We start from the raw sequence: 71673 nt of genomic DNA, 5'->3' as shown, positions 1-71673 counted from the left end.
GTGCGGGGAGAGAGAAGAGGAGGGGGATGAGCGAAGAAGAGTGAGCGCGAGAGGCAAGGAGGTGCGTGGCACCACCAGAGAAATCCAGGGCGTCGAGGGGGAGCGGCAAGCAGGAGGTGGCCGGGGCACGTGTGCGCGCACGGCGGCCACACGCCCTCCTGCCCACTGGCAGGAGGTGGAAGACGACAGGGAGGAGCCCCTGGTGGGTTGGGCTGGTTTTCCCGGCTGGGCTGCTACAGTGCCAGGTCAGGTGGGCTTTGCTAGGCAAGTGCCAGGTAAGTTCTCTCTCTTTCTCTTTTAATTATTATTTTCTGTTTTCTATTTTCTGTCTTTGTTTCTGGATTTAGTAAAAATACTAAACCTTATCTAAAAATCCTGAAGTAAATTGTGGGCACTGTTGAAATGTTTTTCAACAGCCCTCAACCATTATCAGAATTATTTGGGCAAATAAAATATTTATAGCATTTAAATGCCCAAATTCAAATACTTTATGATTTAATTCAAAAATCCAAAGTGGCCTAGAAAAATGTGCACCATTTTTGGGAGAGGTTCTAGACCAATCCAAAAATAATGAACTTTTCTGAAGAGCATTTTGGGTTCATTGACAATATTTTTATTTGAACCTAGTTGATTTGATCTGGTGCTAGGGTTTGAGCAATCCCCATTTCAGGTTTAAGAGCAATTTAAACATGATGCAACACAAGACTAGCTAACCCAGAGCAGACTAGAACTAGGGATGTGACAGCATGCCAAAGTTACAGTGATGTTTTTTCAAACAACCGATGTAGCTATCATGTACATGCACCATTGTTACTCTTGCATTCAAATTCATTAGTCTTGGATGATTTAATGTTCTATTATGAAGTAATATATGTAATATTCATATATGATTTCAACGGATACGCGATTTATGAAATGAAGGCTATGTAATCATATGAGGTTACACTTTTAAGTAGCGGACTACAATATCCATTTCTTTTGTGGGACTACAATATCCATTTCTTTTTGTGCGCCTCTACACTAACATGTCAATGCATTATGTTTAAAGTAAATAAAAATGGCACTAAATTATCTATTTACACGAGAAATACATAGGTTGAGCATTTGATCTGTTTTTTTGTGAACGCGCCTCTACACCCGTACGATTGGTCGCGCCCATGTGAACGTCCAAGTTATCGGCACATCATCCCGAGTTATTGTATTTTTTTTCTCGGGTGGATGTCACACCAGTTATTAACTGCTGACGCATGGTGTACATAGTCTCGCATGACCTTCCCGCTAGCACGGTCCAAAATTAGTTGAAACGGGATACGAATGATCCCGCGGGCGGCAAAATCTCCTGCCTCCTTCTAAAATTTCCGCCACCTAGTCTTTAGCATGCGAAATTCCCCTTTTGTCCTTGGTGCACGGAGACCAACAGTTACAATACCGCCCTCATCTACATAATAGGTCGGGGCTGCTTTGGTAACTTTCGGTCCCCCCCCCCACCACACGGCACCCCCATTTCCTCTCCTCCTCCCGCAAAAACGACTAACTCCATAGCACTAGAGCATCTTACATCACGCCATCCGTACTTCATCGGCCTTTCTACCCCTCCCCTCTCTAAACCCTAGACTGCTCATCCACCGGTGTACCAGAGCCCATTCACTGCCAGCGGCATCCACCTCGCCGGATCTGCTTCTGCGGTCACAGATACCCCTCCCACCTCCCCTAGAAATAAGTAGACTGCTCATCCACCATTGTACCACAGCCCATTCAATGTCGGCCTTGTTCACAACGCCGGATCTGCTTTGCCGGTACTCTCGTCAACCGCGGCGCATCTGCAGCAGCTCATTTGTACTCCCCACCGAAGACGCTTCGTCCACACACCCCGGAGCCACCCCACCGACGCCTCCGTCGACGACCTCTGATCCTCTTTGCCGACACCTTCCTCAACCCTACCGGAGCCGCTTCATCGACACCATCGTCAACCCTACCGGAGTAGCTTAGACTATACCATTCTCAACCCTACCGGGGCCGCTTTGCCAACTCACAAGTCCACGTCCTTAGATCCGCTTCCTCGCACCCTCATCCAACCTACCGAACCAGCTTCTGACGCCCCGTCCACGGTCGTAGATCCGCATCATCGACACCATCCTTAACCCAACCACCTGAGCAGCTTCACCGACGCCCTCGTCCACGGCCACAGATCCACTTCGCCCACACCATAGTCCACCCTACCGGATCTGCTCCACAAACACCCTACTCGACGGTTCTAGATCTCCTTACCGGACCCCGACAGCCAGCACAGCGTCATCACCCTTGATGTTTCTAACCTGATTCTCATCGTCTGGCAAGATGCCAAGCACCCGCCATGGCCTAGGTACTTGTCACCTTTAAACCCGTCCAGCATCACTTGCCCGATGTTCTTCAAATATACTAACATGTCATTGTTACCTGTTATGCAGCTGGCAAAAACTACAAGGACGATGTTTCTTCTGGATCTAACAGCTTGGCCAACCAAGATCCTGGACTGAGGCATTGCTATGATCTTGTAAGTGTGTCTCTCTCTCTCTTGTATTGTTGTGTGCCTGCCAGCGTGCTTTACTAGGATTTTTTACCAGTAACCCCTTTGTGAATGATTTCTACTACTGGCTGCTAAATTAGATATGTAGATGTCATACATGATACTACCTCGTACCTCCGTTCCTAAATATAAGTCTTTCTAGAGATTCCACTATAGGCTACATACGGAGCAAAATGAGTGAATCTACACTCGAAAATGCATCTATATACATCTGTATGTGGTCCATACTGGAATCTCTACAAAGACATATATTCAGGAACAGAGGCAGTACATTACACAAAATTGTAGGTGGCATGTAGGAATTCCAGTGCACTACATTAGGTTCCCTTAGAGTGCCTGCTAGTCCAGCACACAGAGTCATGGCTAGTTTATGCTACGCACACAATCATTAATTTGTGGTTTAAATATGCGCAAGGGATATGCAATGTATTATTATGTAGAGATGTCTAAAATTAGCCATGTCAACTTGCAGATAGGGTTACACAATGAAAAAGTACAAGATGTATGTGGCAATTTCATGGAACATCGCAAAAAAGGAGAGGCAGCGGTGAGCCTATACAGTGTGCTATGGTAGGTCACTCCTCCATTGCAATCATCATGACATGTTATTTGGGTGTCAGTTCTATTGGCCAAGTTTCTTAGGGACAGTTATTACGAGTTATCCTAAGAAAATAAGCACCTGTGAATATAAGCTCCATGTAATAAGCCAATCAGTTCTTTTCATTGCCTTCCTTTTCAGCTTATCTTTGGTATGATTAGTGAAAAGTCTAGATTGCATTGCATTTTTTCATTTTGCTGCCCATATGAAAATTAATTTGACTTGCAAACATCACAAATTGAACCCAGTGCAGTAATTAATATGATAGGAAAACAGACCATCACTATTTGTTCAAAATGCGAATACAAAGATACCATCTACTTGGCACAATCTACTTTGGTGAGTGTCTTCCATAGAGATCCCATTGCCTAATTTAAACGAAGAACGCGTGACCCACATTTAAATGAAGAACAATTATTTATTGAAATTCGATGGTCCAAGTGGCTGGTTATTATCATATAGCAGCACCACCTGAAAGCATCATATAGCAGCAACAGCTCATAGCAACTCAGCATATAGCAATAGTAGTGTGCAATTCATCATATACCAGCAGTAGCTCATAGCAATTCATCATATAGCAGCAGCAGGAGCAACTCATAGCAATTCATCATATAGCAGCAGCAGGAGCAGCTCATAGCAATTCATCATACAGCAGCAACAGGAGCAGCTTATAGCAACTCATCATATAGCAGCAGCAGCAGCTCATAGCAATTCATCATATAGAAGCAGCAACAACTCATAGCAATTCATCATATAGCAGGAGCAGGAGCATCTCATAGCAATGCATCATATAGCAGCAGTAGAAGCAGCTCATAGCAATTCATCGTATAGTGGATCAGAATGAAAATTTGGCAAAAAATCAGAGGAGATCCTCACCTTGTTGGATGAGATCATCCTTTAACAGCACCTCAAGGCCACGGCCTGGGAGGAGGGGAGGGGGAATAAGGTGCCTTCTGCCGCAGTGTGGCATCAGCTGTAGTTGTGTGGCACCCGTCGGAGTAGTGCGTTGGACGGACCACAGTGGAGCAGTTGTTGGAGACCATGAGAATGAGGGGAGGCGCTAGAGGGAGGAGCATCCGGGGATATTTGCCCCTACCCATCGGCCATGTAGCCTAGCTGGACAGAGCATCATCGAGGACCAGGCCAGATGGGACCAGTGGCGACGGCTCGCTAGAGGAACCCTAGTGCTGCAGGTAGGGGATTGAGGTAGAGGGAAAGGGGAGAGAAGATGCAAGGGGCAGGGCAATGAATGCTTGCGTGTTTGTTTTTATTTGAGGGTCAAGTGTGACACGAGCGTGAGCAGTTGCATTTTGAGTGTAACATAGGCAGACAACAGAGTCATTTCACTATTCCCCTTGAAAGGACATGTGGTGCCCCCATGTGTGATTTTGGTAATTGATGACACTCTCTATGGACTAATGGTTGCATTGATTTATATTTGAAGGATTTGTCCATAGGCTCTTCTTGAAGTCCATGTGTTGGTTTCAAGGAGTTTATGTGTTGACCAAGGTGCTATTAAGGAATTATCCAAAGATTGGTTATGTGAGTGTTGTGCTTATTGCAAGCATGTCTTGAAGAAGAAGATTGTGTAATCATTCATGTTTACCTTCAAGACATCATCCAAATGAAGAGAGTTGGAAAGATTCAAGGTTGACCAAGACTAAGTCAAGAGTGAATCAAGTTGATCAACTCACAAAGCGTAGAAGTTGTACCGAGAGGGATCAAGTGATCCCATGGTATGGTAAGCATTGTCCATTGTACTTTGTGTACTAACCCATGGTCTATGTGAGAGTTCTATGTGGGGTTAGGTACGTGTTCATGGGCTTGCGTCAAGAGGAAGATATCACTCAACTCATGGAGAAGAAACATCAAGTGGTAATTGTCATCAAGATTGTTGTGTGCAAGTTTAAGTGGAGCATCACGAAGAGACCAAATGATTGAAGCTTGTCATCCATTTTGGTGTCTATGTACTTGTGAAGATGTGCCGAAGAGTGGCTCACCCATAGTGGAGTATGGGGGAGCATTCATCTAGTCTTCATCGATCCAACGCAATCAACAAAGGAGGTCCATCTTGAGGAGGACAAGTTCGTCATCATCTAGCTCAAGTGGACCATGTGCAAGGCAAAGGTTTTCCCTTGATAGGTTTTCTATTTTACCGGTCTCATGGTGGTAGTTGGGAGACCGGGCTTTAGGATCGATTGTCGTACTAGCAAGGAGGGCTCTCGATGAGTAGCTTTATCGTAACATTAGTAGAGAGCTCAAACCATTTCCTCCTTGCATCATCTTTCTTGGTTCTTGTTTGGTTCTCCTTGTGAGATTTGGAGCTTATGGTCATCTTGATGACAAGCTTGAGTTCATTGAAAACGGAGTTCACATGCATCTTCTATGATGTTTTCGATGTCGAAGGTTCTGTCGGTTCTTCTCTGTTGGAGGTTTCTCTCCTCTTTTTGTTAGGCATACCTCCCCTACCTCGTCTTACTATAACAAGCTTGAGTTTGCTCAACTTGGAGCTCATTTGCAGAAGTTGTGGCAGTTCTGATTTTCCTTGGAGTTTATTTGTTTTCGTGGAAGGGGCACTTGGGAGGAGTCAGCGGCAGTACCGCCAGGCTTGAGCGGCAGTACCGCTGACAGCCTCAAGCGGTAGTACCGCTGTTCATCGGTAGTACCGTTCATGGCCATCAGCGGTAGTACTGCTCCTGTTCTACGCTGGTACCGCCTCGATTCGAGGGCGTCGCCTCTCGTGTCGGGTTGGGCGGTAGTAGGAGCGACAGTAGGCGCGGTACTACCGCTCTACCTCCGCTACTAGTACCGCTCGGGGGCCTCCTCCTCCTTGCCCCTTCTTTCCAGCCTTTGTGCAAAGATCCAATGGTACTACCGCTGGGCCTAGCGGTATTACCGCTACGTAGTGCGGTAGTACCGCTCGTGCGCGGACTGGGCACATGACGGTTGGATTCGGGAGCTCTTATAAAAGGGGGTCTTCTTCCCCATTCAACCTTATCCTTTCGAGCTCGTGTTCTTCCCCCATTGTTGACCTTCTCCGAGCTTGCTATCTCTCAATCCCTCCATGGATTCTTGCTAGTTTTTGGGGGGGAAGATAGAGGAGATCTAGATCCACATTTCCACCAATCACTTTCTCCTCTATGTGAGGGGAACCCCTTGGATCTAGATCTTGGAGTTCTTGATGTTCTCCTTCTTGTTCTTCCTCTCATTTTCCTCCCTAGCATTAGTTGCTTCGGTGGGATTTGGGAGAGAAGGACTTGGGCACTCCGTGTGCCCTTGCCATTGCATTTGGTGCATCCGTTTGAGTTCTCCATGGTGATACGTGGAAGTTACAAGTTGAGAAGCTTATTACTCTTGGGTGCTTGGTACCCTTGAGCTTGTTCCTCTTGGGTGCTTGGGCGCCCTAGACGGTTGGTGGTGTTCGGAGCTTAATTATTGTGGTGTAAAGCTCCGGGCAAGCATCGGGGTCTCCAATTAGGTTGTGAAGATTGCCCCGAGCAATTTGACAGGTACCGGTGACCGCCCCCAAGGGTTGCCAAAGTGTACGGGTTCGGTGACTGCCCCCAAGGGTTGCCATTTGTACGGGTTTGGTGACCGCCCTCAAAGGTCCCTTAGTGGAATCATGGCATTTTGCATTGTGCGAGGGCGTGAGGAGATTACAGTGGCCCTAGTGGCTTCTTGGGGAGCATTGTGCCTCCACACCGCTCCAAACGGAGATTAGCATCTGCAAGGGTGTGAACTTTGGGATACATCGTCGTCTCTGCGTGCCTCGGTTATCTCTTACCCGAGCCCTTTACTTATGCACTTTACCTTTGTGATAGCCATATTGTTTCTTGTCATATATCTTGCTATCACTTAGTTGTTTATCTTGCTTAGCATAAGTTGTTGGTGCACATAGGTGAGCCTAGTTGTTGTAGGTTTTGTGCTTGACAAATTAACCGCTAGGTTTATTCCGCATTTGCTCAAGCCTAAATCGTAATTATTTTAAAGCGCCTATTCAACCCCCTCCCCCCCTCTAGGCGACATCCACGATCTTTCACCCCTTCCCTTCAATTTTTAGTGAGGTTCTACCCGAAACACCCCCCTCCAAAGCAAAATAAGTTAAGCCCAAGCCCATAACTCAAAAATGACTTTTTTACATCTTTTATGGCTTATTTTGACAATAAGCCCTGAAGGCGGAATCGAACTGGCCCTTAACCTGCAATTCAATTGTGCGTGCAATGATGAATCACTCCTGCCTGCTATAATGTACATTTAGGCATCATCATACATGGCATAACCTAATACATGTGCATTCCATTGTAGAATCTGGAATATGCAATGTTTATGTTAGTTCATACATTGCACATGATGTTTAAATGCCCCTTAAATCTGGTTAGTCAAGTGATGGTCTTTAAGCCTCCTTTCTTTGCTTCTTTTCTTGATATGTAAGATTTGCTCACACATCTGTTCAATTGCTTGTTTGCATCAGCCAGCCATACTAGGACTGTTTGCTTTGATTACTTGTTATTCTTGACCTAACACTCTAACAAAGCCTGTCAATAATTTAAACACTAAGGGCTGTTGTAGTGGGGCCTTGTCTAACTCATAGGTGACATAAAGGTTTGGCTGTACACTAAAGTAGGCTCTCCAAGAGTACCTGGAGATCCAGTTAGAAGCTATGCCTAGTTTTTACATAGTGCAAACATAGTAAATGCTCATTTCATTGTGTGCAAGTGCAAGAGATGTGGCATGTTTCGTTATGTGGTGTTGTTTTGTTATAATCTCATCCTTTTGTGTTGTTCACGGACTGGAAAGTATGCATATTTATCTTCCAAGGAGACGAGTAAGTAGTTTGTGTCACCTTGCTGAGGGGGTGCAATGAAGATAAGATTGAGGATTTCCAAGTACAAGATGTTAGGAAGGAGCCTTGCAAGAGAAGTAGGAGCTGTGCTGAGCCTCTTCAACCAGTTAAGGTAAGTCATTGTATCCAACTCAATAGTTCAATTCCTTGTTTGTTTCAGGCATAGTTAATTTGCTCTTTTCAATTGTTTTATTTGTCCTTAGTTAATGAGATGCCCAAACAATGATGCCTGATGTTGGGTACTTGTATAACTATTAGTTGAAATAATTAAAGGCCTTACCATTTAATTACTCCATCGAAGTGTGCCTGAAGCTTTGAAGTCTATTAACCAACTATTATTGCATGAGGCTCACAATCTAGTTTATATTAGGCTAATGATTGCATAGTTTTGCTTGTTGTAGTAGGTTTGTATGAATCCCTCTACTGTTCATTATGCTTCCTAAGACTTTAATTGAGATACAGAATGGCCAACTGCTTGCTTACTTATACGCAACGTGCTGTCTAAATTTGTAACTTGTCTGTGTTTTGGATTGGGCCCCAACATCATGCTCCTCTGGTGAGCTAAGAGAGATTTCTGTATGCAGGCTGCACAGACTATCTTTTTTATAATTTTTAAAATATCATCTGCTTATGCTTCATGACGTATAACATTATTGTTAGTCTTGTTTTTCCATGTACAAAATAGTCTTGCTCGCTTCACTGTTGTAACTATATTTTTGCCCTAGTCATGTGTACTTACAGAAACAATTCAGGATGAAGTGACATTAACACAAAGATCTGCGAGCAGTGCGACATGGCCGTTACCGAATGATTATGAATTGGAACTAGAATGTGCTAATGTTCTCGAGCATTAACTAGAGGTGGCAAGACAACGTGTACATGATTGTCAACGTATAATCAACAAGTTGAGACTGGACATGCAGGTATTAGATGCATGAGTCAAAAAAATGAAACAAGACACTGAGGTAACCATGAAGGAATTGGAGATTTTGCAGACTGAAATTTGTGTTATCTGAATCCGGCCAATCCTATTTTCTGAAGAGATTATAGTTCAGATGGTAAGTTATATTGATGTGTGTCCATGATGTATGAGCTTTATTTGTCCAGTGTATGTAATTTGCTGTTTGTGTACGCTTTATTATCACTGGTGCCTAACTATAATGCTCGGTGGGTATATTCGGTTGTAATTTCTTTATTGTATAGTGTAGGATTATTCTAGTTGCTATGCCTTAGTCTTTTTTATTGTATAGTGTATGTTTTTTAGAGGCAATAGTATAGAGTAGGATATTTCTTGAATATGCTATACCATTGAAACGGGGGCCAAGATGACCAAACATTGCCTGGACGCCATACAAACAAACAAACATGTGTAGTCAAAGTGGGCCTTAATTGGGTTGGTCAAAATAATATTAAGTGGATCCCAAATGATGTGGCCCACCGTAACAACGACTCTTAGCAGGCCGTCAACAGGCCTAAAGCTTGATAGGGCCGTATAAATGGAAATGGCTCACGGGCCTTTAGCAGGCCGAAATAAATGTCAGTTTTGTCTCGGCCCTTTTACTTTACTGGCTAGTAAGAAGCCGAAAGTATTATGGGCCAAAGGAGGCCCAATTTGCAAACTAGGCTTAACAGGTTTAAAGTCGTGTTTGAAATGATGCCTTGCGGAACATGGGCCCCTAATGAACCTAAAGTCAAAGGCCCAACTGTTGTGCGGGCCGTTAACATGCCGAGGGATAAAATGGGCTAAGAGTTGGCCCATTTACTGAATGGGCCAAGGACAGGCCTAAAGTCACAGCGGGCTAGAATTGGCCCAACTACAGAATGGGCCGAGAAAAGGCCGAAAGACGTTTCAAACCGTTAACGGGCTAGAACTGACGATGGGCTGCTAACAGGCCGAAAGCAGCTCGGGCCGCAATTGGGCCCAAAACCGTAGTGGGCCGTTAACGGGCTTAAACTGACGATGGGCTGGAAATTGTACAATCTAGAATGGGCCTTTGATAGGCCGATTCTGTGTAACTTGTATGGGCCGTACCTGTAAATGGGCCTGACTCAAGTAGGTCGCTAATGGGCCGACCAGCTTATTTTGACAGGCCCGACCTTTTCACCGGAATGGGCCTCTGTTGGGTCATGCCACGTGTTGATGTATTATAGGCGGCTCATGTCCAATGAGTGGATGACATCTGTCCCAACGATGAGGCAACACGTGTTTCCTCCGCCAATGAGAATTTTACATGTGGAAAATCCCCATTGGTCTGGGTTGTTAACGGGTTATCGGATCCAAAACTGGACCTGATAGCTTAACGGCGAGCCGTTATGGTCGATGTCATGTGTCGGTCACCCTTGACGAAAGCACATCTATGACGCGCGATTTATCATCATGGAAGTGGACACTTCCGTGATGATAATTTTGGTAATGTCATGGAACACTTCTACGACAGCACAGGTATGACTATCTTGATTCTGTCATAAAATCATCATGGATGTACATGCAGACAGAAAACGTGACCTATTGTGACAAACACGTACCATCACGGAAGTGTATTTTTTGTAGTGTTTGTTGCATAATTTTATAGCTTTTTATTTCTATTCGATCTATCTATCTACTTTGGCCAAGTTTGATTGATTTATCTTTCGCAGAGAGGTACTTAGTGGAAGGTTCAATCTTGCGGTGATCCTGCCTAGTGACAGTAAAGGAAGGGGCACGTATTGCATTGTTTCTAGTAAAGATAAAGTGATGAGGTTTGGTCATATTGATTGATCTTACTTTGTCTACATTATGCCATCTTGCTTAAAGTGTTACTCTATTTGTATGAACTTAATACTTTGAGATGCATGCTAGATAACAGCCTTGGGGTGGAGTAATAGTAGTGGATGCAGTTGGATTGACGATCTATTTGCCACGGACGTAATGCTTATGTAGACACCACTAGTGAAACTATGCCCCCCCCGGTCTATTCTTCATTAACACTAAGTCTCCAAAATTGCTCTATTTGCTTTCTTTTATTTACTTTTTACTTTTTATTACTTTGCATATCACTATCAATTTTAATCTTGTGGCTGGAAAGAACAAGGGGAGTGACGACCCCTTGCCTTTGTTGGGTGCATTTTGTTTGTGTGCAGGTGCTGCTAAAGGTTCGTTTTTTGCCTCCTACAGGTTCGACAAACCTTGGTTCTTAACCGAGGGAAATACTATCTTCGGGGAAATCCGACAACTCCATCGCGAGTAGTAGTAATCTAGACCTCCGGAGTCATGGAGCTTTCCGAGCTTAAAAGGGTTCTTGCATGGCGCCTGAAAGTATGAATCCTCTGGATGTGATAAGCCGAGAGGATTGAAAATATTCCTTTCCCTCAGGGTGCCATGCGATAGTCTTCAAATGCTTGGTAGTGAAGCACAATTCGTAAGATTCTTCGAGCATCCACTGGATTGAATATTTGTCGGTTTAGCTCTTCATCCCACAACCTGGACGTAGGGTCAATGATATCATTAACTTTGTTAAAAATATGTATGTTATAGTCTTCCTATTCGGGCTTGAAGGGATCTAGGCTCATTCCATATATTAACTTCATCACCATAACTAATTCGCCAGATATGTCCATGCTTAAAAACACCCAACCCTTTTCATTATACTCTACCATGTAAATGATGAGTCACTCTTGAGGCTAGCTTGCAATGAGCCTTCATTTTGGGATAGTATTTTGCTTTCACCACTTGAGCACAAAGAGATTTTGGGTTTGTAATTAACCTCCAACATTGCTTAGATAACAATGCAAGATTAAAAGAGTAAAGATCCATGTATCCTATACCTCCTTCACTTTTAAGATAGCAAAGTTTCCACCGTGAATATTAATGCATCTTTTTATGCTGCTCATCACCTCCCCTCTCACCAAACTAGGCAATTATACCAGTAACCTCTTTAGAAATTCCCTTGGGAAGATAAAACACTGACATAGCAAACACTAGTATAGCTTGGGCCACAATTCCTTATCTCCAGCAGATAACGGTTTTCCATCTATCCTTGAATTCTCTGTTTTATTCTCTCAATAAAGTGCCTGAAACAATCACTCATGTCTACACACACCATGGTAGGCAACCCAAGATACTTGTCAGAGAGAGCTTCACCATCAATATGCAAAATTTGACAAATCTCAGATCATGCGATAGCAAAAGTGTTGGGACTAAAAAAAGTAGATTTTGCCAAGCTAACCAACTGACCCAAATTCTGACTGTATGTATCTACTCCCTCCGTTTCAAAATAGATGACTCAACTTTTATACTAATTTTATATTGAAGTTAGTAAAATGTTGAGTCATCTATTTTGGAACGGAGGAAGTAGAACTTTATGTAAAGAAGTTGCATGTAATACATCTGCGCTCATGCGAATAAAAAAATCATCAGTAATGCATAGTTTGTTTTTCTATCTCTCTTTTTTTTCCTTTTCTTTTTCTTTAGCGAATGCACACTCTCTCATCGTGTTCCTATTTTTTATTTGCAATCTTTCTCATTGTGGTGATAACAACTCGCAACTATTTTTATTTTTTGTTGTTGTTGAGAAAAACAACTCGCAACATATTGAGCCTCGGAAGTCGGAACAGAAATAAGGCCGAGCAAGCCCAGCCGAACATGGCGAGCTGGGCTGTATCAAGTGAGTGGCCGGTCTCCGCCTTGACCCGAACAACGGCGTCGAGATGTGAGATCCGGGGAGCTTCCCTCTCGTTAGGGTTTTGGGTCCTCCCGGAGGCGATCTGCGCCGCCGTCGAGATTTCTTCCCCTACCTCCGTTGTATCCTCTCCTTCTTCGCTCTGACGTTGCGGGGAAGTGCGGAGGGTCTAGGGTTCCATAAACAAGGTCCGATCGGTGATAGTCGGGCTAGGGATCGAGATGTCGTCAGTCGGGGAACCGGGAAAGGCGGCTGCGAATCAGAGGGTCGATGAGGAGATGGAGAGGATGATGAAGGAGCTTGGATTGCGGGAGGAAGATCTGGACGATGTCGTTTTTGACGAGAAAGAGGCGCCGCCAGACGCTGTTCGTTGGATCGCTGTGGCCAGGGTTCACTCAAGCAAGACATATAGTCAATATTGGTTCTTCAAGAATATGAGGGCTGCGTGGGATCTAGCGCAAGAGGTGAAGTTCAAACCTTCAGATGATAATCTATACACGATCCAATTCTCTTGTTTAGGAGATTGGGAGCGAGTCACTCTGGAGGGTCCTTGGCACTTTCGTGGGGATGTTGTAATTATCAAACCGTATGATGGACTTGCAAAACCATCAACTATTCCGCTGGATACCATCGAGATCTGGGTGCAGATACATGATGTGCCAGACTTGTATGCGCACCTAGTGCCGTCCCTGGCATCAAAAATTGGAGAGGTGCTATATGCAGAACCAAATTCACAGGATTTTGTTGGTAATTTCCACCGGGTTTGGGTGAGGATTGATGTCATGAAGCCCCTCAAAAACGCTGTCTCAATGATCCGTGATGGTAAACGTCAGATCTATCGTGTGAAGTATGAAAAGTTACCCGATTGGTGCGCCGTGTGAGGAATGCTTGGGCATCTGTTCAAAGAACATGGAAACGGAATCCACCCTCCTTCGGCACTGGTTTTTAAGGAGCTTAGAGCAACTTGGACCATGAGATCTGGTCGTGGCCCTGGGAATGGCAGTGGGCGTAGAGGAGGCCGCAGAGGAGGCCGCAACGGGGGCAGTGGCAGGGGTGAGAGAGGCAGACCTGAAGAGACAGAGGCGTATGGTGCGGACAATGCAACTGATGATCTAGAGATGCAAGAAGCAGATTATACTAGGAAAAGGGCCCCAAACTTGATCCCGCAGGTGGCTCCTCATGCGACTCTTAGCAAGGATCAGGTCCTACAGCTTGCCCTCCCATTGTCGGGGGCACCACCAAGTCCTAGCGGCTCACAGGACATGAAGAGGGCGAAGACACTCAACGAATCGGAAAAGACCAACGTGGCTAGAACAAACGTGCAGGTTAAAGGTGATATGAAGATGGCGGGCCCGAGCGACGGGCGCCGCCGAGGTCAATGAGTACCTTTGTATGGAACTGCCGCGGCGCGGGCAAAGCCGCGACGGTTCGTGAGCTTCGTGATTTCGCGAGGCAATTTGCCCCTACCCTGTTGTGCATAGTTGAAACACAAATAGATGGTAATAGGGTAGAAGCTTTATCTAGTATGTTGGGTTATGATAATGCATATGCTGTCAGTAGTCAGGGCTGAAGTGGTGGTATTGGTCTGTTTTGGAATAATTCAATAAAGGTTGAGATTTTTGGTTACTCTGTTTATCACTTGGATGTTTTGGTTGAGGAACAGAACCAGGACAGGTGGAGGCTGACATGTGTATATGGGGAAGCACAAACAAATTTGAGACACCAAACCTGGACAGTTTTGAAGAATATCAGTACTTTGAGCTCCTTGTCGTGGTTGTGCGTGGGTGATTTCAACGAAGTTTTACGTCCGGAAGAGCATGAAGGGGTTGGGCAGCGGAGTAATGCTCAAATACAAGCATTCCGAGATACTATAGATATTTGCATGTTGCAAGATTTGGGCTACCCGGGGCACTTTTGGACTTTTGAGAAAAAAGTCGCTGGAGGAAGCTACACAAGATGTAGGTTGGACAGAGCTTTAGCTAATGCGGGATGGATGAACAAGTTTTCTATGGCCGCGGTTTCACATCTCACATGCGCCACGTCGGATCACGTACCGATTTTGGTGGAGTTCGGAGAGACAGATCGGTTGCAAGCACAAAAATCATTTAAGTACGAGTTGATGTGGGAATCACATGATGGTTTTAAGGAAGTGGTTTCAGCAGATTGGGAAGCTAGCCCTCCATGTCTGTCGGTGGAGGATTTGAAACAGAAACTGCAAACCATCTCACAGGGCCTAGTTAAATGGAGCAGAGACACTTTCGGCAGCGTCCGAAAGGAAATAAAGAGGCTTAAGAAGGAGTTGGAAGAACTGCGGGCCGACCCAGCAAGGATAGCTCCCTCACATAATGAGTTGAAAATAAACCAAAATATGATCGAGATGTATCATCGTGACGAAGTTATGTGGAGGCAAAGATCCAGGATAGAATGGCTCAATGCCGGCGATCTCAACACGAAGTTTTTTCATCTACGAGCTAGTATCCGAAGGAAGAAAAACATGATAAAAGCCCTCCAAAATTCCCTCGGGGTAGTGGTTGATGATCCGACAGAGCTACGGGCGTTAGCCAATGATTTCTATCACAATTTGTACACTTCGGAGGGAGTACAAAACATGGACGCAGTACTTGATCATGTTCCGAGGAAGGTGTCAGCAGAGATGAATGCCTCACTATGTGCCCCTTATACGAATGAGGAGGTTAAGATTGCCCTCTTTCAGATGTTTACAACAAAAGCACCGGGTCCCGATGGTTTCCCGGCTCATTTTTACCAAAGACACTGGGATGTGTGTGGAGAGGAGGTAACAAAAATTATCTTGAGGATAGTCTGAGGGGAGGAGAATCCGGAATGCATTAATGATACGGTTTTAGTGCTCATACCCAAGGTAACAAGCCCCACTGCTTTATCTCAGTATAGACCTATTAGTCTGTGCAATGTGTTATACAAAATAGCATCCAAGGTAATTGCAAATAGACTGAAACTCATTCTGCCAGACATTATCTCTGAGGAGCAGTCCGCTTTCGTCCCCGGAAGGTTAATTACTGACAACATAATTTCAGCTTATGAGTGTCTGCATTTTATGAAGCGGTCTAGATCAAAATCAAATAATTTTTGTGCACTGAAATTGGACATGATGAAGGCCTATGATCGGGTAGAGTGGACATATTTGAGGGCTATCATGACTAAACTTGGGTTTGCAGGACAGTGGATTGATACTGTGATGAGCATGGTGTCTTCGGTATCTTTCTCGGTTATGTTCAACAGAGAGAAGCTCGAATCGTTCCAACCATCGAGAGGAATCCGACAAGGAGATCCAATCTCCCCCTACTTATTCTTGATTGTAGCAGAGGGCCTTTCGTGCCTCCTTAAATCTAGTTCTTCGTCATCGTTTGCAGGTATTCAAGTGGCCCCAACGGCTCCCACCGTTAACCACTTGTTGTTTGCAAATGATAGCATGTTGCTATTCAAAGCCAATGTAGAGGGTGCAGGTGTGGCATCAAACTTGCTTGAGACCTACTGTGCAGCTTCGGGGCAGAGAATCAACCATGAGAAGTCTTCAATTTTCTTCAGCAAGTCGTGTCAGGCTGCCTTGAAGGAATCAATAAAAAACACCTTGCATGTGCACAAGGAGACTTTGAATGAACGCTATTTAGGCATGCCAACCGATGTGGGACGCTCGAAAAATGGCACGTTCAAATACTTGAGAGACCGGGTTTGGGAGAAGATCAAAGGATGGATGGAGAAGCTTTTGTCCTCAGCAGGTAAAGAAGTGTTAATCAAGGTTGTGGCCCAAGCTATACCAGTCTATTCTATGTCCTGTTTCAGATTGCCAAGAGGCCTTTGTGAAAATATAACTTCAATCATACGACAATTTTGGTGGGGAAGCAAGCAGGGGAGAAGAAAGCCCGCATGGGTGGCTTGGGATATTATGACAAGCCCGAAAAGCTTGGGAGGATTGGGATTTCGGGATATGGAGATCTTCAACTTAGCTCTCCTAGCACGGCAAGCTTGGAGGCTGCTAACGGGGGAGCTCAGCTTAAGTGCCAGGATTTTAAAGGACGTTTATTTTTCGGAGGTTTCTATTCTTGAGGCGGAGCTTGGGTCACGCCCTTCCCAGGTATGGCGCTCGATCATTGACGGTCGGGATGTTTTGATACAAGGTACTGTGAAGAGGATTGGAGATGGCGAGTCCACTTATATCTGGAGACACAACTGGATACCGAGGGAAGGAGTAAGAAGACCTATCACATCGCTAACGCAAAACCCTCCAGTTATGGTCTCCGAGCTTATAGACAGTACCACGGCATCGTGGAAGGAGGGGTTGATTCGAGCAACCTTTGCTCGTTTTGATGCCGACGATATTCTGAAGATACCACTGTGTACTCGCAAGGTTGCGGACTTTTGGGCTTGGCAGGAAGAACCAAAAGGAAATTTCAGTGTTCGATCCTGTTATCGCATGATTCTCAGAACGAAGCTCGAACGGGAGGCCTGGATGAGCGGAGAAGCGGGAACATCTATTGTGCAGCAGGAGGCGGATAAGTGGAGTACCATTTGGCACATGCAGGTTCCATCGAAACTTCGCATGTTCGTTTGGAGATTGGCGAGAAACTCCATGCCCACTATTGATTTACTCAAGCATCGCAATATGGCTACCGAGGACAAGTGCCCTTTGTGCGGGGCGGCTGACTCTTGGAGACATGCACTCTTTATGTGTCCGATGTCAAGCAGTGTTTGGGCCTTAGCTCCGGAGGATTTGGTCAATCATCTTGTGTATAGAGTGGAAGAACATCCCAAGGATTGGCTTTTTGCTATGAGTGGAGTTTTGAACAGAGATATGTTTGCACACATGATTGTTATTATGTGGGCGATTTGGCGAGCCCGAAGGAAAACGATCTATGAGGACATCTTCCAATCACCGCAATCTATTTATGGATTTATCACAAGCTTTCTTGATGACCTGAGATATATTAAGGCAAGTGAACCTCGAAGGACCATTGTCAAAGCTACAAGGCCAACCCAGTGGCAGGCTCCGGCCACGGGATGCGTGAAGATCAATGTGGACGCGGCCGCACCAAGGCAGGCTCGCTTCGGGGTTGTGGGTGCAATCTGCAGAAGTTCAGATGTTCTGTTTTTGGGAGCTTCTGCGCTGATCATGGAGCATATTGGGGATCCGGAAACGCTAGAGGCCATGGCGATAAGGGAGGGACTTGCACTTGCGGAGGACTTGTACCAAAGGCGCATTCATGTTGCATCGGATTGCAAGAAGGTAGTAGACTCCCTGAAGAAGGAGGACGCATCTCCATATGGTGCTATTGTACATGAAATTTTAAGCCATTCTATAACTTTCGATATGTGTAAGGTTAGCCATGAATTTAGGAGCTCAAATTATGAAGCTCACAACTTAGCGAAGCATGCTCTATCTTTCGGGGGTGGACGCCATGTGTGGTTAGGCCATCCCGGAGATCTTTCTTTCGTCCCTGTAAACATTGTGACGAATCAATAAAAAGCTTCGTGAGTTGTCTCAAAAAAAAAAAGATGTGAGATCCGGCAGGTGTGGGAAACCCGTTAGGACGGGCAGGGAGACACGCGGCCCTCATTCGCGGCGCCCGGACCAGCTCGCCAATCTGGAAGAACCCCAGGTGCTTGTCCGAAAGATGCCCACCCGACAATGGAGCATAAAATTCCCCAACCTCGCAATCGCCTCCATTCCGGCAGATGAAACCCTAGGACCCGATGGCCTAGCCACCATTCCCAGACACAGCCCGCCCGCCGCCGCCGCCATGCCGCCGTTCCGGCGCTGGGCGGATCTGCCGGCGGACCTCCTCTGCCGCATCGGCGACAGCCTCGACCTCAAGTGCTACGCCAGCGCGCGGGGCGCCTGCACGGCCTGGCGATGCGCGCTCTCGCCGCCGTCCCCGTCGCTCCTCGTCGTCCTCGACGACGCCAGGTGCTGCCCGTCCGCCGCGTCGCTCCCCACCCACCGCTCCTTCGAGCTCAAGAACATCCTCTCGGGGGGCCGATGCGTCGGCTCCAGCAACGGCTGGCTCGCCCTCTCCGTCTGCCTCTACGGCGGCCAGAGCATGTTCAGCCTCTTCAACCCCATCACCGCCACGGAGATCCTTCTGCCGCCGCTGATCTACGAGAGCCGCTGGGTCTCCAAGCTCGTCTTCGCGCCCAACCCCGCCAGGGACGACTTCGCCGCCGCCGCCATCTGCGACATCGACAGGCTCGCCTACGTCACCGCGGGGGCCAGGAGGTGGGCCATCCTCGATCCCGTTCGCCTCTCCAGCGGAGATCAGCTCGCCGATGTCGTCTACCATGAAAAAGGTAGGGTCTACTGCCTCACCCGCTATGGAGATGTCCACGTGCTCCGCCTGCCGGAGCGCCGCCGCAGGAAGCCTATCGTCGTCGAGGATCCAGCTGGCCCATCAGAGCCAGAGATGCCTTTAGGGCGTCCCTCACTCAGTCTTCAGGGAAGAAGACAGCGCAACTTGCGCATGCTCTGCTATGAACATCGTAGATGGAGAGAGCAGCAGCTTCCAATTGCTACAATGAAGGCTGCCTTCTGCCCAGATGTGTTTATGCCTCTTAGGAGAGTTCCTCCTGGATCTGTCGGACCGGATCTAAATGCACCGGCCACAGTCGAGCCCATGTTGTCTGAGTGCAACCTACCGTTCGACCCTGCTACCTGTTTTGCCGCGCCATACAACACGGTGTCGGTTTTTACTAGTGCCAAGAACCTGGTGTTCTGCGACGGTAATCTGTATCAAATCTGGAGGAATGCAAGCTGCACGGTTACTTTGCAGCTGCCAGGAGGCGGTCACCGCCGTGTAGCCGAGAATGAAATACTTGTTCTCAGGTATTATCCCCGGCGCCAACCATGCTGGGATGCCGTGACGGACTTGGGAGGCTACTCGGTGTTTGTTGGGAGGAACAATGCGGTATCGATGTATGCTGAAGATGTTCCAGGACTGAAGGGTAATTGCGTGTATTGGATCGGCGGGAGGGGCAGGGATCAGGGCATGGTCTTTGACATGGGGACTGGGAGGTCTACACCTTGCCTTCCCGTTGCTGGTGCTGGTGTCGTTCCGGGGCCTCCACAGAGCACAATCTGCTGGTACTTTCTCAGCGACATAGTGAATAACTGCAACATAAGTGCACGAAGAAAAGTTTATCAGACCCGGGCAAGGGTCCGGGCTGAACGTGAGCAAGATTTGGAGGATTGATGCGTCGCCAAGCAGATTGGCGACATAGTGAGCACCACCGGCCACATCGGTGGAAGTTATGTTTATCATGCCTGAGCAAGAGCCTCTCATATGGAGAGGCACTGAAGAGTTTATCATGCCTGAGCAAGAGCCTCTCATATGGAGAAGCACTGAAGAACTGGCAGTGTAATTGCCTATTGTAGCCAATAGTTTGTTTTAATTCATCTGTTTCCTAAAATAATTTGCTTCAGTACTGTTGTTGGTTTGTACTCTAGTCCCTATCATCTTTTGTGTGTTTATGTCCTGTAATGTAATAATCGATGTTTGTAAAACTTATGTTCATCATATTATGATGGAATAAGAGAGGAGGATTTTCAGATATTTGCAACTTGGAATTGTTGTTTAATCGCTGTATGCATGACATGTTCTTCTGAAGCTCGTTTTGTATACTTCAAAACTGCTCACTGACTTGTTCTACTGAAGCTCTTTTTGTGCTTCAAAGCTGCTGGCTGAATAAACAAGCGAATCACACAGGCGTCTTATTTCTATTTATTCTGTCAATGTCATGACAATCACACAAATATACACAACAGGCACGAAATACATGGTAACAGATGGTCTGAACTCAGAATATCACAAACCGAAGTGCTTCTCCAGTCAAAGATCATATAGCAACTTCAGAGTATGGTGGTGTCCGTGGATGAAAGGTACAAACTACAGCGCCTGCAGCGACCTCACAACTTGATACATGTCCGGCCTCTGGTCAGGCTTCACCGACGTGCAGCGCACCGCGAGCTCCAGGGCAGCCTTCATGCCCTGTTGCTCCGTGTGGGGAATGCTGGGGTCGAGTATCTGCGATGCGCCGTCGATCAGGTTGATCCGCCTCCGCACCCAGCTAACAATGTCCGAGCAGTCCTTGGACGCCGGCTGCTCTGCTGGCCTTCCGGTGATCAGCTCCAGGAGAATGACCCCAAAGCTGTAGACGTCCATGAGGTTCGTTGGGCTCTTTGTGAAGTTTTGCTCTGGTTTCACGAAAACAGAAGAGAACTTCAGTAAAAATTTATGCAGCCATAAATCTATTCAATGGTAATAGCACCAACTCTACCTTCTTGATATGTAGCCATAAAACAAATTGGTAACAAGGCGAACACCTTGCAAATGCATAGGATAGGGTGCCAGGCTCTTCAAAACCTGGTGTACTGATTCAACTACACTACAGAAATGCATACCTGGCGCGATGTAGCACTTGTCATTCAAATCCGAATCCAAGGAAGATCGGTACGCCTTTTCCCCAACGACACGATGAATCCCAAACCCAGCAACCCTGGGCTCAAATTCATCGGCAAGTAGCACATTGCTCGACTTCAGATCGCGGTGCAGCATGCGAGGAGTATAATCATGATGAAGATATGCCAATCCTTGAGCTACTCCCAGTGCAACCTTCAACCTGTCGTTCCATCCCACCGCGAATTTCGGCGCACAGATCATATCCTGTAAGCTTCCTCTCTGAAAGTATTCATATATGACGCTGACCTCCCCTTCCGAGTAGCAGAAGCCTGCAATCTTGGCAATATTCTTGTGCCGGATTTTCGCCAGCGCTTTCATCTCGTTCTTCACTTCTCTGAATGTCAGCTTGGCTGAACTGAACAGCCGCTTCACCGCGACTTTTTGCCCGTCTTGTAACACGATCAGATAAACCTTTCCAAATGCTCCTCTTCCGATCACATTCTTGTCGTGGAACGCGGCGAACAAGTCCTCTCCGGTGATCTTGATTGGGTGGAAAAGCACCAGCTTCCATGGGGAGGAGGGCCTGTTGCCACGTATCCTCCTGCAAACTGCAAACACCCCTACTGCCAACAGAGCCAATCCTGTAACGAAGGAGGCCACCGTCGCAGCCAGTGCTAGGCCCTGATGCTTTCTCAATGGCGCATCGCAATCGCTCGGCAACCCTGGACCGCACAGGCCTGGGTTCCCCTCAAGAAACACGGCGGGAAGGCCGGAGACCAGCTCCGGAGGCACGCGGCCGGAGAGCCGGTTGTACGAGACGTTGAGCAACGCAAGCTTCAGGTTCTGGAGCTCTGCCGGAATGGCGCCGGTGAGGCCATTGCTGGACAGGTCGATGTAGGTCAGCACCGGCAAGTCCCCAAGAGAGGCTGGTATCGTCCCGGTGAGACCGTTGCTGGACAAGGACAAGGATACCAGCCTCTTGCAGTTCTTGAAGTCGGGGATCGAGCCGGAGATGGCATTGTGGGAGATGTTGATGATGCTCATCGCCGGGGAGTCGCACAGGTTGTCCGGCAGGCTGCCGTTGAGCTCGTTCAGTGAGGCGGAGAAGCGGTACATGGTGCGGATCAGGCCGATGCTCTGAGGTATCGCGCCGGAGAAGCTGTTGTTGTCAACCTGAACCTGCTCCAGCCGAGACACGCCGCCGGGGAACTCGGGCAGCCGGCCGGAGAAGCGGTTGTTCTCGGCGCGGATGACCTGCAAGTCCGGCAGAGACCAGAGGCCGGCGGGGAGCTCCCCGGTGAACGCGTTGCCCTGCACCTCGAACCTCTGCAGCATGAGGCACTTGTCGACGCCGTTGGGGAACGGCCCAGAGAAGCCATTGCGCGACAAATCCAGGGACAGCAGCTTCTGAAACTTGAGGCCGAACCCCGGAGGAACGGGTCCGGTCAAGCTGTTCATGGACAGATCAAGAGCCTCCAGCTGCTCCAGCCTAAGGAAGGTCTCGGGTATCTCGCCGCTAAACCCTGACCCCTGCAAGAAGAGCCACCTGAGGCTGGCCATCCCGCCGAGCTCCGGCGGCAGCTGGGACTCCAAGAACTGGTTGCCGGACAGGTCCAGGTAGTGGAGGCTGGTGAGGTTGCGGAAGAGCGCCGGGTGGAGCACGCCGGAGAGGCGGTTGCCGCGCAGGTCGAGCACCTGGAGCGCCCGCAGCGCGGCGAGGCCCGGCGGCACGGTCCCCTCGATGTCGTTGCCGCTAAGGTCGAGCGACGTGAGAGAGGCGAGCGCCGCGAGCTGCTCCGGCAGCGGGCCCCAGAAGGCGCCGGAGCTGAGGTTGAGGGCGGCGAGCGAGGCGCAGCGCGAGAGCTGCAGCGGGACGGTCTGGTTGAAGGCGTTGGACGCGAGGCTGAGGCCGGCGAGGCCCGGGACGCGGCAGAGCGCGGTGGCGTTGATGTCGCCGGAGAGGCCGAGGCCCTGGAGCTGGAGCGAGACGGCGACGGGCGAAGAAGCGGAGGAGGAGGAGTCCGTGCAGGTGACGTGCGACCAGTTGCAGTAGGGCGTGGAGCTGGACCAGGTGGCGAGGGCGCCGGCGGGGTCGTGCAGGGAGGCCTTGAAGCTAAGCAGGAGGTCGTGTACCGGCTGCTCTGCTTCTGCTTCCACCGCTGCCGCTGAGGACGAGGAGATGATCAGCGGCGACAGGAGGAGCAGGAGGAGAGGCAGGCAGGCGTCGCCGGTGGTTGCCATGGACGTGGATGTGGAGGGAGCCGGGCGGCCGGCCGGCGAGGTGCGGTGCATGAACGAGTGAGTGAGTGTAGGCAGGAGCAGAGTGGCCGAGCGAGCTACGGACGGACAGCGCGTGCTGTTGCTGGTCAATGGCTGGCTGTATTGCGGGGCAGAGTATTTTTCACTGCGGGTTGGATGGACTATACGGACGGACTTTATTGTAGAGTAGCAGCACGTAGGCGCGGGATTGACATGTGCTTTCCACCGCGGGCTGTGCAGGGATTTGTTTTTTGGTAGGCTAAGTCAGGTTGGACGGGGCAGCTTTTGCATTATTATTCGCCGTGGAGCTATTGGACGGGGCACGGGCGCTTTTGGACTTTGGAGTGGCGCCCTTGTCCTTCCTGTTGGACGCGATGTGACGAGTGAGTTATCACGGGACGACACGGAGTGGTAGTTGCCGTCAACTCACTCGAGTGATGCGGATAGAAATGGACCGTGGGAGTCTGATCTCGCTTTCCAGGATCGTTGCCTAGGGAAGTCAGGATTCGACTGGAGCATCACGGCCTCTGCAACGACCACACTCTACAGTCTCTACTCGGAGAGTGGATTTTGCTTTCGTCTAAGATCTATCTGCCTCCGTCATAAGCCAGGCAGATAGTGCGTGAGTGGTTAGACCAGTGTCACAAAGTTAACTTTCAATCATGGCCCAAATGAAAGTTAACTTCAATTATTGGGCAGAAACAAGCAAGTAAAGGCAGTAAAAAAAACTGTCTTGGTATTATAATCCCTAAAATGGTCAACACCATGGAAATCCTATCAGCATAAGCCACAAGTCTAGTCCAAACAAGAGAGAATAATACTCAGCTGAAAGACAGTAAGACAGCAGAGATGTTTGTTACCTTTCAGTAAGACAACAGAGATGCTTGGACTTGTGCTACCCGTGAGCTTTCCCTGGTTCCAAGATGAGAATGTACCCTCTTTGGATAAAATATGTACACTGCCACACCTACTACATTACATCCCGGATCAATGGACAGGTGTTACATGCATGATCACTACATACAGAAGTGGAAAATCATACAAGAATGGCATAGTATTAGAACTCCTGGAGAAGAAAGAATACACAATCACACAGTTTAACAAGAATTCCATGGAAGCTGGCATAATCTATCAATAATAAATAATGTTCATATGTGCCTAACATTCTACAACATCATTTTTTGACATTTCTCCACTCCCACAAACTCAACATAACCAGCACAGCATGAATGCCTCTCCGATGGGGGAACACACAAAATCACTCACAGAATATGGCTCAAATATTCAGTTCCATAAAACCAGCCACTCACTAAGCTCTGCAACTAAATAGTATTTACCAAACGAGGCTAAACTATGAAATGGCCAGGAATTTTGAGCTATCTCTGTGAGTTTCATCAGAACCAACGAGGCATGCTGTGGCTGAGCTAATCAAACGTTTGCAGTCGCACCAACATCCTGTTTTGGCTCGGTGCGTGTGTAGGTGAAGCTTCGTGTTACCGGAGTTACCATCTGACTCCCAGGTGTTACAGGTGTAGCTTGACTTGGTTTTCCGGCATCAACCGAATCAGCAGCGCCGCGCTTCCATTGAAAACTCCGAGCATTACCTCTGATAGCTAAACGTCCACGCATAGCCCCAGGGAATGTCGGCCTTGGGTATGCGGTTCTAACGAGCCTGGAAGCAAATGGTGATGCACGAACACCACGTGACCAGCCAGGCTGCTGAGGCACTTCAACAGAGCTTTTTCGAACAACCTGCAGCACACCATTATATATAGTTAACAGATATGCACGACAAGTCATGAAAAGTACTCCACGTGAACACTCGAAAGTGCAAAATCTTCTGAATTGCTCGAATATACTTTCTACTTCCATATTTATTGATAGGCTATGATCGCATGCATGCAAGACAGAAAACACTAATGAGCATACTGATGAAAGAATGGTCCAACTAATGGAGCTTCCAATAAAGACAAAAGTATATTATCATTTTGATGTTCAATACCTAATTGTACTAGAGCAACTCAATCATGAATGTCATCCAAAAAAGTTCCAACAGAACCTATCAAAAAATAGAACTTAGGTCAAGGAAGTTTTACCTTCAAAATGCGTGACATAAAAGATGTTCCATTCAGCGTTAGCGCCTTCTCTGCTGATTCTTTTTCCAAGAATTCGATGTATGCTGAGCTGATAAGACAAAAAGATATTAAAAAACACAACTTAGGATATTACTAAATAAATGATGATATTTTGGACTGTTCAGAGGGGAGTAAGAATTCACACCCTGTTGGCTGACCAGTGGCACCATCAGATACAATAAGAGTTTTTAGCACAGCCCCAAACTTGTTGAAATGACAAGAAAGACCATCTTTTGTTGCGCCAAAATGTACCTAAAAAAGCCCAATAAAACAATCACTGGTGACACAGAAACTCTTCTCTTCATAACCAGAAGGGTAAAAGAAAAAAAAATACTTACATTGCTAACAAAGACAGTTCTAGAATCAGGGGCGCTTTCAGGTTGGCCTGTAGATCCACCAGCTGAAAATAATAACAAAAAAAAAGAATTTGCTTAACAAATGAGTGGGTAGAAAACCTACAGAGCTAACATGTTAACTTAACAGGGTAAAAAAAATCATACCACAATAAAGATATCTAAAAGAAAATTGGTGCAGAAACTTTCCATGAAATAAAGGATGTGTTGAATGATCAACTACGGTTATTAGTTCGTAGTAGTAAAGGCAATGGTATGGTTCTAATAAGCTATAAGGGTCCGTTTGGAAAACTGATTTTTTGCAGGAATTTTAGAGGATATCAATATCATAAGAAAGTTTTCCCTTTTGGGGCCTTTGGAATACAGGAACATGAAATAAGATTCCACAGGATTGGGTTTCTACCCTTCACGCTTCACAGGAAAATAAACATCCAGTCATATCTAATGGAAAATTTCCTGGCGTGAAAACAGAGCTTCAAGGCGCTTCCACCGCTGCCTTTCGCTTGTTCGCGTGCACCAAAAGCCACAAGGGAGAGGCAGGGGGCCTGCGTATATGGGCGTCTGTGGCATCAGGTGGCGGCTGAGTAAGAGGGGCAAGCAGGACTCGTGACAGGGGGCGACGACCTGCAAGCGTGGGAGGCGGCGACGGCAGCGGATGGTGAGAAAGGCATGACCCGTGTTATATGTGCCTGACTAATTTAGACATGATACCTATTTTAATACCATGATTCAACTGTACAAAATTCTCAGATTGGATTAGCGCGAATTTGTTGGGTGGGATTAGCAGGTCACATACAACCACAACTCGCCTGACTGTTGGAGGTCAATCTCTTCGATGCATTGGATGACTTGATACGGCCACATCAATCATTAGCAACATTAATCCAATTGTTGATCAAGTGATGTTTCTGTTAAGCCAAATCTGGAGATTGTTGATAAGAATTACAAAGTTGAGGGGGAGCTAATTATTGTGACATGTGCGTGTATTTATCTGGAAGAATTGACTGCTAGATATTTTGCATGGGAATCAGGAGAAGTTGGAGTCCCTAACTATGTCATGGACCTTAGTAATGTCAAAAGGGATTTGTTTTCTTGGAGCCAGGTACAAGTGCATGCAAACCAAATAGATAAGAAGCAGAAACGAGTCCATGGCTACTACTACTACTTTGGAAGGTCACGGCCACCAGATCAGCTATATGTGCTCGCTCGGAGTCCTCGTCGAAGGATTTGATGTGCTTGTGCTGCAGGATGGAGTCCACCTGCAGGTGTGTCTTTGTTAGGTCAAAAGTGTCGTTTGTTTTCTCGATGATCTGTAATGGTTATGTGCCAGAAAATATAAGGCATGTAATCTAATTATTTTAGAAAGTATAGTTTATTTTTTGTAAAGTTTGAGTTGGCCAGCTTGCAGCTCAAGATGGCCATCTCCGATTTAAGGTCTGGTCGGTGCACCATGTAACGCAGGTTATATTTTATGAATAGACATGATGTGCTTTTAGGGTAAATACCCGTATCGAGTTTTGAGAGAAGCTGTAAAAAAATCCCTAAGTTTTGGAAGAAGCTTCAGAAAACCACTGTTGTGATTTCTCTGCGAGGAAATTGTTTTGCGAGTGAGTACCATCGTCGAGATTGGTTTTCTCGCGCAAAAACTTCAGGTTCAATCGCTCTACTTCACGTACATCGCGTGCACGGGCTAGAGGTTGCTGTTGCTGAAGGTGGAGTGCCGTGAAAGATCGGGCCGCAACAACAGATCGGATCTCATCATCAAGGTTCGGTAAGTATCATCACTTGATTGTTGTACTAAACATTCTAGCCTGCAAATGGCATTGTGAAGGCATATGTTCACATATGCAAGGAAAACGAGGCTAGTTGTTAAAGAAGAAAGCCAGCGGCTTAATTGTCATGGGCAGTGGCCTAGGTCTGAAACTCGGAAAGTTTCACATGTTTTTCCTATCCAACAATCCAAACATCTATTTTTCTCAATTCATGTGTTTTCTATTCCCATAGAATTTGTGAGGCATGCCATCTCAATTCCTAGGTTTTCCCGATTTCTACGTTTTTCCCATCATATGCTCCAAACGGGGCCTAAGAGTTTCCACAAGGACATTCCGTTCAGATGATTAAGGTGGTCAATTTATAGCAATGAGCACTTGAGCAACACATGCTTTACATACCAACTGATGAAGCCTTCGCTGCCTCCAACAATGAACTTGAGTGCACCAAGTCCTGCAATGTAATTTTAAAAGTAAGGTTAGTATTATATAACAGCTATAGACATATGGCCCTTTAAGGTGATATTTACTGGACCTGCACATTCCCCTACCCTGGGGATCCCTCACAAAACAACACAGAAAATACAATTGTTGCACAAATGGGGTGCGGGCACAGAAGACAAACAGAGAAGCAAATAATACATAAATGATGTAGGCAAATATACCAGCGCTGCTTATGTTCCAACAAACCTATCAGATCTGTTGACCTGTCCGTATAATGTGTGTTACAACAAAATTACGATAAGATATCCAGCATGAAAATCATAGATTCTACTTCATGAGCTCATGGCTTGATTTTGACTTTATTTCCTGTTTCTAAGGAGTTGGACGGTTCCTGTACCAATTGACACTAGTCTTCAAAGATACATAATACATTGCTGGATGATTTGAATTCAAACAAATTTAAAGAAGAGTACATTTCTGAGCATAGCATATGAGAAGCTCAACTTTTTAGGTGATAATCTCAAGGTGCTAATGCCATGGAAAACAATTTCGTATAATCTAGTTATTCATGCACTTGGCAAATATATAGTTTCAAAAGGAGTGAAGATGCTAGCCCTTGGAAACTTACTTTGGATTTATCGGTCATGCGTGTAACTTTAGCATGTGCAACTGTCGCATTTGATTTTATTGAGCCAACATCTTTCTTCCCAATGGGCACCTGATGCTCAAATGTGCCAACATTTCTTGCAGTTTCATGATAGGGAGGATTCCGCGTATTATTGTTAGCAGATATATTTAAGATCTTTTCAGATGGTCTTGGTCCTGAGCTAGCATGTGTGTCTTGGGCTATCGACCTTCCGCTTCTTACCCCAGCAGCTCCTTCTGGCTTATTGTACCGCTTTACTGATGACTCTTTGCCTCCACTAGAAGGCAATTTATTCTGATAAGGATTCACACCATTATATCTAACTGCACCGGTGTCATCATACCGATCAATATCGAATGCAGAATCAGCAGCCTTCTCTGTTCCGCTGTCATACATACAAGTATCCCTGGCAACATATTGATTTCTTTCACGAAATTCTACTTGATTTTCTGCTCGGACATTATCTATGTGCTCGTATTCTCCATCTTCTGGATCTTTTTCTCTGAAATCGAATGGTTCTTCAGTGGTAGTCAACAGAGGCCTTCTACCCAACCTGTCAAAGACGCTTTCCGAGGAGTATCTGTCCTTGAGAACATCTTCAGCAGCCTCAGCTGCGGCTCTAAATGCTGCTGTAGCACCTGGTACTCTCACATCAGACTTCATTTTCTGCGACCTACCATTAGCTGCTGAATCTGATTCTACGGTAGACACCACAGAACGAAGTCGCTTGGAAGATAACTCCGACCTCGGGGTCGGTGGCTGCACAGGTCTAACAGCGTCACGAACAGCAAACTGAAGAAGCCGGCGTGGTGCACCAATGACTTCATGGGATGTCTTCTGGAAAAACATAAGGAAACTATTACCACAAAGAACAAAGAATTAATGGAGCAGCAGGTTTTTACAGGCATTGCTAGAAAAATGGAGCTCAAGCAGAACAATAATATGTTTTGGCATTGTATAAGTAGACAGGACAATAGCCAAGGAGCAATGCAAAGATGGCAAGCTAGGGTGAGAGGACAACACAAACCACAGGAATTAAAAAACACAACATGAATGCAAGTGCGCAATAGAGTATTGCTAGCAAGAAAAATGTGCATTGCACGGCCTAAAACATTCATATAACATGTTTACAACACTATTACTTTATTTAACTGATGTGCTGCTCAGCGCATGGAAATTAAACAGCTATAAGATGTACAGCAGGTTCAGAAATCATACACGATAGTGATATAGATAAACAAGGATAACACACATAGCAGAAGTAATATGGTTGACCCATCAATTTCATGTCTGTCATGGTTGAAGTCAGTCTAGTCTTGAAAGTTTAGGGTGCTATATATCAGGTTTCATAGTCGAGGGTGGAACACTGGAACTAGATTTCCTTGAAAGTTAGGAGCTTCCAAAAGTACGCTTTACAAAATAGAATAGGGAGTTATATATATACTAACTTAATTACAGAAAAAAAAATCAATTATCAGAAGCTAAATACAAATCTTATAACAGGATTAGGCAGGCACATCATGGTTTTATGAATTTATAACAGGTAAACAATAAAATTTATTAATTATGCCCAAACACAAGTAGAACAAAAGCAGATCTTTCAAATAGCATTCCCTAATAGAATTCTTCTTCACTGACAAAGGCAGACAAAGTGTTAAAGAATTATAAGAATATTATCAGAATACATGTGTTGTGAACATAAAAAGAATACTACTCAATCATGTACTCGGCAACTGAAATACAAAAACAAAGTCAATTAGCATGTTTGTCTAATATACTTACAATATTACAGGAAATCATATGCCGAGATATTAGTTTATTAATATGGGATTGCCTTTCATGATAAGACTTGCATCTAACATAAAACAACAGAAAAGGCATGCCATGAATGTGGCGAGATTTTGAAAAATCAGATTATGTGATTGGGAGAGCCTTAGAGACCTTGGCTGGCCGTGTGTCCTCCTCTCTGCCTCTCTTTCTATGGTTATGCATGTCCGGTGAGCGGGTTCGTCTTACAGCCTGTGTATGATTAGTTTTGTCCTCTGCATGCGAAACAGGAGCTACAACACTTCGAAGGGGAACAGCTTCTGATTGTTCGCGAACAATTCCTCCCCACTCCCTCTTCGGTTGAACTCTTGTTGTTTTCTGAGTTTCAGCTTCAGGTACACGACTAGTCTGTACAGACAATCCTCTAGCAGTACTGCGAGTGTTTTTAGCTTCATCATTAGCAGAGACAGCTTTGGGTTGCACATAAAGGTGCAAATTTGAGGAGAGGTGATCCCACAACCTGCATGACCGTTCATTATCAGTATAGCCGGATAAATGGTATACAAGAAAAGAAACTTAGTTACAAAGATTTAGATGAAGCAAATAACCAGGATACGAATGCATTGTTGTCATCGCCTAAGAAAACCTGCAGCTCCTTTGCAGCCTCATCCTTCCGTCTTCCATTTCTGAGCAACACCACGACATATTCCTGTCACACAAAAAAGAAATAGTTAGGTCAGCAATCTCAGTGGTTTGTGGGCTTGTACAATGAAGGCACATTTAATATCAACTCTTTTAAGGCATCCGTGTCTCCTGCAAAACCTGTATAAGCAAGGTCAATCTAAAACAAACCAAGCTCCGAAAGACAAATCAGACAATGGGAGCACTCCAATTAGACATGTACTGAAAACTGAACCAATGCTTGAACTCAGCAACAATAATCAACAAGCAATCTATCCCACAAGAAATAATAATATTGGTTTAGCTAATTCCCCATACTCCATTAGAAAATGCATAATCTCATCCCATATACTACGAGCACCATCTACTCCACATGTCAAGTGCAGCGACTGGGCTTGCGTGGAAAATCAAACGACTCCCCAATCCTCAGAACATAGGAATGGCACCTAATAAACCCCAATGCAGATAGCACGGTACTGTGCATGAACCTAAACTAACCCAATTCCACCAGCACACACGATCCCGCGAAATCCGAACATTCGGCTAACCTTATCTACTCCTACAGGACAAAATCATGCGGAAATAACCGCTAGGGTTTTAGCGATGGATCGGGGGATCACATCTCATCGCGCGGGCGGGGGATGGGCTGGGCTGGGGGCACTCACCACGAGGGTGTCGTCGGTGTAATCTCCCATGAGCTCATGAAGCTTCGCCCTCACGCGCTGCCGCAGCAGCGCCACCCCCTCGGCGGTGAAGTTGGCCTTGAACGTCCTCTCCCCGCCGTCCATCGGGGGGGCAACCCTAGATTCCCGCCCTCCCCGCTCCGGCAATCCGGGCGGCGGCGGCGGCCACGGGCGCCCTCGCGTTTACGGCCGCGCGCGCGAGGGTGTGGGACGGGGGCGGCGGGGAGGGGGAGGGGGGCGGCGCGGCGCGGCGTTGGGGCGGCACCAGGGCAGCGTCCGGGGTATGCAGTCCTGGAGTGTGGCGGAGGGACGCGTGCGTGCGTGTGGGTGTAGGCGTGTAGCCGTGCCGAGGGAGGGCGTAACGTAAGTTTTGCGGTGGGGCTCTTTACGTTTCTTCTGGGCCCCGTCTGCAGCGGGGTGGCGGTGCGGCGCGTGGCTTGTGAGGCGGAGGTGCGTTCCCCTGCGGCTCACGAGTGCGCGCGGTCGGTTCCGGCCTGCGGCTCGCGTCGTGTCGTCGTGGGCAGAGTGAAATATTTATTTAAGGACAAGTATAACTGCACCTAATCCCTGTCCTCTTAGGCCATCAGCATCCAGAGCCGTTCATTCTCATGATCTAGCAATTTTTGGCTGTTAGATTGCCATTAGTGTACCGTCTCTTACGTTTCTCAGCAAATGGGCCAGCTGTCCTATAGGGACGCTACTCCGGTAGCAGAATTGGACGCCTGTGGTTGATTGGGCCGAACTGCGGTTGATTGGGCCATAGTATACCGAGACGAATCTCTGATCTCTCCTCGCGACTCATCAGCTGGCCTGGGGGCGGCGCTCCCCTCCCGATCCCCAACCTCTCATCTCTCTCCATCGAGGTCGCCGCCGCCTCCCACGCCCACCCCTCCGATCCCAGTCTAGGGTGAAACATAGGTGCACCTCAGGTGGGTATCGTGCGAGAGAAAGGCGAATAAGGCGAGGCACTCCTGGCGGCGCGGGGAGGGAGTTGAAGCCGGAGTCGCCGATGGCGAGGGCCGCCGTGAGGAAGGGAAGGTTGGGGCGGTGGGTCAATGGTAAACTCACGCGATGTGCAGCTCCTTGCACCCTGTCCTCCTCATCACTGCACTCCCGTAGGCATGACTGATGGCAACCTCCCGGCTCACCTCCACTTGCTACACAGCGTATAACCGCACCTAATCCCTGCCCTCTTAGGCCATCAGCATCCAGAGCCGTTCATTCTCATGATCTAGCAATTTTTGACCGTCAGATTGCCATTAGTGTACCGTCTCTTACGTTTCTCAGCAAATGGGCCAGCTGTCCTATAGGGACGCTACTCCGGTAGCAGAATTGGACGCCTGTGGTTGATTGGGCCGAACTGCGGTTGATTGGGCCATAGTATACCGAGACGAATCTCTGATCTCTCCTTGCGACTCATCAGCTGGCCTGGTGGCGGCGCTCCCCTCCCGATCCCCAACCTCTCATCTATCTCCATCGAGGTCGCCGCCGCCTCCCACGCCCACCCCTCCGATCCCAGTCTAGGGTGAAACATAGGTGCACCTCAGGTGGGTATCGTGCGAGAGAAAGGCGAATAAGGCGAGGCACTCCTGGCGGCGCGGGGAGGGAGTTGAAGCCGGAGTCGCCGATGGCGAGGGCCGCGTGAGCAAGGGGAGGTTGGGGCGGTGGGTCAGTGGTAAACGCACGCGATGTGCAGCTCCTTGCACCCTGTCCTCCTCATCACTGCACTCCCGTAGGCATGACTGATGGCAACCTCCCGGCTCACCTCCACTTGCTACACAGCTGACTCATATTCGCTTTGTTCAGGACATGAATTAGACATGGAAACTTCAACTATAACCTTCATTTCCTTGTGTCTGAGATGGCAGTTTGACCTTTGGGGATCTGGGCTATGGTCGTTTGATGAAATTCCAACCATGGTGATGTGCAAATATCATGTCAGTTCTTGTCAGGTAATTTCTTCCTCGTGAAAATTATGACAATGTTAATACTCACTTATCGGACTAAACTTTGCCTCTTTAATAATAGAAGAATAAATGGCATCCATCTTGGTCTAAGTGACTCTAAAGAAGACATGATAGGAAATGGAACTGGTGGGGATGCTTGAATTGATGGACCGAAGGTCACTTTTGCAGTTGATTTGATGCAATTGAAAGCATGGATCTTTATATGCTCATCACACTGTCAGTAGTTGGCCATAAATTAGTGGTTTCAATTCATCCATCTAGCTGATGGTTATGTGCTTGGTCTCTCTGAATTTATCATGATCAAACTTCAATGTGCGTACTTGAACTACCTTTTGCCTTAGTGGACTTGTAGTGTGCGGATGAATGCAACTTGTTATGTTGCAGGCCTCCACCATGATGGTCAGGTCCGCCACCAAGAGCACACTCGACAAGCTATGGGCCAAGAGGATGAGGAAGCAGGATCCGGAGGGGTACCATAACAGGTTCAAGGATCTGGTCGCCAAGGGCAGCTGCTTGCCTAATAGATGCAAGGCTAGAATCCCCCCGAGCGACGGTAGCAATGATGGGGGGATGAATGACCATGTTCGGATCGCTGATGATAATCGGGATGATGAGTTTGACGAATCACCAAGTAGACTTGATCCTCTCATGTTTGATGATGTGAACAGCATAACCCTTCGGAGGTACAAGCTGGTGAAATGGTTCATGTAACCCTTTTTTGAGGACCACGTATCTGGTTGCTTTGTGCGGCTTGGGATTGGCAAGATAAAATCAGGCACCCCCAAGTACATGATGTGCATAGTTAGAAACATGGATGCCAGTGACCCAAATCGGCAAGCTGGAGAGTTACAAAACATGCAAGTATCTCAATGTTCTATGGGATAATGAAGCTAATGCTGCTCGATGGCAGATGACTCGGGTCTCTAACTCTCCAGCCCTTGAAGAACAGTTCAAGAGTGGCTTCAAGAGGCTAAAAAGAATGGTGTATGCATACCAACCCGGCAAGAAGTGCAGGAGAAGAAAGAAGCCATTATAAAGACCTGCAACCTTTTGTATTCAGTGTCTACTGTAAAGCATATGCTGCGAGAGAAGATATCAATTGTGAGACGTCCTATGAATGTTGCTGCTGAGAAGGATATGTTGAGGGATCAGTTGGATATGGCCCTGGTCCAGAGAGTTTCCATTTTAATGCTAAATACTGACTGTGAGTCATCTATCTTCCAGTTTTATTACCTTAGCCTTTGCCGCTATAGAAGCTTTCTTTGTCCTCTACAGATTATTATTTTTGCGTAACCAGTGAAAATACTTAAGATACTTAAGTGATATTATTGGCGAAATAAGGCGAGTCCTCTTTAGCTTGGAGTTATTCAATTTCTAGATGTTATGATGCTTTCTTGTTCCTGGTATTTGTAAGCAAGGATTTGGGAGTGATTTCACCTACGCATGACCGTAGTTGCTATATTCCACGCTCCAGGGGAGCCAATTTTTCTGTGGCAATTGCTATGTAGTGTCAAAAAACGTCTTACATTATGGACGGAAGGAGTAGATCTGAATTAGTTTAACTCGGTCATATCAAAAGAATCCACAATATTGACAAATTTTTACATGCTATGCCTTGTTCAATATTTTTTAAATTAGATCAATATCTTTTAGTACCCTTTCCCCGTCTTGAGGAAGCAGTACATAAACTGGTGCCAAGATAGCCGAGCAAGTATTCCATAGGTTCATGACGTTGCACCTAACAAGTTAAAATACCAAGATTTGCGTTGATTCTGTTTTAGTAGATATTCTTTTATGAGATTCATGCTTATTTTTAGATCATGCGTAGCTTCGATCCAAAATCATAATAAGTTCTGGAAAGAAGGTGTGTAATCAGCTATCCCAAAACCTATCTTGGTCATAAGAAAGAGGGTGTTAAAAAGAACAGTTGTGATATTGTTCAACAGCTGCTGGGAAATTCCACATGCATGGGATAGTAAACTGAATCTTTGCATAAGAAATAGATTTTATCATGCTTGCTTCCGATACTATGAGATGGAGTGGAGAATTTTCGTGTTAATGCTGCATGTCCAGAATTCTCTCTTTACCTTACTACTACTACATTAACTTTCAGGTAAAATGAAATTAGACAAAATTATATACAATATTACTACTGCTTTCATTTTCAGGTAAATGAAATTACACAAAATTATATATGATACTACTATTGCTTTAGCTTTTAGATAAAATGCTCCACATAATTGCATCAAACCCTAACATTCAATATTACAAAAAGACGAGCACAACAACGCGCGCCATCGATGATCTAGTGTTTCTTTAACATACAGTACACACGACGCTCATACATACACACATCCAGAAAAACGAGACCGCTGCGAACCAACCTATGGTTGGATGGTTAGAGGGACTGTGCTATCCCAGCCCATCAGGATTCAAATCCTGGTGCTCGCATTTATTCCTGAATTTATTTCAAGATTTCCAGGGATGCACATTCAGTGGGAGGAGACGTTCCCGTCGACGACGAGGCACCTACAGTGACGTCGTAAATCTCAAGATGATATGCCGGCTCAGTCTTTCGGAGGTGCTCATAAGGATAGGGTGTGTGTATGCGTTCACAGAGATGAGTGCATGCGCGTGTATATGAGCGCTTGTGTCTATACTGATGTTCAAAAAAAAAGAGACCGCTTGAAACCTGAGCGTTCTCAGTGATTTGGGATTCCTGGCCGTCGCGTTTCCGGCCGTCCGATCCGCCTCCCGAGCGCCCTCGACCGTCGGATAAAAACCGAGCGCTCTAGCTCACTCCCGACCTGCCACCGCGCGTAATTCAAGTGCCCCCGAGGGCATTTTCGTCATTTCACATGGTTGGAAAAATATCCAATTCGACAGGGTGAGCACGGGGTCGTCGCTCCTCCCCCACTCGCGTCGCGCCCTCTCCTCTTCCTCCTGCCTCGCCTCTCTCCCTCCCTCCAAACCCTAGACCCGCCCGCGCCTCCCTGCCCCGCCACCGTCCAGCTCCAGCCCCACGCCGCCGTCATCTCCTTCACCCAGACGGCCGCCGCCGCACCGCACGCCCGTGAGCAGGGGCGAGAAGGAGAACCACCGCCCACCCCAGGAGCGCGAGGAGGACGAGCCCGACGTCGAGATCGCACGCATCGAGCCCGAGATCCTGCGCCTCTCCTCCAGTTTCCTCCACCTCCGCGTCTTCCGGGCCACGACGTGCAGCCGTCTGGGACGGGGCCGCGGGCCAGGGGGGGGGGGAGGCCTCGCCCCCCTCGATCTGGACAGGGTCGCGGCCTGCCTACAACCACCGTCAGCCCGCCGCCGCGGCGCGCCTTGCCGGCCGACGCCTCCGCTGCCCCGCCGCCGGTACAGGTGCCCAGCAGCGCCTCCCTCCCTGGAGCAGCCGCTCCCGCGTAGCAACGCCGCCGCCCGAAGTTGCGCCGGCGACCCGTCCAGAGGCAGGTAGCGACCACTCCTCCCTCCTTCCTCCCTTCCTTTATCTTTCCTCACCCTCTCCCTCCTCCCTCTTGCATCCTTTGTTTGTTCAAGTTTTTTTCCTGATTACTTGCTGTAGACTTGATATTGCGAGAATATAATGATGATTATTTCTTGATGAGTCTTGCTGCATGATTTCCATTGAAGTCGCAGATGATTGATCAACAGACCTACCTATGAAGGTAGAGTGGAAGAACTGGAAATAAAGATGCAGGGAAAGGGCAATGATGCTGCAACATCACTTGTTTCATGGCATAAAGAGATAGAGGTAACACTTTTAAATGCCCAACATCGGTAAAGGCCGTTAGGCATCCATGGAAAACCTTTCTCTGTATCTTTTGTTGGTTTTGAGAAAAGCAGACTATGCTTCAATTGGGTTTGTACAATAAAATGAGCATCGGTTGTAGACTTGTTTCTACCTCGCCGGGATATAAATAATACAGTAGACTTGTTTATGTTTCCAGTAACAAGGCTCTTACACAAAATGTACATGCAGGGGTGTGGTATTAATTTTTGAGAAATTGCAGAAGTTTTGCATCTCAATTCATCGATAGATAGAAAAATCTTTTACCTAGAGATTAAATGTGGATTGTGTGAAGGTGCATCTGCTTGAGTCAATGCACCACTGTACTTCTACCCTGCAAAGGCATGATGGATTTTGTGTAGAAGCGGCTGAGTTTGTATTTGCAGATGGATATTACATTTACTTTCTTCATCCCTTGTTTCAACTATGATCATTCTTTTAGGCACTTGAATCTGAGCTCTCAGAGACCAAAGTTCTTGCACAGCAGAAATCATTTGAGCTTTTACTCTTATAGCCAAGTTTCAAGATGCGCAGGCAACTATATGTGATGCAGACTCTACAGTCAAGGCACTGGTGGAAGCGAGTCAAAATGCAAAACTCCAAGTAGAGAAGTTAGCTTACACTAGTCTGACCTTATATGCTGCTGCATCTGTTATTTATGAACACCTTCTTTACGCTTGGCCATGATGGGAAGAGTCTTAAGACATCTAAAAGGGTCAGATTGATGACTGTTCTTTTCCTTTGACCCTCCTACAAGAACTGATGTGCTGGAATGTTGGAAGTGTTAACTCCACGGGTCTCAAATCTGAAAATATTTACGGGGGCCTTTGTTGCCACGATCATTACTGTGTAGAACTTTCTTGCTCTAGAGTGGCATCCAAATCATGAATAAGAAATTGGACAAACGGGTTGTATACTATTTGTTTCATGAGTAGTCAGAAAGTTCATGCCGGATGCTGGTGTGCGTGAACATTTTTGTGTCCTCGATCGAAAGTGTCTTGCAGTTAGTTACTTCTATTGTTTGTTGGCGGTTGTTTTACTTGAAGTGCCTCTGTTAAGTAGAGGCTCAGTGATTGTGAACTGACAATGGAAGTGTTTTTCAGGTATCTATGCACTGACACATCTTTCTTGCTCCCCTGCTCCGACCCTGCAGAGGGTGCGTCAATGGCCGGAGCAGAGGAGAAGACCCTGGCAGAGCGCGCCATCTCCATTGTCGCGACCCACCCTCCTGTCCACATCTCCCCGCCCCTTCTCCTCTAGCAGGAGGAGCACGAGCTGAGGCTGTCCGCCTCTAATTCTGCAGTGCGCCCGACGACGGCCTCCACAGCAGCAGCAGCAGCAAGCCTTTGACTAGCTCGCGGCACCAGAAGTGGGCGACAAAGGCCATTGCCTGGTGCGTCCCTCTCCCTCCTCTCTCTGTCTGTGTGTGTGTGACAAAGGCCATTGCCTGGTGCGTCCCTCTGTTACTTTGTACATGTGATCCTTTTAGCAGCCCATAGGATGTCTGAGGAGATGCTCATAAGATGATAGAATGCAGTTGTTGTATATTCTTTATCTATTGTAGATGAATTCAAGAAGCTATTATCACCGTTTGCGATCTCATAATTTTTCATGATCAGTCAATAGCTAATCGTATTTATTTCTTCATTTCTTCTTTTGGGTCGGCGGGCAAGCTAATTAGGCTATTTTCCCTTTTATCTATTTAATGCAGAGAAATTACCAGACGTACGAGTATATTAAGATGTGGTGAAAATGTGCAAGTTTGGTTCTACTGTACCTTTTGGTTTAGATTACCAATGTGGTTGCTTAATGTTTATACTATAACAGATCTTACTAGGTACATGCTAACAACAATCCTCTTGGTTTAAATTTGACATTTTCCATAAGTTGATTATGATTTTTATGCATGTAAGTGTAAGTTAACCACACTTGGTAGGATGGCTCTATATTTCTTCTCAGGTGGGGAATGCAGCGATCGGGGGGTCATCTCCCTCCTAAATAGTTGTTTCTGATAAACAACGATGCCTTTCTTACACAGGTTGTTTGATGCGTTTGTGCTCATTGGCGGGACGGTGCAAGGCGCAACTCCGATGTGGTTCCTCGCCGGTTGGATGGCGTTCAGGCGCAACCCCGACGCGCATTGAGTATTGCCTCGGCTACAACCTCCCTCGGTGAACTCCATCTTCCTCCTGCTCCTCTGCTTTGGCTACTGTATCCAGAAACATGAGACGGATCGAAACCTGAGCGTTCTCAGCGATTAGAGCATTCTGGCTGTCCGATCGTTTCCTTGATGCTGTTTTGGCCGTTGGATCTCAGGCTCGGTCGCTGTGGGCCGTCGGATATTTACCCGATCGTCTCCAACCGTTGGATATTTTTCCCTATGAGCGGTGTCATACCCGGCCGTTCCACCGCGCGTTATTTTGGTGCCCCCAGGGTATTCTCGTCATTTCGCTTTGTCTATGGCGGTGGTGTTCGTGCTAGGGCGATGATGATTAACTGTGGCTGAAATAAGTGTGCCTTTGAGCAATCGAGGCACCTGTGGGTATCAAGTTGGATCCTCCCTGTTGTCTCTAGAATCCTTTTTGATCCTGTGATACCTATTGATCTGTCCTTGGATGGTCATTCTTGTTGATTGATAACCAGGGCAGCTCCATTGTATAAACAGATTGATCTGGTGATAAGAGATGATGGGGATAGGTTATATGATCGAGGAAAGGCGAATCTGAGCCCACTATGCAATGAACATCAAACCCCTTTTATTTGTATTTAAAGGTGTTTCTTACTTATGCTCCAGTGTTTATAGCCGTCTTATGTAAAGATTTATTCTCTCTTATAACTTTATTGCATATAAGTTGTTCTTGATCTTTTATTGTTTGTTGTTGATCCTTGATTTAGTCTGGTTAGGATTTCTTCTCTGTCTTATGTAAAGATTTCTTCTCTCTCATACCAATTTTTTTTGCATGAGGTTTCTGGATAATTTGCAGTTCGGTCGGTGCCGTGGCGGAGGGTTGTCTTATGGTTTGACCGGAGAGGGAGCACACCGGAGAAGTGATCTCGTCCCCATTGGTCAGGTACCCTTCGTCTCGCTCTCGTTCGACCTCTACAAGAAAGTTATATAGGTAGAGTAAGCTAATGTGTTTTCCGGGTGCTGTATAGGATACTACGGTTAAAGATTGTTCTCATTTATATTGATGTTGCTGATTATCAAATCAATGGATGTTATCTAGAGTGCTTCTCCTTCAAATTTGATGTACTATGTCTTCCAGCTTATACTATATATGATTTCTTTCCATGGTTTTAACTAATTATGGATATGTATCTAATTATGTGATTTTGGCATCAACGAATTACTCACCTACTCCCTCCGTCCGAAAATACTTGTCATAAAAATAAATAAAAGGGGATGTATCTAGATGTATTTTAGTTCTAGATACATCCCTTTTTGTCCATTTTGATGACAAGTATTTTCGGACGGAGGGAGTAGCATTTATTCTGCTATATGGAAACAATCGGTGCCTATTTCTTTTTGATCTAAACTCAGACATAATTCTGCTATATGTAAACAATCATTGGTTCTTTATTTTCTATCTAAACTGAGAAATAACTCTAATCAGTTGTTTTTATTTACTGTTTAAGTATCATTCTTACCTAAAACTTGTGCCAAAACTGTTTTTTCTTTCATATGTGCCATAGATTATCCAACCCCCTCTGCTTCGTACAATTTTGTCGACTTATCTGGCATTTTCTCGGCCGAGTGGAACCAGCACATCTACCTACGAATCTCCAGGCTATGGTACCAGCGGGGTGGCTTCGATGATGGCCCTATCAAGAGTATACATATGGTCATGACCGACCAAAAGGTGAGTGGTTTTTTTTTTCTGTTTTCCTTTTAACAAAGCATACACTGTTTACACGAGGGGTGGCTAGCTCTTCTATACATTGTTGTCTCCTTAGGAGATCCAAGAGCTTCTCTTGGTTGTGTATAATCTAAATAGGCTAAATTGTAGCTTTTTAATGCTGATGACTGTATCTTTTGACATTGCTCTCTAGGGTTATATGCTTCTTGCTGGGTTGTTTTATTTGTTCTGAAGGCATCATCATGTGTGATTGTAGTTACATTGCCTCCTTCACACTTACATCCACCATCAATCAGTTAGACACTCCCTTTTTTCCAAATAAAATCAAGTGAATGTTGTACTCCCAAACCAATTAGCGCGTTTCGGTTTGATAAATACCGTGCATTGATCCCTGCACTTTTGACAAATTTATATTCTCATGACATCTCCGGTTTACTCCCGTTTTTTTGTGTGCAAGGATCGTCACATTATGGTGCCATTGTTAAAGCCTGTTGTTTCCTTGGACCTGCATTGTTGCAGGTGATTCTCCTCTACCATTCTCTGTTTTCTATGTTGGCATTCATGTGGTTTCGGAATGAATTGTTTGTTGCCACAACTTGCCATATTTTTATCCCCTGGTTTAAGTGTAAAAGTTCAGGTTTAAGTGGTTTCTACCTCCTTGTAATCTGCCGCTTCGTTGACTCGGCTGTCCATGCCCATTGTTTGTGACAATGATCATTAACAACCACTATCAATGTATGTATGCTTTGTAGGCGCTCCATTTTTAGAGGAACTACATCTTTACAGTCATTTTCGCTTTAAGACAATGGTCATTACCTACTGCTATGTACGACGCATAGGTTATTGCACTATTAATTTATCTTTTAATAAAAGATGGTCTACTCTAATCTCTACCTCGATTATGTCATGTTGGGAGGCCATTCCAAAGGATTGTTGTGGCAGAATCGACTGGTCTCAAACAAAGTTCATCGTTGTATTTTCATGAGATATGAGACGTGAATCTCTTCTAATGATGGTTGTTGAACTGTTGAGCTCTATGTTTGTTTTACCTGATATAATGTTCACTTTGCTTATTAGAACTATATAGGTTTCTTGCAACCCTACTATTTGTAATGAACTTGATGCGGATATGTTGTCTTGGGCAACCATTGTGCTTTGCTTTGGCAACAAATTAAAAATTTCTTCTTCGCCATGCACATGCAAACCAATTAGTTCACTGCCTATACCTCAACTGCTTTTGGTATATCTTCGTGGTCTGTTATCGACACTAAACTTACTAAAACTAAACAACTACTCCTATTTCCTTTTGATGTACCAAATGTTTTATTATGTTGAATTATACTTGTTGGGCCACGTGCTGGGTGGGCACCGCGCACGCCTTGCTCTTGGTCTATGTAGCCAAGGCCTTTTCTGTTCACTACTTAAAAATATTGGAGTACTATGTAGCCATTTCATTGCAGTTTTTTTCCACTTGTGCTGACAGCCAGAAGTCACTGATCGCTGAGAGCGTCCAGGGGTATTCTCCAGTAAATTTTATGTTGGAAATTCTGTGCAGCTAGCTAGCATCACTAATCTTGTGTGTCTTATTGAGAGGATCGAGAAGAGGTGTCTAGAGGGGGGTGATTAGACACTAGGTGATAAAAGTAGCAGTTTTTAGTTTCTCTAAGTTTAAGTGGAGTTTAGTCACAAGTTTAACAAACACAATACATATCAAGCAAGCATGCAAAGAGTATATGAGCACCGGAAAGTAAAGCATGCAACTTGCAAAAATGTAAAGGGAAGGGTTTGGAGTGTTCAAACGCAATTTGGAGACACGATGATTTTTGAGTCGTGGTTCCGATAGATGGTGCTATCGTACATCCACGTTGATGGAGACTTCAACCCATGAAGGGTAACGGCTGCGCGAGTCCATGGAGGGCTCAACCCAAGAAGGGTCCACGAAGAAGCAACCTTGTCTATCCCACCATGGCCGTCGCCCACGAAGGACTTGCCTCACTAGCGGTAGGTCTTCACGAAGTAGGCGATCTCCTTGCCCTTACAAACTCCTTGGTTCAACTCCACAATCTTGTTGGAGGCTCCCAAGTGACACCTAACCAATCTAGGAGACACCACTTTCCAAGAAGTAACAAATGGTGTGTTGATGATGAACTCCTTGCTCTTGTGCTTCAAATGATAGTCTCCCCAACACTCAACTCTCTCTCTCACAGAATTTGGATTTGGTCGAAAAAAGATTTTAGTGGAAAGCAACTTGGGGAAGGCTAGAGATCAAGATTCATATGGTAGGAATGGAATATCTTGGTCTCAACACATGAGTAGGTGGTTCTCTCTCAGAAATGGTAAGTTGGAAGTGTAGGTTTGTTCTGATGGCTCTCTCCACGAATGAAGAGGGATGAAGGGGTATTTATAGCCTCCACACAAAATCTAACCGTTACACACAATTTACCGATCTCGGTGGGACCGAATCAATAAACTCGGTTAGGCCGATTCAGTAAACAATGTGATCGTTAGGGCTTTCGGTGGGACCGACATGCAACTCGGTAGGACCGATATGATTAGGGTTAGGGCATAACGTAATCTCGGTGAGACCGATTACACAAACTCGGTGAGACCGATTTTGGTAATAAGCTAACCAGAGAGTTGGTCAGGTAAACTCGGTGGGACCGATTCGCTAATCTCGGTGAGACCGAAACTTCACGAAAAGGAAACAGAGAGTTTACATTGTAATCTCGGTAGGACCGACTACACAAAATCGGTGAGACCGATTTCGATAATGGACATTGAAAGCACAAGTGCTCCCGAGGTGGTTTTGGTAATTAATGACAACATATCTCTTGTTGGACTAGCACTTTTATCTAGTATATTTCAGACAAGTTCAACAGTGGAGTGGCATGGACTAAAGGATGTGGAACTCCTTCAAGATGCTAAGGACAAAGGATTGGCTCAAGCTTCAAGATCAAGACTCTGCATTTTATATTTCAGTGATCCAAGATCACATTGAGTCTATAGGAAAAGCCAATACTATCAAGAAGGGATGAGGTGTTGCTTAATGAGTTTCTTGCTCCACAATGCTTAGTGATATGCTCCAAAGCCCTCAACTACTTTCCCACATCCACACATATGTCCTAAACCAAAAGTCCAACTCGGCCCCACCGATTCTTTCTATCCGGCGCCACCGAGTTCAGATGTCATAGCCACTGCCACAAACCCTAGGCAAATCGGTCTCACCGATAGGGATCTCGGTCTCACCGAGATGGGATTGTAATCTCTCTGTGTATGTTCATTATCAAAATCGGTCTCACCGAGTTTGAGAAATCGGTACTACCGAGATTACAATGCAAACTCTCTGGTTAACTTATTACCCAAATCGGTCTCACCAAGTTTGAGTAATCGGTCCCATCGAGTTTGCCTGACCAACTCTCTGGTTAGCCAATTACCAAAATCGGTCTCACCGAGTTTGTGTAATCGGTCTCACTGAGATTACATTATGCCCTAACCCTAACCATATCGGTTCTACCGAGTTGCATTTCGGTCCCACCGAAAATCCTAACGGTCACATTGTTTACTGAATCGATCCGACCGAGTTTGTTGATTCGGTCCCATCGAGATTGGTAAATTGTGTGTAACTGTTAGATTTTGTGTGGAGGCTATATATACCCCTCCACCTCCTCTTCATTCGTGAAGAGAGCCATCAGAACAAACCTACACTTCCAACTTACCATTTCTGAGAGAGAACTACCTACTCATGTGTTGAGGCCAATATATTCCATTCCTACCATATGAATCTTGATCTCTAGCCTTCCCCAAGTTGCTTTCCACTCAAATCTTCTTTCCACCAGATCCAAATCCTGTGATAGAGAGTTGAGTGTTGGGGAGACTATCATTTGAAGCACAAGAGCGAGGAGTTCATCATCAACACACCATTTGTTACTTCTTGGAGAGTGGTGTCTCCTAGATTGGCTAGGTGTCACTTGGGAGCCTCTGACAAGATTGTGGAGTTTAACCAAGGAGTTTGTAAGGGGAAGGAGATCGCCTACTTCGTGAAGATCTACCACTAGTGAGGCAAGTCCTTCGTGGGCGACGGCCATGGTGGGATAGACAAGGTTGCTTCTTCGTGGACCCTTCGTGGGTGGAGCCCTCCGTGGACTCACGCAACCCTTACCCTTCGTGGGTTGAAGTTTCCATCAACGTGGATGTATGATAGCACCACCTATCGGAACCACGGCTCAAAAATCACCGTGTCTCCAAATTGCATTTGAAATCTCCAAACCCTTCCCTTTACATTCTTGCAAGTTGCATGCTTTACTTTCCGCTGCTCATATACTCTCTGCATGCTTGCTTGAATTGTGTGAAGATTGCTTGACTTGTGCTAAGATAGCTAAAATCTGCCAAAGTCTAAAATTGGGAAAAGGCATAGTTCTTAATTGGTCAAGTAGTCTAATCACCCCCCTCTAGACTTACTTACTTCTTCTCAAGGTCCTACAAGTGGTATCAGAGCTTTGGTCTCCATTGCTTTGGTTTAATCACCATTGGAGGAAGATGGATGAGTCTACTTTGGGGAGTCTTAGACATAGAGTGCCTATACTTGATGAAGAATATTTTCACGAGTGAAAAAATGAGATGCTTGTGATTTTCAATCAATATCATTTGAACAAGTACATTGCTAGTCCTTGTGCACCTTATGTTGATCCTATCCATCCTACGCTTGATGAGTCTATTGACATGATTAAAAATGTTAGAACTATTAATCTTATCACTAGAGGTTTGCCTAGAAGCTTGATTGGAAAACTGCCTACTCTTGAGTGTGCCTACACTATATGGAAATTTCTTGAGGAACGATTTCCTGATTATTCTTTGAAAAATCTAGATGAAATTCTTCATAAGTCTATTGCCTTAACGAAGATGAATTCCAATGATCCTATGTTTGGCAATTGTCTATTTGAACTTACAAATCTTATGCGTGCCAAAGGAAATGTTGGAATTATTAGCGATATTATTTCCGAAGCTACTAGAATTCATAGAGGAGATTATTGTCAAACTCATACTAATGAATCACTCTCACTAGGACTTGATCCACCACATGACGATGTTGAGCATGGATACTATGATGAGGATGATGATGATGACTTTGATCTTGATGATGCAATGAGACACTTTGGTCTTATGGCAAACCTTCAGGGATATATGGCAGGAGGAAAGGAATGGGTCCTTGACAGTGGATGTACCGATCACATGACCGGAGATAAAGACATGTTTCGTGAGCTTGCTGAAAATGATAGTCCTCGAAAGTATGTCACTTTCGGTGACAACTCAAAGGGTAAGGTGGTTCGCCTCGGTAAGGTGGCCATCTCACATGATAGCTCCATTCAGAATGTTATGCTCGTTGAATCTCTTGGTTACAACTTACTTTCAGTATCTAGACTTGCTGATTTCGGTTTCAATGTCCTATTTACTGAAGTAGATTACCAAGTATTTCAAAGAGACAATCATAAAATGGTCTTTACCGGTATACATAGAGGTGATCTTTACATTGTTGATTTCACTAAAAAGGCTCAACCTAGAACTTGCTTCATTGCTAAATCCTCTAAAGGTTGGTTATGGCATAGACGACTAGGTCACGTTGGCATGAGAAACCTTGACAAGCTTATTAAAGGAAATCATATCCTTGGTGTTAACGATGTCATATTTGATAAGGATAGACTTTGCAGTGCTTGTCAAGCAGGTAAACAGGTTGGAGGAAGGCATCCCGTGAAGAACATCATGACCACAAGGAGGCCACTTGAGCTACTTCATATGGATCTCTTTGGTCCCAACGCTTACAAAAGTCTCGGTGGAAATTCTTTTGGTCTAGTTATAGTTGATGATTTTCCAAGATTTACGTGGGTGTTCTTTCTCGATGACAAATCGCAGGTCCTAAAGATCTTCAAAAACTTCGCCAGGAAGGCTCAAAATCAGTTTGAAGTGAAGATCAAGAAGGTTCGCAGCGACAACGGAACGGAGTTCAAGAACGCAAATGTGGACACCTTTATTAACGAAGAAGGGGTTTCACATGAGTTCTCGGCTACGTACACACCTCAACAAAATGGAGTTGTTGAGAGGAAGAACCAGACGCTCATCGAAATGGCGAGAACGATGCTTGATGAGTACAAGACGCCGAAGCACTTTTGGGCAGAAGCGGTTGAGACAGCTTGTCATGCAACAAATCACTTGTATCTTCACAAGCTACTCGGCAAGGCGGCATACGAGCTCCTCACCGGTAACAAACCCCAAGTTGGGTACTTTCGAGTATTCGGCTCAAAGTGCTACATTCTTGATAAGCATCGTCGTTCTAAATTTGCTCCTAAGTCTCATGAAGGTTTCCTACTTGGTTATGGCTCAAATTCTCATACATACCGTGTCTACAACAGTTTCACCCGAAAGGTTGAAGAGACGGTAGACGTGAAGTTTGATGAATCTAACGGCTCGCAAGTAGAGCAACCGCCAATTGATGTAGGAGACAAATACCCCTCGGAAGCAATCCAAGACTTGTCTATTGTCAAGATACGTCCAACGGAGGTGAAGGAGAGTACCTCGTCCGTTCAAGTGGAAGCTTCTACCTCACGACAAGGTGAACCAAGAGTTGATACGGAAGCATCCACAAGTGGGACACACCAAGATGAAGAAAACTAGGAAGTACATCAAGAACGTCAACAACCTCCTTCTCCACCACGACAAGAGAACGACAATGCCAATAACGAAGAAGGCCAAGAAGAAGAACAAGATGAAGAAGATGTTCAACCAAGACCCAAGCAAAAGCTTTCACGAGTTCGAGCAAGAATTGCTAAAGACCATCCCGTCGAGCAAATCTACAATGATATTCAAACCGGGAGAATCACTCGCTCTAAAACTTGTTTAGCTAACTTTTGTGAAAACTATTCATTCATCTCTAGCATTGAACCTATGAAGGTCCAAGAAGCATTGGAGGATCCGGATTGGACAAATGCTATGCATGAAGAGGTACACAACTTTGAGAGAAATCAAGTTTGGACATTGGTTGAGAAGCCCGACAACAACCACAACATCATCGATACCAAATGGGTGTTTCGCAACAAGCAAGATGAAGATGGACAAGTAGTTCACAACAAAGCACGTCTCGTCGCCCAAGGCTACACACAAGTCGAAGGTATGGACTATGGTGAGGCTTATGCTCCCGTTGCTAGACTTGAGTCCATTCGCATCTTACTTGCCTATGCTAATCACCATGATATCACCTTATACCAAATGGACATTAAAAGTACTTTTCTAAATGGTGAAATAGAGGAGGAAGTTTATGTTAAACAACCTCCCGGCTTTGTTAATCCTAAGAAACCCAATCATGTCTATAAACTTTGCAAAGCTCTTTATGGTCTTAAACAAGCTCCTAGAGCTTGGTATAAATGCTTAACCAAGTTCCTTATTGAAAAAGGCTTTGAAATTGGGAAAATTGATTCTACACTTTTTACTAAAAGGGTTAATGGAGAATTATTTGTATGTCAAATTTATGTTGATGGTATTATATTTGGATCAACTAACCCTCATTTTAGTGAGAAGTTTGGAAAGCTAATGTCGGAAAAGTTTGAGATGTCAATGATGAGTGAACTCAAATTCTTTCTTGGTTTGCAAATCAAGCAAACTAAGGAAGGTACTTTTGTCTCTCAAACGAAGTACACTAAGGACTTATTCAAGAAGTTCAATATGCAAGAATGCAAAGGTATGTCTACACCCATGCCTACTAGTGGACATATTGATTTGACCAAAGATGGTGAACCGGTTGATCAAACGGTTTATCGCTCTATGATTGGTTCATTGTTATACCTATGTGCTTCACATCCTGATATTATGTTAAGTGTGTGCATGTGTGCAAGATATCAAGCTGCTCCTAAAGAATGTCATCTTAAGGCCGTGAAAAGGATAGTGAGATACTTAATTCATACACCAAATTTTAGCATTTGGTAGCCTAAGAGGGCCTCTTTTGATCTTGTTGGCTACTCTGACTCGGACTATGCTGGAGACAAGGTTGATAGAAAGTCCACTTCGGGTACTTGTCAATTTCTTGGTAGATCTCTTGTATCTTGGTCTTCCAAGAAACAAAACTCGGTATCCTTATCCACCGCCGAAGCGGAATACATTGCTGCAGGTTCATGTTGTGCTCAGTTACTTTGGATGACCCAAACTCTTAAAGATTATGGGATATATGTGAAACATGTTCCATTACTTTGTGACATGAAAGTGCTATCAAAATTGCTCATAATCCTGTGCAACATTCTCGAACTAAGCATATTGAAGTTCGTCATCATTTCATTCGAGATCATGTTGCTAAGGGTGACATTAATCTTAAGCATGTTCGCACCGAAAAGCAATTAGCGGATATTTTCACTAAACCTCTTGATGAGAAAGTGTTTTGCAGGTTAAGAGGAGAATTGAATGTCATTGATGCTTCAAACTTGGAGTAGAAACTCCATTGGATACATGCAAGACATGAGCTTAAGACCAATCCTTGACATTTCTCTTATGATGATAATCTTATGTCTTGGATATATTTGCACCTTGCATGTCATCTAACTTTTGTAGGAATTTGGAGGAATCTTAATCTATGAGATTGCAACACACTCACATATTGAGCAATCTCAACATTTCCAAAGGTTCTACATAAAGGTGGTTGAAGACAAGGAAGCAAAATCCATTCAAACATATCGTTTGACAAATTCTATGTTGAAATTCATGATTGTTATTTTGGATACATCAACCTTGTAAGAACTAACCCATGTAGGTAGATTAACTCAAATTCCAAGTGGTGCTCCCAATTCTTGATGAGCTACATCAACCTTGAGCAACCCACACAAGTTCAACTACATGATCACCACCACCACCCAAGGTATGTTATTCCGTCTTAGAGAAGCTTTACTCCAAAACATGAGTTGAAGCAACTCGACAAGATGTGAAAACATCAAGATGCTTAAACGAAAAATGGTAACCCCATTTTGAGCTTAAACGATGAGTATGACCTATGATCAAGTGATCTCACTTGACTCCTAAGTCAATATACTCTAACATAGGTGACTTTGTCGCCGACCAATTCTAGATGAAGTTCTCTCATATTATTTTCTGTGCTCTTGCATTTGTCTCATGCATGTTTATTTCCCCTTCCAAAAAAAAACTTCATCTAGATTTAATTCTTCTTTCTTTTCTGCCTGTTCTGCATTTCCTGCATCCAATTCATTGCATATCATTCAGTTAATTCCTTGCAAATCATTGTGAGATCTTACTAGTCTAGTGAGCTGAGGTGACAAGTGTTTTCTCTGCGGTGAACTCGGTCACACCTGTTTGTTGATTTCGGTCCAACCGAAGCTGTTCGGTGCAACCGAATCATACCACCCGGTGCCACCGATTTCACAACAGGAAAAACATTTTGCCACTTATTCATCCTTACTTTTGTTCCAGCTCCACTCAATGAATCTTGTCCTCTACAAGCATCACATTTTTATCAGTGCTTTGTACTGTGACTCAAGGACCAAACCCATTCACGACAAAATCCAGAAGCCCTTCTTGGAAATTGATGTCAAAGGGGGAGAGAGAGATCACATCAAAGCTTATCACTTCCAAAGGGAGAGAGAGATTATCACTTCCAAAGAGGGAGAAAGAGATCTCCAGGGGGAGAGAATACTCAAGAAGAGAGTAATCCTCAAGGATCCCAAATGCTTTGTGTTCAAGAGGAGAGATGCCACATGTCTTCTTGAGGGGAAAGACATGTTCATATGTTCATATGTGCTTATTTGCATTAGCTCTGTTCATTTGTATCTTTGAGCTCTGATTCTCTGTTCCCTATCTTCTCCCAGTATCCCATGCTAGATTCAGGGGGAGCAAGACATCTAAGGGAAAGAAATCGTTTAAATTCATTGCATATCTTTACCTTTGGGGACATGTCTATGATAAATGTGGTACTTAGTACTCACTCTCTACATGTCATCCCAGTCTTGGTATTCTTGTGGTTTCTTCTGTTTGCTCTGGCTAGTAGGTGTATCTGTGTTTTCTAACCTTGTATGCGCAGGTTCATTCCATCCTCAGCCAACTCAAGACCACAAGGTAAGTATATGCATCACAATCATGTGTATGAGGAATTCTTGCTGATGTACATACTGTTTGCAAGAAGGACTCATGAGCATGAAGGTATTTTTTAAATACTCTTTGCTCTGATGCATATGGCCAAGATACATGTAACACATTGCTTACTCTGTCATGTTCATGCATTCACATGGTTCTATATTCCATACTCACGTGATTGCATACATGTAGGGGAGCCTATGCTTGTTACATGTCTTTCCAAAGCTTTACTTGTGATTCTCTATATTCTTATCTAAAGCTTTGATGTATGTTGTCATCAATTACCAAAAAGGGGGAGATTGAAAGCACAAGTGCTCTCTAGGTGGTTTTGGTAATTAATGACAACATATCTCTTGTTGGACTAACACTTTTATCTAGTATATTTCAGACAAGTTCAAAAGTGGAGTAGCATGGACTAAAGGATGTGGAACTCCTTCAAGATGCTAAGGACAAAGGATTGGCTCAAGCTTCAAGATCAAGACTCTGCATTTTATATTTCAGTGATCCAAGATCACATTGAGTCTATAGGAAAAGCCAATACTATCAAGAAGGGATGAGGTGTTGCTTAATGAGTTTCTCGCTCCATGGTGCTTAGTGATATGCTCCAAAGCCCTCAACTACTTTACCACATCCACACATATGTCCTAAACCAAAAGTCCAACTCGGCCCCACCGATTCTTTCTATCCGGCGCCACCGAGTTCAGATGTCATAGCCACTGCCACAAACCCTAGGCAAGTCGGTCTCACCGATAGGGATCTCGGTCTCACCGAGATGGGATTGTAATCTCTCTGTGTATGTCCATTATCAAAATCGGTCCCACCGAGTTTGAGAAATCGGTACTACCAAGATTACAATGCAAACTCTCTAGTTAACTTATTACCCAAACCGGTCTTACCGAGTTTGAGTACTCGGTCCCACCGAGTTTGCCTGACCAACTCTCTGGTTAGCCAATTACCAAAATTGGTCTCACCGAGTTTGTGTAATCGGTCTCACCGAGATTACGTTATGCGCTAACCCTAACCATATCGGTTCTACCGAGTTGCATTTCGGTCCCACCGAAAATCCTAACGGTCACATTGTTTACTGAATCGGTCCGACCGAGTTTGTTGATTCGGTCCCACCGAGATTGGTAAATTGTGTGTAACGGTTAGATTTTGTGTGGAGGCTATATATACCCCTCCACCTCCTCTTCATTCGTGAAGAGAGCCATCAGAACAAACCTACACTTCCAACTTACCATTTCTGAGAGAGAACTACCTACTCATGTGTTGAGGCCAAGATATTCCATTCCTACCACATGAATCTCGATCTCTAGCCTTCCCCAAGTTGCTTTCCACTCAAATCTTCTTTCCACCAGATCCAAATCCTGTGAGAGAGAGTTGAGTGTTGGGGAGACTATCATTTGAAGCACAAGAGAAAGGAGTTCATCATCAACACACCATTTGTTACTTCTTGGAGAGTGGTGTCTCCTAGATTGGCTAGGTGTCACTTGGGAGCCTCCGACAAGATTGTGGAGTTGAACCAAGGAGTTTGTAAGGGCAAGGAGATCGCCTACTTCCTGAAGATCTACCAGTAGTGAGGCAAGTCCTTCATGGGCGACGACCATGGTGGGATAGACAAGGTTACTTCTTCATGGACCCTTTGTGGTTGGAGCCCTCCGTGGACTCGCGCAACCGTTACCCTTCGTGGGTTGAAGTCTCCATCAACGTGGATGTACGATAGCACCACCTATCGGAACCACGGCTCAAAAATCACCGTGTCTCCAAATTGCATTTGAAATATTCAAACCCTTCCCTTTACATTCTTGCAAGTTGCATGCTTTACTTTCCGCTGCTCATATACTCTTTGCATGCTTGCTTGAATTGTGTGAAGATTGCTTGACTTGTGCTAAGATAGCTAAAATCTGCCAAAGTCTAAAATTGGGAAAAGGTATAGTTTTTAATTGGTTAAGTTGTCTAATCACCCCCCTCTAGACTTACTTACTTCTTCTCAAGGTCCTACAGACATACACGGAGAGATTACAATCCCATCTCGGTGAGACCGAGATCCCTATCTCTGAGACCGATTTGCCTAGGGTTTGTGGCAGTGGCCATGACATCTGAACTCGATGGCGCCGGATAGAAAGAATCGGTGGGGCCGAGTTGGACTTTAGGTATAGGTCATAACTGGATGTGGGAAAGTACTTGAGGGTTTTGGAGCATATCACTAAGCACTATGAAGCAAGAACCTCATTAAGCAACACCTCATCCCTCCTTGATAGTATTGGCTTTTCCTATAGACTCAATGTGATGTTGGATCACTATAATATAAAATGTAGAGTCTTGAGCTTGAAGCTTGAGCAAATCCTTTTATCCTTAGCATCTTGAAGGGGTTCCTCATCCTTTAGTCCATGCCACTTCATTGTTGAACTTATCTGAAAACATACTAGATAAAAGTGTTAGTCCAACAAGAGATATGTTGACATTAATTACCAAAATCACCTAGGGAGCACTTGTGCTTTCACTTATGCTTGGCCAAGCAGTGTTCCATTCATCTGAAAATAGATCAAGTGGTACTTCAATTTTTCTCCTCCTAACAATTTTTCCTTTCCTTTTGATTACTTAGCTAAGCAGCATTTCATTCATCTGAAACTCAAGATTTGATAGTGGCAACCTCAAAGAAATGGCATTGCATGTGCATAACTCACAATTTAACAAATAGTTAACTTCCCTATATTTAAGTGTTCCTTTCTTATTTCCATTTCTGGTTTCTGAACTGAACCTCTATCCTTTTTTACAAAATTAGGAGAGCAAATGATTGTTTGCTTATTTATTTTCTTGGTGTTATTTGTTCCTAGGAGGCGAGTTTTACAATGCCATAGGCCGATCAGTGTACTTCCCAGGATGTGGGCAGAACAACCTAGGGGCTAATCCCTTTGTTTATCATCAAATTTAGTGTGTTTATTGAATTGAAAAGAAATAGCTCAATTGGCTACCTGTGCATGAGTTAAAGCTTTCAGGACATTATTTTGCAGCAATGCATTTTACTGTATGCAGGATAGGCATCCTTAACTAAATTAATTTTTGTTTAATGTAGTTCTTTGTGATTTGAAAATAACTGATGACTCAATATCAATCAGTGCCCGAAGGGAACTCTTCTCCACCGCGCCGGCGACAGGAACAAGGAAAATCATGTCCACGGTGCCACCAATGAACAAGGTGCACAGGAGCTGTCGGTCGCTTATAAATTATGTACTTCTGTAGTGTCAATCTAGGATTTATCTTAGTGAATCTTACTGTTCTTTGGCCCGTGTATAAAAATGATGCTCGGTTATCAGTAGTAGCTGCAGTTCTATTGTTGCAAGTCTCCTGGTTCAGTAGAACACACTTTTCAGAGAGAATACTCCAGATCTATTGAGTATGATTTACTTGTGATATTAATTTTTATTTAGCATGAATATTCACCTAATGAATTTACTAAACGATCTAAATACCACTGACGGTGTCCAGTATTAGGGGGTACTCAACACGTCGTCTCCCGATCAGTTGATTTGGGCTGAGGACCCCCATGGCCGTATACTCATGGGCCAGTCCGGACAGCTGTCGCATACAAGGAAGAATCCACAAGACTTGGCGATCAAGACAAGGACTCCTCCCCCACCGGCGTATTCGGCTAGGACTCTTGTTATCCTAGGCCTCTGGTGCATTATATAAACCGGGGTCAGGCTAGTCGATAGATATATGTAACACCCACGATGCGGCTATATCTCCCACGTGTTGAAGCACGACTTAGAGGCATAACCGCATTGTGGTTTTGTCGCAAGAAGGGTCATCTTCACACAATCCCATGTAATGAACAAGAATGGGATAAAGAGTTGGCTTACAATCGCCACTTCACACAATGAACATAAAATAAAACATACATCATTCAGAGTACACACATGGTCCGACTACGGACGAAGCCAAAAGAAAAGAAGATAACCCAACTGCTAGATCCCTGATCCTCTCAACTGGGCTCCACTACTGATCAACAAGAAACGATACATAGCAACGACCAAGGTCTTAGTTAAGCTCCCATCTGAGCTCGGTTGCATCACCTGCACTGGTATCATCGGCACCTGCAACTGTTGTGATAGTATCTGGTGAGTCATGAGGACTTAGCAATCTCAAAACCCGCGAGATCAAGACTATTTAAGCTTATGGGAAAGGAAGGGGTAAAGTGGTGAGGTTGCAGCAGCGACTAAGCATGTATGGTGGCTAACATACGCAAATAAGAGCGAGAAGAGAGCAAGAGGAACGGTCGTGAAGCTAGCAATGATCAAGAAGTGATCCTAAACTCCTACTCACGTCAAACATAACTCAGAAACCGTGTTCACTTCCCGGACTCCGCCGAAAAGAGACCATCACGGCTACACACACGGTTGATGCGTTTTAATTCGTATCTGGTGTCAAGTTATCTACAACTGGACATTAACAAATTCCCATCTGCCTATAACCGCAGGCACGACTTTCGAAAGATTATACCCTGCAGGGGTGTCCCAACTTAGCCCATGATAAGCTCTCGCGATCAACGAAGGATATTCCTTCTCCCAGGAAGACCCAATCAGACTCAAAATCCCGGTTTACAAGACATTTCGACAATGGTAAAACAAGACCATTAAAGCCTCCCGCTGTGTCGACAAATCCCGATAGGAGCTGCACATATCTCATTCTCAGGGCACACCGGATTGTCCAAACTTCCGGTAGGCCAGCCCAGAGTTGCCCCTGGTGGCCACCGGCGGCTGACAGGTTGGACCAACACTCACGACGAGCACTGGCCCGGGGGGGGGGGGTAAAATAAAGATGACCCTTGAGTCTGCAGAACCCAAGGGAAAAAGGCTTAGGTAGGCAAATGGTAAAACCAAGGTTGGGCCTTGCTGGAGGAGTTTTATTCAAAGCAAACTGTCAAGGGGGTCCCATAAATCACCCAACCGCGTAAGGAACGCAAAATCCGGGAACATAACACCGGTATGACGGAAACTAGGGCGGCAAGAGTGGAACAAAACACCAGGCATAAGGCCGAGTCTTCCACCCTTTACCAAGTATATAGATGCATTAATAATATAAGAGATATTGTGATATCCCAACATAATCCTGTCCATCATGAAGCAATCTTCAACTTCACCTGCAACTACCAACGCTATAAGAGGGGCTGAGCAAAGTGGTAACATAGCCAAGCAACGGTTTGCTAGGAAGGGTGAAAAGGTTAGAGGCTGACATGGCAATATGGGAGGCATGGTAAACAAGTGATAGGTAGCGCAGCATAGCGATAAAATGGAGCAACTAGCAAGCAAAGATAGAAGTGATATCGAGGGTAATGGTCATCTTGCCTGAGATCCCGATAGGAAGAAGAACGAGTCCATGAAGAAGACAAACAGACGTAGTCGAACGAATCCTCACAACTCCGGAACGAAACCAAAGCTAACGAGAGAAAGCAAACCGGAAAGAAGCAAACGATATGGTAAACACACAAGCATAAACATATCATGATGCACAAACAAGTATGATGCATGTCCGGTTTAATGAGGCATGGCATGGCAATATGCACAACAACACTACAAGTTAAGTGGAGCTCACTATGCAACGAGTTGCATATTGACGAAACACCACATTCAAATATTTAGTTCTCTCTTGTTTAAGTAACCAAACAATATTAAATGTTGTTAAGCATGGCAAGAGGTGAAGCATAAATAAACTAACTATTTAGGCAAGTTTAAGTGAGGCCGGAAACAACAAATAACAATTCCGAAAATCCCCATGTCATTTAGCAATTTAATGCAAACACAATTTTAAGCATTTAAATGTTGTTATCATGATGCGGATGACATATGCAAGTAATAAGCATTTTTTATGAAAACGTTGACATGAGCATGTTACGAGGCATTTGGTCACCATGGCGGAACGAAAAGGGTGCCACGGCGGCGAAACAAAAATGGTGCCACGGCAACATATCCGAAAATGATGCCACGACAACATATCCGAAAATGATGCCACGGCAACATATCGGTTCCGATAACTCATGGAGGTACCGGTGCAAAAGGAAGTGTGGACTCACGGAACATGCAAAGATGGTGGGGGTGATCCCGGATTCCGGGTTCCCACGAGATGGTGGCATGGCAAAAGAGGGGCATCGCAACGACGATTCGATCACGGTGCAAAACTCGAGCATCTCATACAACACACATTCATTCGTTCACGGGCGGTCGTCATCTCGGGATTATACCTTCGAAGAGTGCATTCGGGGCGGAACGCGTTTCGTAGAGGGAAGTAGACGTTCTCGTGATGTAGTGGAAGTAGTCGTTCTCGCGGCGGCGGTAGTGGTACACGTTCGTCTCGGAGAGGTACTTAACGAATCCAACATCTTCGAGGCGACGGTAGTGGTACACGTGGTAGATGAACTTGGCGATCCGAAGGGGTACTTGGCGGGTCGTCGAGGTACACGTTGTCGGGGTACTTGTCGCATCACCGGGTGTAGATGTACATGGCAAACGTAGTGGTACTTTGTGCCGGTCGTCCTGGAACTTTTAAAAAAAATCCACGAAGGCGGTCTTGGCGTTCCGGGTCTTGCAGTGTAGTCGAACTTGGCGTCGACAAGGCAATGGAGGTAAATGGCGCAGGGCGTGCACAGGAGCCCAGGGTCACCGGGGCCAAACAGAGGGCCTTGGCGGACTTTGATAAGGCAGCAGCAGGGCGAGGAACACAGGGGCCACGGCGACATGGACGGGCAGAAAGCGCTCGGGATCGAGCTCCTCTCGATCCAGAGCATGGATGCGGCCGTGGGACGGAGGGTGGAGGCCCGGCGAGGTCGGCGGCTTAGGCCTCCATGGGCGGCATGGACGAAGCGGCCGGCGTCGACCTTGGCTCGAAGCAGGGGAGGCGCGGCCATGGCAGGGCCTGAGAAAATCGGACAGGGCGACACTTGACGACGGAGGGTGACGCGAGGCAGGGGGCGCCGGAGCAGGGCAACCGCGGGAGGCCGAGGCCGGCGGAGGTGCGGAGGCGGCGTGGCCATGGACGACGGCGAGGAGGGTTGAGGGCGGCGGCGCTCGCGCGCAGAGGCGACGGGGAGAAGGGCGACGAGGGGAACACGAGCAGGTGCGAGGGGAGAGAAGTGGATCACGAGGAGAAACAGAGGGGATCGGGCGTGAGGCGCGGGAGCTCCTCTCCCTGGCTGGCTGCGGCATCGAGGGAGAGAGCGAGGGAGATGGGATCGGGCGCAGGAGGTGGGGGGATCGAGCGAAGGGTTGCGACGCTGAGGGAGGAGACGAGGGAGAGAGATGCGGGTCGAGAGATGAGGGTTCAGGGCTAGGGTTAGAGCTGGGTTTAGGTGGGCTCGGCCTAGGGAGACTGGGCCGGCCTGGTGGGGAGGAGAATGGCCAGGGGCCTGACTGCTGGGCTCTCTTCTCCCTCTTTCTTCAAAACTCTTCCAAAAACAGAAAAACAAAGAAAGAAAGGGAGAGAAAAGAAATGAGTGGACAAGAATTAGGGCATGAGGGTAATTTTCCCGGACTCGCAAAAATATGCTCGGTCCAAGAAAAATAGAAAGGCCACGATTGAAAGATTTAAATTCAAATTCATTTGAATTAATTCAAATGGGTTTGAACTAGGACTTGATAAAAGGAAGGTCCAAAAATGTTAAGATTTTTGATGGAGCTCCGGAAAATGATGAAATAATTATGGGCAAGGTTGGAGAACAAGAATTGAGATAACAACAGCATGGGATATTTTGCAAGTGGGTTATGGGTAATTCCAAATAAATGGAATAATTTATAATATCTCCCTAAATATCGGGAGGGTATGTTATAAAGAGAAGTCACCCTTCCCTCGATTTAAATGGATCGAAGATCCATACAATTTATTTAGTTGAGTTTTAAAAATTAAATGGCATGATGGCATGATGACATGATGCAATGCAAATGAAGCTAAGAAGAATGCAACAAACAAAACAAATCACACGACGAAACTCGGAGTAGCTGGAAGTCTTCTGGAGCGTCGGTCTCGGGGCATCACAACACTCCACCACTACAAGAGGATCTCGTCCCGAGATCTAGGATGGCACCAGAGAGAAAACGGAAGAGGAAGAGAGGAGGTAAAACTAAGTTGCTTCTTCGACAAACGAGTGAAACCAAAGGACCTTGAGAGGTTGAAAAATAGAAAGAAAAAACACAACGGAGTTGAACACAATTGAGAGCAGTGTTGTAGAAAATAGAAACAGGGAACACCATGTGAACCTTGGAGATTGCAAAGCTATGAATGACGAGTACAATGGACAAGAAGGAATTGGAACCACTCTGGTTGAAACAAGATAAACAAGGAACAAGGAAGATCAAATTTGGACAACACTCCGGTTGAACATGGAAGGAATATAACATGAACTTGAGAAGATGGGATGATACCTGATGAAATCAACAACTCACTGCCTCCGAAACTATTGAAAGAATGGCACAAGGGGTAAGAAGGATTTCAGATAGCAATCCGGTAGAAAAGAGAGGGAAAACTTGATAAGATGAAAAGAACTTAGCAGAGAACATAACACTCCGGTTAAATGGATAAGCACGAAAAGAACATGATCCTCACAATTCAAGATGATGAGTGAAAAGAGCAACATCACAATGCCTCCGGAAGAAAGAATAGAAGATAGATCATTGGAATAACAGAATGGAGAAGAAAATGCCAACTTCTGCCACAAATGAGCTTGGAAAGCACCCTTGCAAAGAAGAGTTGAATAGAGTTGTTGGAAAATCAACAACGAAAAGCACAAGCTTGTTGTGGGCTTATGGCAAACATTTAAAAATGATGAGGTGAAATTCTGCCACTAATGAAAAACAATTGCTTGTTGAGATCAACGAAGAGATGAAAACTGCTTTTGCCGAGAGGATAGGAGAAAACTTGGATCATTGATAAGCACCACAAATACAACATTCCTTAGGGAAGGCTTTAGGTGAATTCTATACCAAGATAACTCCAACAAAGAGATTGATGGGTTTAAAATACCTCGTTCTTGACAACATGTTGAATCACGAAACATGAAGGAAAATTGTCAAGAGTGACATAACACCACCTCAAAAGATAAGGTAGAAAGAATAGCACTTTGAAATGCAAGAAGAAGAATACTTGAACTCCTCTGAAAAGAATCTCGATGAACACTTCGAGAAGGAATTAAATCATTGATGAACCATCATGTAGAGCCTCCATGAAGAACTCCGGTAATAAAAGGATGATAAAAAAGAACAAGAAGTTGAAAACACAAGGTGAATCCTTGCAATGATTTAGATGAAGCTTCGCGACGATATAACCGAGAAAACTTGGAACTCCAGAAAAGGAAAAGATGAAGCACTAGAGTCGAGAATTACTTCATCATGAACAATCTCCGGAAGAAAAGAATTGAATCACCTCGAGGAAATAAGAATAAGATTTATTGTATGCTTATCCTTCATCAAATTAAATTGATGACAAGCAATGGATTTGGCATACTACTTATTCTCGTAGAAAGGATTAAAAGAGATATAGCGCAAGCTTGAGAAGGTCTTCGATGAATCACCGGGAGGATTGGAAAGAACGAATGAAATGATACGGTAACAAAGGAAGAGGAATCTCGAACGAACCACCGTAAGAATTGAAAATGAAAGTAGCAAAGGTACAAATCACCGGGAAGAATTGGAAAATGAATGAAGATACTTGACAGAATTTAGATACAAGAGAACAAAGAGATCGTGAGCTGACTAGAGTAAACTTGAACGATGCACCAGTAAGATTTGGAGAACGATAGCTACATGCTGAGAATGAAGAATTATGACATGATGGCCTTCGGAGGAAAGAAATGGAAACAACTCATGAAATGCTCCGGATGGGTGAAAAGAATTCTCACAATCAAAAGCAATTATGAGAGGATGGCGGCAAGCTTGAACTATGAATCTTCAAGAGAACAGACCAAGATTTAGGAGAAATCCTTCTTCTTCGGTCTTCACATGCTGAGAATGATGACGAGAACCACCATGAATCGTTGAGACACTCCGGAAGAATGAAAAACAAAGAGGTTGAGCCAACAATGAAAAATAATTTGAAATTGATCTTGGAGAAAGACATTTGACTGATGAAAATTCATTCTTACGTCAAACTTGGAAATGAATTTGAGAATCGATCCTGATAATTAGAAGAGTCAGGTAAGATCCTAAAAAAAACCTGTGGGTTAGGGCCCACTCAAAAGAAACACACCGTTGAACGATTGATTGAAAGGGGGGATTGCGCCGGTTGAATTAAATGACTTGAATGAGATAATAATCTCCAAATAGCTTGAACTGATTGAGAATGGAAACACGAATCTTCCGAGATATCTTGAGCACTCCGAATAAGAATAGAGAGAGGTGAACAATTATGAGAGGCACCGGCATGGGATAGCATTTGAAACGAGGAAAGGATATGATCAACACCGAAAGCTTGAGATTAATCCACCGAAGAAGAAAAGAGACGAAGAATGATAAACTTGAAACTCCTGACCATCTTCATGATAATCACCGGGTAAGAACATTGATTGAAAAGAATGAAGAGACTTCACATGAATAAAATGGATACATGATTAAAATATATGAGTCCTTGAAGTTAAGGGTGGGAGGGCGGGAAAACAAAGGCAACTTGGGGCAGATGGAATGGATATCGATGAGAAAACTTAGAATTGATCTTGCGGATGTTGAAATGTTCGGATCCACTTGAAGAGAAGCACGCCGGTTGGAAAAGAATTAACATGACAACCTCAATGATCAAAAGGATTAGTATTCACATAGCAATATGAGAACACCGTTTATGAAAGGTATGGATTCAACATTTGACTTTGAAGCAACTCGAATACCACAAATAAAACAAAACAAAGGATTTGGCTTGCAGAATAAGCCGGAACAAACATATGATAGAGATTCCGTCCGAAGTTTTCGTGGTGGGGCCCACACGGGCTCAAGTGTACAACACCATCATGTACAAGGCAGTGCACATGACATACGAAGTGTCCCCGAACCAGCATAGCCAAGGGTTCTTTAAGACACAACGAGATCACTGTAAAAACGACCGTGGAAAGGCGGACCACTAGACGTCAAACCCCAATCTGATATCATGCATCTGTCGAAAAGATATTCTAGGAGCTACTTGAATTCCCACCTATAAAACTCCCGAAACTTTCTGGTTATGCAATCTGGTGTTGGGGATACAGGGGAAGCAATATATATCTCACCCAAAACTAACAATCCCTACATCCAGCTGTATCCATCCGTCAACACATAACCAAGATACCTTCGGAAATCGTGTACCTCAACCTTCGAAAAGCATCCGTTATACGAGTTATGGCAATACTCCCGAACTCCCGCCCCAGTACTGGGTGGCGTCGAGGTTATCTCACCAACAACTGCATAAAAGAGATTTTCGATGTCGCCAAAACGCAGGTATTCCAGAACTGCAACGATAAAATTGTGACGACAACACCTCGGAGCTCAACTCCCCGGGTCAATGCCACATAATAGACAGGAGGCACCAAGAACAATGTTCTCGTCACAAAATCATCGGAACGATTCCAAGATACCCGCGTGATCCTTAAATTTTTTTAGTGAAATTTGAGGAGAGGAAAGTCAAAACATCTACGTTAGGAGACCTCACCAGAGCGACGAAGGGACTGAGGAGTAAAAAGAATCCTACTCTCTGATATATATAATCCTAAGACTCAAAACATTTTTTTTCTAGACTCAACAACGCCAGCAAACAATCAAGCAGGGGGCTCCTAAGTCGGGGATGGCTCTGATTACCAACTTGTAACACCCACGATGCAGCTATATCTCCCACGTGTCGAAGCACGACTTAGAGGCATAACCGCATTGTGGTTTTGTCGCAAGAAGGGTCATCTTCACACAATCCCATGTAATGAACAAGAATGGGATAAAGAGTTGGCTTACAATCGCCACTTCACACAATGAACATAAAATAAAACATACATCATTTAGAGTACACACATGGTCCGACTACGGACGAAGCCAAAAGAAAAGAAGATAACCCAACTGCTAGATCCCCGATCGTCCCAACTGGGCTCCACTACTGATCAACAAGAAACGATACATAGCAACGACCAAGGTCTTCGTTGAGCTCCCATCTGAGCTCGGTTGCATCACCTGCAATGGTATCATCGGCACCTGCAACTGTTATGATAGTATCTGGTGAGTCACGAGGACTCAGCAATCTCAAAACCCGCGAGATCAAGACTATTTAAGCTTATGGGAAAGGAAGGGGTAAAGTGGTGAGGTTGCAGCAGCGACTAAGCATGTATGGTGGCTAACATACGCAAATAAGAGCGAGAAGAGAGCAAGAGGAACGGTCGTGAAGCTAGCAATGATCAAGAAGTGATCCTGAACTCCTACTCACGTCAAACATAACTCAGAAACCGTGTTCACTTCCCGGACTCCGCCGAAAAGAGACCATCACGGCTACACACACGGTTGATGCGTTTTAATTCGTATCTGGTGTCAAGTTATCTACAACCGGACATTAACAAATTCCCATCTGCCTATAACCGCAGGCACGGCTTTCGAAAGATTATACCCTGCAGGGGTGTCCCAACTTAGCCCATGATAAGCTCTCGCGATCAACGAAGGATATTCCTTCTCCCAGGAAGACCCGATCAGACTCAGAATCCCGGTTTACAAGACATTTCGACAATGGTAAAACAAGACCACTAAAGCCTCCCGCTGTGTCGACAAATCCCGATAGGAGCTGCACATATCTCGTTCTCAGGGCACACCGGATTGTCCAAACTTCCGGTAGGCCAGCCCAGAGTTGCCCCTGGTGGCCACCGGCGGCTGACAGGTTGGACCAACACTCACGACGAGCACTGGCCCGGGGGGGGGGGGTAAAATAAAGATGACCCTTGAGTCTGCAGAATCCAAGGGAAAAAGGCTTAGGTAGGCAAATGGTAAAACCAAGGTTGGGCCTTGCTGGAGGAGTTTTATTCAAAGCGAACTGTCAAGGGGGTCCCATAAATCACCCAACCGCGTAAGGAACGCAAAATCGGGGAACATAACACCGGTATTACGGAAACTATGGCGGCAAGAGTGGAACAAAACACCAGGCATAAGGCCGAGTCTTCCACCCTTTACCAAGTATATAGATGCATTAATAATATAAGAGATATTCTGATATCCCAACATAATCCTGTCCATCATGAAGCAATCTTCAACTTCACCTGCAACTACCAACGCTATAAGAGGGGCTGAGCAAAGCGGTAACATAGCCAAGCAACGGTTTGCTAGGAAGGGTGAAAAGGTTAGAGGCTGACATGGCAATATGGGAGGCATGGTAAACAAGTGATAGGTAGCGCAACATAGCGATAAAATGGAGCAACTAGCAAGCAAAGATAGAAGTGATATCGAGGGTAATGGTCATCTTGCCTGAGATCCCGATAGGAAGAAGAACGAGTCCATGAAGAAGACAAACGGACGTAGTCGAACGAATCCTCACAACTCCGGAACGAAACCGAAGCTAACGAGAGAAAGCAAACCGGAAAGAAGCAAACAATATGGTAAACACACAAGCATAAACATGTCATGATGCACAAACAAGTATGATGCATGTCCGGTTTAATGAGGTATGGCATGGCAATATGCACAACAACACTACAAGTTAAGTGGAGCTCACTATGCAACGAGTTGCATATTGACGAAACACCACATTCAAATATTTAGTTCTCTCTTGTTTAAGTTACCAAACAATATTAAATGTTGTTAAGCATGGCAAGAGGTGAAGCATAAATAAACTAACTATTTAGGCAAGTTTAAGTGAGGCCGGAAACAACAAATAACAATTCCGGAAATCCCCATGTCAATTAGCAATTTAATGCAAACACAATTTTAAGCATTTAAATGTTGTTATCATGATGCGGATGACATATGCAAGTAATAAGCATTTTTTATGAAAACGTTGACATGAGCATGTTACGAGGCATTTGGTCACCATGGCGGAACGAAAAGGGTGCCACGGCGGCGAAACAAAAATGGTGCCACGGCAACATATCCGAAAATGATGCCACGGCAACATATCCGAAAATGATGCCACGGCAACATATCGGTTCCGATAACTCATGGAGGTACCGGTGCAAAAGGAAGTGTGGACGCACGGAACATGCAAAGATGGTGGGGGTGATCCCGGATTCCGGGTTCCCACGGGATGGTGGCATGGCAAAAGAGGGGCATCGCAAGGACGATTCGATCACGGTGCAAAACTCGAGCATCTCATACAACACACATTCATTCGTTCACGGGCGGTCATCATCTCGGGATTATACCTTCGAAGCGTGCATTCGAGGCGGAACACGTTTCGTAGAGGGAAGTAGACGTTCTCGTGATGTAGTGGAAGTAGTCGTTCTCGCGGCGGCGGTAGTGGTACACGTTCGTCTCGGAGAGGTACTTGACGAATCCAACATCTTCGAGGCGACGGTAGTGGTACACGTGGTAGATGAACTTGGTGATCCGAAGGGGTACTTGGCGGGTCGTCGAGGTACACGTTGTCGGGGTACTTGTCGCATCACCGGGTGTAGATGTACATGGCAAACGTAGTGGTACTTTGTGCCGGTCGTCCTGGAACTTTTAAAAAAAAATCCACGAAGGCGGTCTTGGCGTTCCGGGTCTTGCAGTGTAGTCGAACTTGGCGTCAACAAGGCAATGGAGGTAAATGGCGCAGGGCGTGCACAGGAGCCCAGGGTCACTGGGGCCAAACAGAGGGCCTTGGCGGACTTTGATAAGGCAGCAGCAGGGCGAGGAACACAGGGGCCACGGCGGCATGGACGGGCAGAAAGCGCTCGGGATCGAGCTCCTCTCGATCCAGAGCATGGATGCGGCCGTGGGACGGAGGGTGGAGGCCCGGCGAGGTCGGCGGCTTAGGCCTCCATGGGCGGCATGGACGAAGCGGCCGGTGTCGACCTTGGCTCGAAGCAGGGGAGGCGCGGCCATGGCAGGGCCTGACGAATCTGGATAGGGCGGCGCTTGACGACGGAGGGTGACGCGAGGCAGGGGGCGCCGGAGCAGGGCAACCGCGGGAGGCCGAGGCCGGCGGAGGTGCGGAGGCGGCGTGGCCATGGACGACGGCGAGGAGGGTTGAGGGCAGTGGCGCTCGTGCGCAGAGGCGACAGGGAGAAGGGCGACAAGGGGAACACGAGCATGTGCGAGGGGAGAGAAGTGGATCGCGAGGAGAAATAGAGGGGATCAGGCGTGAGGCGCGGGAGCTCCTCTCCCTGGCTGGCTGCGGCATCGAGGGAGAGAGCGAGGTGGATGGGATCGGGCGCAGCAGGTGGGGGGATCGAGCGAAGGGTTGCGGCGCTGAGGGAGGAGATGAGGGAGAGAGATGCGGGTCGAGAGATGAGGGTTCGGGGCTAGGGTTAGAGCAAGGTTTAGGTTGGCTGGGCCTAGGGAGACTGGGCCGGCCTGGTGGGGAGGAGAATGGCCAGGGGCCTGACTGCTGGGCTCTCTTCTCCCTCTCTCTTCAAAAGTCTTCCAAAAACAGAAATGCAAAGAAAGAAAGGGAGAGAAAAGAAATGAGTGGACAAGAATTAGGGCTTGAGGGTAATTTCCCCGGACTCGCAAAAATATGCTTGGTCCAAGAAAAATAGAAAGGCCACGATTGAAAGATTTAAATTCAAATTCATTTGAATTAATTCAAATGGGTTTGAACTAGGACTTGATAAAAGGAAGGTCCAAAAATGTTTGGATTTTTGATGGAGCTCCGGAAAATGATGAAATAATTACGGGCAAGGTTGGAGAACAAGAATTGAGATAACAACGGCATGGGATATTTTGCAAGTGGGTTATGGGTAATTCCAAATAAATGGAATAATTTATAATATCTCCCTAAATATCGGGAGGGTATGTTATAAAGAGAAGTCACCCTTCCCTCGATTTAAATGGATCGAAGATCCATATAATTTATTTAGTTGAGTTTTAAAAATTAAATGGCATGATGGCATGATGACATGATGCAATGCAAATGAAGCTAAGAAGAATGCAACAAACAAAACAAATCACACGACGAAACTCGGAGTAGCTGGAAGTCTTCTGGAGCATCGGTTCGGGGCGTCAGAATATACGACAACAATCATACCATAGGCTAGCTTCTAGGGTTTAGCCTCTCCGATCTCGTGGTAGATCAACTCTTGTACTACCCATATCATCAATATTAATCAAGTAGGAGTAGGGTTTTACCTCCATCGAGAGGGCCCGAACCTGGGTAAAGATTGTGTCCCTTGCCTCCTATTACCATTGATCCTAAGACGCACTGCTTGTGACCCCCTACTCGAGATCCGTCGGTTTTGACACTGACATTGGTGCTTTCATTGAGAGTTCCGCTGTGTGTTCGGCAAAAGGTCGATGGCTCGCCTGCAGATCAACTGCGACTTCGGCATCTTCGTCACCGGCTCGGCTGGTCACCTTGGTTCGACCAAGGACTACGCCCTACCTCCGATCGTCATGTTCGGATGAGGGTCTTCATCAACATCAGCTCCGATCTCTATCAAGATCATGGAGGAATCATCCAGGGAGCCCGGGGGCTCAACGTCAACATTGCCCTCGGGCGACCGTGCTGTTTTCTGGACAGCGAACTTGTATCCGCCGTCACTGCCTCCTCGAGCGTCGGTTTGACGATTGCTTCGGTGGAATAGTGCGGAATTACGTCTACAACAGCCACTCTATATTTCGTCAAGTTCCGATGGAGGAATCTCCGACAATCTATGATATACCGGAGCCCTGTCAAATCTGGACGAGAACCTGGACGAGTTTAGGGCGTGGTGTCCAGCTTCTAGCTCGGACGTCCTTTGGAAGATCCAATCGTTGATCGGCTGCGGAATTCCTATATCTATCACCTCCCAAAATTTCAGCTCGATCCGACCGTCCAAACTTCGGGAACCTTCCGATTAGTGCATCACTTTTCGGATCTGTTTTCTGCGCGAAAACGAATCCAACCCGAGTTCGTCTTTTTTATGAACGGGAATTCGGACATCCTTTTTGAAGGAAGTTTTGTATGGGGTATCGTGTTTTGTTCCCGAACACATCCCGCTAACCTTAAAATCTTTTGAACATGATTTTCAACATCATGCTGGTGTCAAACCAGTCCGGCAATATTGCTTCACGGCTGCCGACCTGCGCTAGATACGTCGTCACTTTGTTGAGCCGCGCTCAACTTCTTCGGATCATCATCTCGGCAAGCCAAACAAGAGTCCGGCATCGCGAAGGATAAATCATCACCAACATCACCGCCCCACGGATTACACGGAGCGGGCACACCTGCATCGCCGCACGGTCACTTCATCAAGCCGGCATCGACCACGTCATGACCTGCATCGGCAGGGCCGCACTATTGCTTTTTCAAGCTGGTGTCCATCACGCCGACCTACTTCGACTCATCGGCTGACACCGAGGCTTCATCACGTTAGTTGGACCGGGGGCTTCATCATCTCTTCATCAACCTACTCCGGAGACTTCGGCGTCGCTGGCCGACCAGCTTCGTCACGTTAGCTGGACCGAGGGCTTTGCCTCGGCGAGCGAACCTTTGCCAGCATCGCCATGCCGTTGCTTTATCGCCCATCAGGCGATAGGTGTGCGGATCGAGTCCCAATTTTTGGAATCACCTTTCTTCGGATTGCTACAACAAATAAGCCAGGTGCTATTAATCCTAGTATTTTTTTGCTTGTTTGGGTTCATTTTTTCCAACGAATTATTACTCTGGTTTGTCCATCATATGCACGCAGGTCTATCAAATGGTGGCCGCATTAACGACGATCGCATGGTGTTTCGGTCAGTTTCCGTACATAGTCCGGCGAACGCCGCATCCGGAACTCGAACCGACCTGTGAATTCAGGCCTTGCCATGCCTTTACCGCATCACGCTGCCACCCTGCATCGACATTGACTTCGGCGCCAGGCCATATTTCTTTTATTACTCACTTTGCATAAATTATTTGTTATGCAACGATTTTTTTATTATTACTATTATCTCCAGTTTGCACTATTTTTTGTGCACAGGAAAATGATCCCGCCGGACTATATCCTTTGGCGTCACCTCGGCTGGACGGGGGGCTTCATCAACACTTCATTACCCCATGCCGGGGACTTCGGCATCACCCTGCCGTCCTGCATTGACCATGCTATGTCACCACTTCAAAGTGCTGAGCTCTATGCTCCGCCACCTCGGGACCGGCTTGGGGGATGGAACCTTGTCCGCATCAAGCTCGGACCGCGTCATCAATACCGAACACATTAACCAGCTAAGTTGCCTTCATTCTCAAAGTTTTAAATTTTTAACTTGTGTTCGGCTCGACCAAGCATTATACTTTTTTGGAAAAAAGTTGCTTGTAAAAATTTCCTTGTCCAACCTTTGTTTGTGACGCGCAAATTCAAATACCCCGTTTACTTGGGGGCTTCCTTCATGAAGCTTTTTCCTCTTGCATATGATTATACTTGTATGGCTTCGTTCCTTGTTCGTGTATTACGCCACAATATGCACCATATTAACTTAAGCGATTTGCAAGCTGGGTTGCCTGGCTCTTGTGCTTACCCCTACGTTCCCGATTGTTCGGCTAGGGAGTAAAGGGAGCACCTCTGCGATTGTCACGATTGGGTCAGCCGAGCCAGAAAGCTAGCGCTCTTATAGTTTTCAATGATGGTCGGCACACAATGGAACTCATGAGTACAAAAAATCTATTGCACAAGTCTCATAATAACAATGAGCACCGAAGAAAGGTATCGGTGGGGGTACTATTTTCTTCGAAGATGCTTCTTACACTTCGCAGTAATATAGCATAAGTTCCCTAAGCGCGCTTTGTCTGTTACAGCCTTATGGCCTGATTGCCTGGTTATTGGAAACACCATCGATATTCTCGATGGATGGAGTACATAAGAGGGAGAAGCCGACGGTCGGTTAAGACGCGTTTAAAGTTCGGTTGAACATAGATATGATATAAGTACTTTGGTACATGCAATCATTCTTTTACCCAAGTCACTTGGGGGCTCTTAAATTTATATGAGCCATTTTATGATAAGTGTTCTTCTTCTTAGTCGTTGCAAAGTTTTATTATTACTATTATTATCTATCACTCCTTTTTTCGACACGAGCGTGTGGTCACTAGCCGGGGAGCCTAATTTCTCTCTCAAAGCCGCTAGAGTTTAGTTTGCTAAACTGGCCTAATGAGAAGTACTCCGCCCTCGGGATAGGAGGTTGAAGCCGTAGGCTGACCCGCTTGAAGTCTTGAGATAAGATGTATCATGTTAAAGCACGACAGAAGCACTTCTTTTGCTAAGGCCAATTTTAGGATTGGCACCGAACACTTTATCTTGTTCGGACGTCAAGTTTTTACTGACGTTTTTCTTGGTTTTCCAAGCTTATGGCACTTTTAAACTATTTGTGTGTTTTCAACAGAAGTCTCGCAGTGCAACGCCGGACACCTTTAGAGATTCGGCAAAAACATTCTTAGATATTGCTATATATGCATCGGTTTCAAATTGTGTCTTCGGTCAATAGTTGGGTTGCCAGGCTCCTGCGCTTGCCTCCTATGTTCCGCTTTGTTCGGCTAGGTCTGCAAAGGGAGAACCACTGCGATTGTGCTTCCAGCTCACATGGTTAAGCACCTCAGTGGAGAAAGCCGAGAACTGACTGTCAAAATAAGCGTAAACTGGTCGGCGATCCGATGACGGTGTTAAACGACGGGCCATTCATAACAAGGGCCGAAGTATTTACGACTTGACCTCGACTGTCGCCGAACACTACCGGGGGCTATTAACTAGCCTCCCAAACTAAATCCTCGATATTTTGCTCTTACATTGGAGCTGAGGTTTCATGATCATGCTTAGCATGACAACCCAAAGAAAGGAACCAATAGCGGGACTATTTTCTTTGGAAGACATTTCTTCTGTGAAACAGTAATATAACATGTCTCTCCGCGTACCTTTGTTTATAAAACCGTATGGCTAGATTGCCTTGTTTGTTGTAAATCTTTGCCCTCATAAAGGCTTTATAAAGTAGGACAAACACTCCTCGGCTATTGGCCGAGGAGGTGGAAGCCGATGGTCGGTCAATAAAG

The 71673-nt window shown here is 45.7% G+C and overlaps 3 protein-coding genes and 1 long non-coding RNA gene across 8 annotated transcripts; 2 read left to right on the top strand and 2 right to left on the bottom strand.

Annotated features, from left to right (window-relative positions):
- Nucleotides 1–18298: 18298 nt before the first annotated feature.
- Nucleotides 18299–20245, top strand: LOC123045738 (uncharacterized). The gene has a single exon (XM_044468913.1). It carries the CDS (start codon nt 18314–18316, stop codon nt 19883–19885), a length of 1572 nt encoding a protein of 523 aa, XP_044324848.1. The 5' UTR covers nt 18299–18313; the 3' UTR covers nt 19886–20245.
- A 129-nt stretch (nt 20246–20374) lies between these two features.
- Nucleotides 20375–23540, bottom strand: LOC123045737 (probably inactive leucine-rich repeat receptor-like protein kinase At5g06940). The gene is made up of 2 exons (XM_044468912.1): nt 21094–23540; nt 20375–20886 (listed from the first exon to the last, which is right to left on the bottom strand). The coding sequence occupies exons 1-2, from the start codon at nt 23381–23383 to the stop codon at nt 20579–20581; spliced, it is 2598 nt and encodes an 865-aa protein (XP_044324847.1). The 5' UTR covers nt 23384–23540; the 3' UTR covers nt 20375–20578.
- A 906-nt stretch (nt 23541–24446) lies between these two features.
- On the bottom strand, nt 24447–32139 carry LOC123045736 (protein gar2). The gene is made up of 9 exons (XM_044468911.1): nt 31811–32139; nt 31073–31173; nt 30639–30984; nt 28680–29534; nt 28010–28061; nt 25824–25885; nt 25631–25737; nt 25447–25534; nt 24447–25102 (listed from the first exon to the last, which is right to left on the bottom strand). Exons 1-9 carry the CDS (start codon nt 31931–31933, stop codon nt 24779–24781), a joined length of 2058 nt encoding a protein of 685 aa, XP_044324846.1. The 5' UTR covers nt 31934–32139; the 3' UTR covers nt 24447–24778.
- A 4564-nt stretch (nt 32140–36703) lies between these two features.
- Nucleotides 36704–42342, top strand: LOC123045735 (uncharacterized). Of its 5 annotated transcripts, none has more exons than XR_006421569.1 (6): nt 36704–37257; nt 37438–37558; nt 38698–38987; nt 39633–40665; nt 41359–41454; nt 41909–42342. It is a non-coding gene; the product is annotated as an uncharacterized lncRNA (long non-coding RNA). The 5 variants fall into 5 exon arrangements; XR_006421567.1 differs by having other exon boundaries at nt 41288–41454; XR_006421570.1 differs by having other exon boundaries at nt 38748–38987; nt 41288–42342.
- Nucleotides 42343–71673: the final 29331 nt, after the last annotated feature.

This window comes from Triticum aestivum, chromosome 2B, assembly GCF_018294505.1.
Source record: "Triticum aestivum cultivar Chinese Spring chromosome 2B, IWGSC CS RefSeq v2.1, whole genome shotgun sequence".
Taxonomy (NCBI): Eukaryota; Viridiplantae; Streptophyta; class Magnoliopsida; order Poales; family Poaceae; genus Triticum; species Triticum aestivum.
This window is presented reverse-complemented; position numbering and strand designations above follow the sequence as displayed.

What these genes read in the sequence shown, in the direction of transcription:
- LOC123045737 (XM_044468912.1), bottom strand. Translation starts at nt 23,383, where the DNA reads ATGCACCGCACCTCGCCGGCCGGCCGCCCGGCTCCCTCCACATCCACG. An exon ending in CAAGTGCTACATCGCGCCAG is followed by an intron (nt 20,887 to 21,093) that starts GTATGCATTTCT and finishes TCGTGAAACCAG; the next exon opens with AGCAAAACTTCACAAAGAGC.
- LOC123045736 (XM_044468911.1), bottom strand. Translation starts at nt 31,933, where the DNA reads ATGGACGGCGGGGAGAGGACGTTCAAGGCCAACTTCACCGCCGAGGGG. An exon ending in GAACTGTCTTTGTTAGCAAT is followed by an intron (nt 25,738 to 25,823) that starts GTAAGTATTTTT and finishes GGGCTTTTTTAG; the next exon opens with GTACATTTTGGCGCAACAAA. An exon ending in TTATGTCACGCATTTTGAAG is followed by an intron (nt 25,103 to 25,446) that starts GTAAAACTTCCT and finishes GGTGTGCTGCAG; the next exon opens with GTTGTTCGAAAAAGCTCTGT.
- LOC123045738 (XM_044468913.1), top strand. Translation starts at nt 18,314, where the DNA reads ATGCCCACCCGACAATGGAGCATAAAATTCCCCAACCTCGCAATCGCC.